This window comes from Heptranchias perlo, unplaced genomic scaffold, assembly GCF_035084215.1.
Source record: "Heptranchias perlo isolate sHepPer1 unplaced genomic scaffold, sHepPer1.hap1 HAP1_SCAFFOLD_47, whole genome shotgun sequence".
Taxonomy (NCBI): domain Eukaryota; kingdom Metazoa; phylum Chordata; class Chondrichthyes; order Hexanchiformes; family Hexanchidae; genus Heptranchias; species Heptranchias perlo.
In genome coordinates, this window is record NW_027139484.1 from 4,423,067 (window position 1) to 4,495,155 (window position 72,089).

A 72,089-nucleotide genomic window follows, 5' to 3' on the forward strand; every position below is an offset into this window, starting at 1 on the left:
ACTGGAGGAGGCCGTTCAGCCTCTCGAACCTGTTGCGCAGTAACAGCAGGAGACCATTCAGCCCGTCAAGCCCATTACACAGTAACAGGAGTAGCCACTCAGCCCCTCAAATCTGTTACACAGGATCAGGAGGAGGCCGTTCAACCCCTCGAGCCTGTTACACAGGAACAGGAAGAGGCCATTCATTCCATCGAGCCTGTTACACAGGAACAGGAGGAGGCGATTCAGCCCCTCGAGTCTGTTACAGAGGAGTAGGAGGAGGCCATTCAGCCCCTCGTGCCGCTTACACAGAGCAGGAAGAGGCGTTTCAGCCCCTCGAGCCTGTTATAAAGGAAGAGGAGAAGGCAATTCAGCGACTGTAATATGTTTTGTAGAAACAGGAGGAGGCCATTAAGACCATCGGGCCTGTAACACAGGAACAGAAAAAGGCCATTCAGTGCGTCGAGCCTGTCACACTGTAACAGCAGGGGACCATTCAGTCTCTTCAAACTTTAACTCAAGAACAGAAGCACACCATTCATCCCCTGGAGTCTGTGACATAGGAACAGGAGGAGGCCATTCATCCCCTGGAGTCTGTTACACAGGAACAGGAGGAGGCCATTTATCCCCTGGAGTCTGTTACACAGGAACAGGACGAGGCCATTCATCCCCTGGAGTCTGTTACACAGGAACAGGAGGAGGCCATTCATCCCCTGGAGTCTGTTACACAGGAACAGGACGAAGCCATTTATCCCCTGGAGTCTGTTACACAGGAACAGGAGGAGGCCATTCATCCTCTGGAGTCTGTTACACAGGAACAGGAGGAGGCCATTCATCCCCTGGAGTCTGTTACACAGGAACAGGAGGAGGCCATTCATCCCCTGGAGTCTTTTACACAGGAACAGGAGGAGGCCATTCATCCCCTGGAGTCTGTTACACAGGAACAGGAGGAGGCCATTCAGCCCCTGGAGTCTGTTACACAGGAACAGGAGGAGGCCATTCAGCCCCTGGAGTCTGTGACATAGGAACAGGAGGAGGCCATTCAGGCCCTGGAGTCTGTTACACAGGAACAGGAGCAGGCCATTCAGGCCCTGGAGTCTGTTACACAGGAACAGGAGGAGGCCATTCAGCCCCTGGAGTCTGTTACACAGGAACAGGAGGAGGCCATTCAGGCCCTGGAGTCTGTTACACAGGAACAGGAGCAGGCCATTCAGCCCCTGGAGTCTGTGACATAGGAACAGGAGGAGGCCATTCAGGCCCTGGAGTCTGTTACACAGGAACAGGAGCAGGCCATTCAGGCCCTGGAGTCTGTTACACAGGAACAGGAGGAGGCCATTCATCCCCTGGAGTCTGTTACACAGGAACAGGAGGAGGCCATTCAGGCCCTGGAGTCTGCTACACAGGAACAGGAGGAGGCCATTCAGCCCCTGGAGTCTGTTACTTAGGAACAGGAGGAGGCCATTCAGCCCCTGGAGTCTGTTACACGGGAACAGGAGGAGGCCATTCAGCCCCTGGAGTCTGTTACACAGGAACAGGAGGAGGCCATTCAGCCCCTGGAGTCTGTTACATAGGAAGAGGAGGAGGCCATTCAGCCCCTGGAGTCTGTTACACGGGAACAGGAGGAGGCCATTCAGCCCCTGGAGTCTGTTACACAGGAACAGGAGGAGGCCATTCAGCCTCTGGAGTCTGTGACATAGAAACAGGAGGAGGCCATTCAGCCCCTGGAGTCTGTTACACAGGAACAGGAGGAGGCCATTCAGCCCTTGGAGTCTGTGACATAGGAACAAGAGGAGGCCATTCAGCCCATGGAGTCTGTTACACAGGAACAGGAGGAGGCCAGTCAGCCCCACGTGCCAGTTACATAGTAACAGTTGGAGGCAATTCCTCCCCTCGAACCTGTTGCACAGAACCAGGAGGAGGCCATTCTGCCCCTGGAGCCTGTTCCGTTGGAACAGGAGGAGGCAATTCAGCCCCTCGAGGAAATGATTTTAAATAAGACGAGGTCATTCAACCCCTCGAGCGTGTTACACATCAGAAGCAGACTTCAGGAGGACATAGACAGATTGTTGAAATGGGCACACACAAGGCAGATGCAATTTTACGCGGATAAGTGTGAAGTGATGCACTTTGGGTGGAACAACATGGAGAGACAGGATAATCTAAATGGTATTTTGAGGGAGGAGGAAGAACAGAGGGACCTGGGGGCGCATATTCACAAATCTTTGAAGGTGACAGGGCAAGTTGGTAATGCGGTGAAGAAAGCGCCTGGGATAATTGGTTTAATAAATAGGGACATTGAATACAAAAACAAGGAAGCCAAGCTAAACCTTTACAAATCACTGGTTAGGCCCCAGCTGGAGTATTGTTTTCAATTCTGGGTATCGCACTTTAGGAAAGATGTCAAGGCATTGAAAAGGGTGCACAGGAGATTTACCAGAATTATACCAGGGGTGAGGGACTTCAGTTGTGTGGAGAGATTGGAGAAGCTGGGATTGTTCTCTTTAGACCAGAGAAGGTTACGGGGAGATCGAATAGAGGTGTTCAAAATTATGAGGGGTGTTGACAGAGCAAATAGAGAGAAACTGTTTCCTTTGGCAACTTGGTCAGTGACCAGAGGGCATAGATTTAAAATAATTTCAAACGAACTCGAGGGGAAATGAGGAGAAATCCTTTCACAGAGATATTTTTGAAGATCTGGAACGCACTTGCTTAAAGGAACTTTCAAAAGGTAATTGGACATGTATTTGAAGAGGATTAGTTTTCAGGGTGATGGGGATAAAAGTGTCAGTAATAGTGTTATTAATAAACACTGTACATTATTATTAGTATCAGCAATAGTGTTCTTAATAAACACTGGGGATTTACATTGATTCCTGTTATTTCGCTGTCTCTGATCCCCAGCAAATGGGATATCGGTCTGAGAGATTCTTGCACCAATGATCTCTCCTCCGCTCTCAGTACAAAGCGGTCACTGACGGATCTGAACCTGGGTTTTAATGAACTGGGAGATTCAGGAGTGAAACTATTGTTTGCGGCTCTGAAGAACCCAAACTGTAAAATACAGAAACTGCAGGAAGTATCAGACTGTTTGAGATTGTGTTTGTAATAACTGGATGACTAACACTGTACATTATTATTAATATCAGTAATAGTGTTATTAATAAACAGTGTATATTGTTATTAGCATCAGTAATAGTGTTTTTAAACAGTGTACATTATTATTAGTATCATTAAGAGTGTTATTAATAAGCATTGCATATTATTATTAGTATCAGTAATGGTGTTATTAATAAATGCTGTTCATTATTATCAGTATCAGTAATAGTGCTACTAATAAACTACGTTATTGATAGTATCCATAACAGTGTTATTAATAAACACTGTACATTATTATTAGGATCAGTAATAGTGCCACTAATAATCGACATTGTTATTAGTATCAGTTATAGTGTTATTAATAACCACCGTACATTATTATTAATATCAGTCATACTGTTATTAATAAACAGTTTATATAATTATTAGTATCAGTAATAGTGTTATTAAACAGTGTACATTATTATTAGTATCTGAAATAGTGTTATTAATGACCTCTGTACATACATATCAGTATCACTAATAGTGCTACTAATAATCGACATTATTAATATGATCAATAATAGTGTTATTAATATACATTATAATTGATATCAGTAATAGTGTTCTCAATGAACACTGTACATTATTATTAGCATCAATACGTGTTATTAAAAAACAGTGTACATTATTAGTATCAGTAACAGTTTTATTATTAAACACTGTACAGTATTATTAGTATCAGTAATAGTGTTATAAATAAACACTGTACATTATTATTAGTATCAGTAATCGTGTTATTAATAAACACTGGACATTATTATTAGTATCAGTAATAGTGTTATTAATAAACACTGGGGATTTACCCTGATTCCTGTTATTTCTCTCTCTCTCATCCCCAGTCTGGATGATGTCGGTCTCACAGATTCTTGCACCGAAGATCTTGTCTCCGCTCTCAGTACAAACTGATCACTGACAGGTCTGTCCCTGGGATCAAACTCCTTCACAGACCGATCTGTCCCCGCTCTCCGCTCCCTCATACTGACCCGCAAGAGTCAGGAGCGGATCGGGTGAGTGTTTGTGTTAATGTTTAATGTAATAAATAAAACATCACTGGCATTCAGGCTCTTTTATGGATAATATTTGTCTGTAATTATTATTGAAATATTAACCCCAGTCTCCCTGTTATTTACACTGTTGTTCAATCTGTTTATTTCCTGTTTAATCTTTAATCTGTTTCAGGTTGAGGGAGAATCAGTTCAGTTCAAACGGAAGGAGACACTTGGAGTCACTGCGGGAATCCAGACCCGGACGAAGTGTGGAACATTTCAATTTATAACCATGACTGGTCTCATGATATGAACATTTCAATTTATAACCATTCCTGGTCTCATTATATGAACATTTCAATTCATAACCATTCCTGGTCTCATTATATGAACATTTCAATTTATAACCATTCCTGGTCTCATGATATGAAGATTTCAATTTATATCCATTCCTGATCTCATTATATGAACATTTCAATTTATAACCATTCCTGGTCTCATTATATGAACATTTCAATTTATAACCATTCCTGGTCTCATGATATGAACATTTCAATTTATAACCATTCCTGGTCTCATCATATGAACATTTCAATTTATTAACATCCCTGGTCTCATGATATGAACATTTCAATTTATAACCATTCCTGGTCTCATGATATGAACATTTTTGGCCGATTCCCTGTCCCTCCCCTTTAACCGGCCGCGCTCCAGGTTCAAATCCGAACGGCCCTTTAACGGTTTCCAGCTCGAGCTGAGCGAGCGTCGTCTCCCATTGTGACGTCAGAGGCCCAGCGACAGGGTCACGAGACTCAGTCACCCGGTCCCACAGCGCTGATTCTGCCGGATATCCGGGGCTGGATGGTCCCCAATGGGGCACTGGGTCAATGTACAGACAGGAAGGGCCCAGGGTGTGGATCAGTCTGGGCTGCAGTGGGACACTGGGTCAATGTACAGACAGGAAGGGCCCAGGGTGGGGCTCAGTCTGGGCTGCAGTGGGACACTGGGTCAATGTACAGACAGGAAGGGTCCAGGGTGGGGCTCAGTCTGGGCTGCAGTGGGACACTGGGTCAATGTACAGACAGGAAGGGCCCAGGGTGGGGGCTCAGTCTGGGCTGCAGTGGGACACTGGGTCAATGTACAGACAGGAGGGGCCCAGGGTGGGGCTCAGTCTGGGCTGCAGTGGGACACTGGGTCAATGTACAGACAGGAAGGGCACAGGGTGGGGCTCAGTCTGGGCTGCAGTGGGACACTGGGTCAATGTACAGACAGGAAGGGTCCAGGGTGGGGCTCAGTCTGGGCTGCAGTGGGACACTGGGTCAATGTACAGACAGGAAGGGCTCAGGGTGGGGCTCAGTCTGGGCTGCAGTGGGACACTGGGTCAATGTACAGAGAGAAAGTGCCCAGGGTGGGTCTCAGTCTGGGCTGCAGTGGGACATTGGGTCACTGTACAGTCAGGAAGGGCCCAGGGTGGGGCTCAGTCTGGGCTAAAGTGGGACACTGGGTCAATGTACAGACAGGAGGGGCCCAGGGTGGGGCTCAGTCTGGGCTGCAGTGGGACACTGGGTCAATGTACAGACAGGAAGGGCCCAGGGTGGGGCTCAGTCTGGGCTGCAGTGAGACACTGGGTCAATGTACAGACATAAAGGGCCCAGGGTGGGGCTCAGTCTGGGCTGCAGTGGGACACTGGATCAATGTACAGACAGGAAGGGCCCAGGGTGGGGCTCAGTCTGGGCTGCAGTGAGACACTGGGTCAATGTACAGACAGGAAGGGCCCAGGGTGGGGCTCAGTCTGGGCTGCAGTGAGACACTGGGTCAATGTACAGACAGGAAGGGCCCAGGGTGGGGCTCAGTCTGGGCTGCAGTGAGACACTGGGTCAATGTACAGACAGGCAGGGCCCAGGGTGGGGCTCAGTCTCGGCTGCAGTGGGGCATTGGATCAATGTACAGACAGGAAGGGCCCAGGGTGGGGTCAGACTGGGCTGCAGTGGTGCATTGGGTCAATGTACAGACAGGAAGGTCCCAGGGTGGGGCTCAGTCTGCTCTGCAGTGGGACACGGGGTCAATGTACAGACAGGAAGGGCCCAGAGTGGGGCTCAGTCTGGGCAGCAGTGGGACACTGGGTCAATGCACAGTCAGGAAGGGCCCAGGGTGGGGCTCAGTCTGGGCTGCAGTGTGACACGGGGTCAATGTACAGACAGGAAGGGCCCAGGGTGAGGCTCAGTCTGGGCTGCAGTGGGACACTGGGTCAATGTACAGACAGCAAGGGCCTGGGGTGGGGTTCAGTCTGAGCAGCAGTGGGACACTGGGTCAATTTACAGATAGTAAAGGCCCAGGGTGGGGCTCCGCCTGGGCTGCAGTGGGACACTGGGTCAATGTACAGACAGGAAGGGCCCAGGGTGGGGCTCAGTCTGGGCAGCAGTGGGACACTGGGTTAATGTGCAGACTGGAAGCGCTAAGGGTGGAGCTCCGCCTGGGCTGCAGTGAGACACTGGGTCAATTTACAGACAGGAAGGGCCCAGGGTGGGGCTCAGTCTGGGCTGGAGTGGGACAATCGGTCAATGGACAGACAGGAAGGGCCCAGGGTGGTGCTCAGTCTGGGCTGCAGTGGGACACTGGGTCAATGTGCAGACAGGAAGGGCCCAGGGTGTGTCTCAGTCTGGGCTGCAGTGAGACACTGGGTCAATGTACAGACAGGAAGTTCCCAGGGTGGGGCTCAGTCTGGGCTGCAGTGGGATACTGGGTCAATGTACAGACAGGAAGGGCCCAGGGTGGGGCTCAGTCTGGGCTGCAGTGGGACATTGTGTCATTGTACAGACAGGAAGGGCCCAGTGTGGGGCTCAGTCTGGGCTGCAATGGGACACTGGGTCAATGTGCAGACAGGAAGGGCCCAGGATGGTGTTTATTCTGGGCTGCAGTGGGACACTGGGTCAATGTACAGACAGGAAGGGCCCAGGGTGGGGCTCAGTCTGGGCTGCAGTGGGACATTGGTCAATGTACAGACAGGAAGGGCCCAGGGTGGGGTTCAGTCTGGGCTGCAGTGGGGCACTGGGTCAATGTACAGACAGGAAGGGCCCCGGGTGGGACTCAGTCTGGGCTGCATTTGGACACTGGGTCAAAGTACAGACAGGAAGGGCCCCGGTTGGGGCTCATTCTGGGCTGCAGTTGGACACTGGGTCAATTTACAGACAGTAAAGGCCCAGAGTGGGGCTCAGTCTGGGCTGCATTGGGACACTGGTTCAATGTACAGACAGGAAGGGCCCAGGGTGGGGCTCAGTCTGGTCTGCAGTGGGACACTGGGTCAATGTACAGTCAGGAAGGGCCCACGTTGGGGCTCAGTCTAGGCTGCAGTGGGACACTGGGTGGATCTCAGTCTGGGCTGCAGTGGGACACTGGGTCAATGTACACAGAGGAAGGTACCAGGGTGTGGCTCAGTCTGGGCTGCAGTGGGACACTGGGTAAATGCAAAGACAGGAAGTGCCCAAGGGGGTGGGGCTCAGTCTGGGCTGCAGTGGGACACTGGGTCAATGTACAGACAGGAAGGGCACAGGGTGGGGCTCAGTCTGGGCTGCAGTGGGTCACTGGGTCAATGTACAGACAGGAAGGGCCCAGGGTGGGGCTCAGTCTGGGCTGCAGTGGGACAGTGGGTCAATGTACAGACGAAGGGCACAGGGTGGGTCTCAGTCTGGACTGCAGTGGGACACTGGGATAATGTACAGATAGGAAGAGCCCAGTGTGGGGCTCAGTCTGAGCTGCAGTGGGACACTGGGTCAATGTACAGACAGGAAGGGCCCAGGGTGGGGCTCAGTCTGGGCTGCAGTGGGACTCTGGGTCAATGTACAGACAGGAAGGTTCCAGCATGGGGCTCCACAGTTACATCCACTGAAACGAAGGGGGCCCTGATTTATCATCTCATCTCGGGAATGTAAAATCAGGCGGAGTGAAAAACGAGCTGCCAACTCGCTGTCCCCGTTTTGCTCTAACGCCCGAGGTGAATTTATTCTCTAATCTATTCCCTGGACTGGCGATCTAATGGGGTTAAATTGTCAGATATCTAAATAGTGAATCTTAAATTAATCTCACCAATCTGCAGTCGTGTCAGACACTGATCTAAATTATAATGTGATAATCAGTGATCCAGCTAATGCTGAATTACAGTGATACTCTCAGCTGCTTTTACAATCGGTTATTCATTGTGTTAAGCATCAGCCTATTCATTATGTTATTAGGATTGATACATGACCCTGTATACAACTGTTTATATGTACTTATTATTGCTATACTCAATGTTTAAACAACGGTAATTATGATGTCCAAGCCAATCAACCATTTTTGTTCATGGTTTACTCTCTGACTTCTTTGAAGATTTGGTAAGAAAGTGTTAATCCATTCACTCAGTAGCTTTTGGGGATCCTAATTAATGGTCGGTGAGGTGAACTCATTTAATCTGAACTGGGAGATGTAAGACAGTTCAGTGAGCAATATTAGGCATCATTCACTTCTGGACATGGGCTGGGAGGTTCAACCCAGACGGTTCCTTCGTGAGGAGGTAAGGTGAAGGGGTCAAAGGTTCATCTGGTCCCTTGCCATGTATTTGTTGGGACACTGAATACCAGCGTTCTCACGGGCTTATAGCACACAACCCTCTGGTTCAGAAGCGATTGTGCTCCCACTGAACCACAGCTAACACTAGAATGGAATGAAATCCAAATCCACCTGTATGAATGAGCCAAGCTACAGATGTCAAGATATGAATAGGATTGAAGGTACAATGTACATGAAGATCTCAGAGTGACAGCATCTGGTCTCGGGGAAGACCCCCAGTTTCAGCACTGTGAATTAAACCAGTGCATCGTGATAGCAAGGGACAGGATAGGAAAAGCCGAATCTGTCGAGGTACAAGCCCAGGATCAGTCTGCCCAGTGAGGAGAGGACACAGCTCCACATCTCTTCAAGTTATGCAATCGTCCATTGGCATCATTAAATAAACCTCAATGTTTCTGGATCAAATTCATAAAATGATTCCTTGTTGGTTGTCTGCTAAAAACGGTGAGCAAATGTCATACCTGTTTATCAAATAGTGTGTGTCTGACTCTGTGTTAAGATGCAGCCCCTCCCCCTATTATAGAAAGTGTCTCTGCCTGATCGAACAGAGCACTTTAAGCCGCGGTTATCCCGCGACAGAAACAGTCTGCACTTTCCAGAAAGCCATGTCTGTTTCTCTTGCCCTCTCTCTATCAGTTTCCCTCTCTCCTCTCTCCCTCTTTCTGTTTCTCCCTAAATCTCTGTTTTTATTTGTTCTTGTTCTTTCTCTGATCGCCATAGAATCATAGAAGTAATAACATTACAGTTAATTGTTATAATGAAAATGATAACTGATAGAGTGGAATAAACTGAAAGTTAGTAGTTAAATTGGACATAATAACTAATACATAAGGGAATAAAATTACAGTTGATTGTTAATATATAATCATGATAACCAATACACTGGGGAATATATTTACAGTTGTTTGTTCATATAGTCATGATAACCAATACACGGTGGAAAAAAATGCTGTTAATTGTTAAATTGAACATGGTAACTGATACATAAGAACATAAGAAATAGGATCAGGGTTAGGATGCGTCCCTCGAGACTGCTCCGCCATTCAATAAGATCATGGCTGATCTTCGACCTCAACTCCACTTTCGCGCCCGATCCCCATATCCCTTGATTCCCCTGGAGTCCAAAAATCTATCGAGCTCAGCCTTGAATATAATCAACGGCTCAGCATCCACGGCCCTCTGGGGTAAAGGATTCCAAATATTCACTACCCTCTGAGTGAAGAAATTCCTCCTCATCTCAGTATTAAATGGCCAGCCCCTTATCCTGAGACTATGCCCCCTTGTTCCAGACTCTCCAGCCAGGGGAAACAACCTCTCAGCATCGACCCTCTCAAGCCCCGTCAGAACTTCATGGGCCCGATATGAGCATGGTGGCGGGTTCGCGGCGGGGGGTCGACTGGGCTCGTGTGTGACGCCCCCGGTGAAATCAGTCCGCTCCGCACGCAATCGCAGCCAAATTGGAGCCACTTACCTGGTCTTCCGGGTTTCCCGCTGCTGAGCTGCGCGTCGGGCGGACTGCGCATGCGCATTACCGTCTATCAGCAGGAGGAGCCCAATTTCAAGGCCCTGATGTGTGGATGCCGGTGATGGACTGGGGTGTACAAATGTAAGGAATCTTGCAACACCAGGTTATAGTCCAACAGTTTTATTTGAAAATCGCAAGCTTTCGGAGGCTTTCTCCTTCGTCAGGTGTGGAAGGAGAAAGCTTCCGAAAGCTTGTGATTTTCAAATAAAACTGTTGGACTTTCACCTGGTGTTGTAAGATTCCTTACCTATTTAAAGGGGCAGTCCTCCACTGACTGATGCTGCAGGAAATAGGAAAAAATACAGCATGGAGCAGCCCAGGGGGAAGGCTGCTCCCAGGTTTAATGATGCCTCACTCCAGGTATTATTGGATGGGGTGAGGAGGAGCGGGAGGACAGAGTTCTTCCCCCCCCCACGGCGGGCGGGAGGAGGCGGCCTGCCTCTGCCACCAAGAAGGCCTGGCTCGAGGTGGCAGAGGAGGTCACCAGCACCACCAACATATCGCGCACCTGCATACAGTGCAGGAGGCGCTTCAATGATCTAAGTTGGTCAGCCGAAGTGAGTACACTTACTCATTCCCCTACACTCCGTCTGCCATATCACCGCCCCACCCCACATCTCCTTCTGCACTGCCAACGCTACTCTGACATATCACCCCTCATACGCACTCAAACCTCATCCTTATCTTACCTGCACTTACTCACCTCGCCAGTACTCATACCTCCACTACCACTCAACCCAATCCTCTTACAATCTCATGGTTCTATCTAATACTCACCCTCTCATGCATCTCTTTCACGGTCAGCCTCACTCAACCTGCCACGACCTGTGCTGCAGCCACAGGGCATGCATCAAATATGTGCAGTAGGAAGCGTAAGGCAAACGTGTCGTGAGCATGAAGGGGATGCACAAGGGTGTTTGAGGGTTTTCATGGTTTTTACTTATATTTAATTTCTGATCAACTCACATAACATATTATATTGTCACCACTACTGCCACGTCTTTGCGAATCTTGTCTGGTTTGTGCAATAATGCCCTTTCCTGAGGATCACAATCAAGACCCACAACTGATGCCACCCATTGTGTCACTGCAGAGTGGGTGTAGGTGTATTTGCAGGGCTGTTTTGTGCAGACGGCTGAGAGACGTCGGCGATGTCCCCGGTAGCACCCTGGAAGGATGCGGAGGAGAAGTTGCTGAGGGCAGTGGTGACTTTGACAGTGACAGGTAAGAATATCGTGCTCGGGCCAGCCGGGAACAGCTCAGCATGAAGGAGGCGTCAGATGTCCACGACCACATGTCGAGTGACTCTGAGCCTCTGTGTGCACTGCTGCTCAGAGAGGTCCAGGAAGCTTAGCCTCGGTCTGTAGACCCTGTGGCGAGTGTAGTGCCCTCTGCGATGCATCTCTCTCTGCGGTTGCCCTCCCTCCTGCTGTTCCGGTTGGATCTGTCACAGCACTGTGTTGTGGAGATCCACGTGTCAGAGGTGGACGGCGTGGCCGGCGAGGCTGGTGATGCTGTTCGCCCTCCGAGAAGGTCATGACTGCAGCGAAGGCGGCCCCCATCCAGAAGATGTACATCTGAGGGGGTCCGCAAGGTGGGTAATTGTGTCTCGACACCGGGGTAAGTTTGCAAGTTTGTGAATTTTCTTGTTAGGAGGAGGGTGGTGGAGGCCACACTTTGTCCAAAGTGACAGAGTGGCCGACTGCAATGAGAGAGGGTCTCCCCCACCAACCTGTCAAATGGACCTTTGCAGCTGCCATAGAATGATGGGTGCAACACGTCCATTTGAACTGGGAGTGTTTCCCCCAGTACGGGAAACAGCCTCAGTCAATTGCAAAATCCCATCCCTGATAAAATAACAGGTCAATCAGGGCTCTAAACAGTACCTCAAACTAATACAACATCTCAAACTAAGAAAGTGCCTCAAACTAATACAACACCTCACACTAATACAGTACCTCAAATCGATACAGAACCTGAAACTAATATAATACCTCAAACTAATACAGCATCTCAATCTAATACAGTATCTCAATCCAATAAAGTACTTCAAACTAATACAGCACCTCAAACGAATACAACAGCTTAATCCAATACAGCAACTCAAACTGATGCAGAATCTGAAATTAATATTTTAATTATTCGTTCATGGGATGTGGGCGTCGCTGGCGAGGCCGGTATTTATTGCCCATCCCTAATTGCCCTTGAGAAGGTGGTGGTGAGCCTCCTTCTTGATCCGCTGCAGTCCGTGTGGCGAAGGTTCTCCCACAGTGCTGCTGAGTAACAGACAAAGCACCGGTGGGCGCGCCGGTTGCAGGAGAGCTGGTTGGCGGTGATATCGATGCTGTGAGTGAGACCAGACCGTTTCCATGTTTCCACAAACAATGTCCCATCCTTTATTTCCAGAAAAGTAACACGAATAGTGGACAATTGCATTTCTGTGGCTGCAACATGAAACTTTGGCTAGATGACACGCTGCTTTACTGTATCTTGCAAGAAAAGTAAGCGGATGGTTTCTGTGGTGCAATCGGTTAGCGCGTTTAGCTATTAACTAAAAAAATTGTGGTTCGAGCCCGCCCACCCAGGGACGAATGTTGCACCTTCTTTCCCCACTTTAGGATTCATTTCCTCATTCTGAAGCCGGTGCCAGCTTTTTATTCCTGATCTGCAGTAACTGGGAGCACTTGAAATGGCTCCGATCTCTTAATCTCATTTCAAGTTTTCTAATGTGTGATCTGGATGCAAGAAAACACTCTGTGAACAATGTCATCTGAGCATGCCTGACTCGCCATAATTTACACTGCTGTCGGATATCAGGCACATGCAAAAAAAAACAGTGAAATGTTTGTGTGGGCGCGATGCTCTGGGATTCCCTGCCTGACCATCTCCACCGATCCTTCTCTGCAGCCTTCCTAAATACAGCGCAGTAAATGTATCCCTGTGAAATCAGCTCCTGGACAGTAATACGGAAATTAGTTTGGCTGAGGGGTTCTATCCATAAGCCGGCCATTGAGGCATCAGGTTTCCGTAGTGTAGTGGTTATCACGTTCGCCTAACATGCGAAAGGTCCCCAGTTCGAAACCGGGCGGAAGTATTTTGAAACCTTGTCCCCATTAAAAATTATTAAATATTTAACGATTTACATCGCTGAATAATGTGAACAAAGTCCATATCTCCCAGCCCTGTTCATGCAGTCCGCTGAGAGCAGGCGATGAAAGCCAGCGTGATATTGGGGTTGAAGGCTGCTTCCAATACTGTCTCACACCCGGTGGAACCTGGCGGAGATTTGAAAAGCCCGATCTCTTCAACCAATAAATGAAACGGTGTTTGAGGAATATTCATACATATAATAACATCCAGGATCCTGTCTTCAGAGTGCGTCGCGCAAAGGTCTGACTCCAGATCAAAAGGCTGCGTGTTCACATCACATCGGGGTCACTGTTTCTTTCACCGCTCACATGAGACTGGATAATTCCCGAATGAAGGTTTTAATTTCTTTGTCACAAAAAAACAGATGTTTGGTCTAAACCCTGACTCAGTACCTCCCCAGTGGCAGGGAAGGGAGCGCCTGATACCCTTATTTATTTCATGCAACAAACTGACACGAACATGATATTGATTTAAAATCGACCTGCAGATGGATGCACACAGAAAAAAAGACAACCACAGAAACAGACAGGAACTACCTGCATAAATTACATATATATATATATATCGCCTTTAACGTGGTCAGACGATTTGAGCTCGGTGAACTTGCTTCAGCTTTCTGAAATGTACTTGTCCATCCTTCAGAGGTCACGGGAAATATATCTTTTGCCTTTCGAAAAAAGACGCGAAAAGCAGAGACATGTTTTGTTTTCAGCACGGCTGGTGAAATGGCAGGGCTATCATCAATTAAGAGTCGCCTTTGAAACATTTAAAGGCGACTATCTAAAAATCACTTGGTGCAAATTTGAAATCACGGTTACTATTTATTTAGGTCTGAAAGAAATAACAATAAAAATGTCAGTCAGTGCCCGCGGTGAGACGGTGATGAACTTGTTTGCTGCGAAGTTCACCGCTGGGCTAAAGCTGACGCCGTTTAAAGGACGCGAACCCACTCAATGAACAGGATGAGCTCATAACCAACAGGTCCGTCAACGTCAAACACCTCCTTTCTTGTTCAATAGAGGGAGCAGAGGCGTGTACATCATCAGACACCAGCAACTTTAAGAAATGGAACAGATAAAGGCACAGATGCAAATCCCAAATCTTTTCAATGCAAAGTTATTTCACTTTATTTAAAGTGCCGTGAGGCTGAAAACGAGTCACAGATGATTTGCGTTCACTCGTGACTTGTTTTCCAGTGTTTGTCCATCAGGTTTACAATTCAATTTGTATTGGATATTGAAGATATTTCAGGATGATTGCACAACATACCATGTGTAAAGCAACCATCTTGATAACTTCAATCATCACACAATCTACATCGACGCTGCAGAGGCCCCATCACCCCTTTCAATATTGTTTTTCTTAACTCTCAGTTTTCAAAAGGGAATTGGATAAACGCTTGGATGGAAACTTTTTCAGGGCTATGGGGAAACAGCAGGCGAGTGGGACTAACTGGACAGCTCTTTCAGAGAGCTAGCACAGGCACGATGGGCCGAATGGCATCCTAATGGCGCTGTCCTATTCTATGATTCTATTAATAGATCAATTTCCACCTGTCACTGAGCCTCTCTAAATGGAGTGCAGTAATCGTGTCCCTGTGAAACGAGCTCCTGAACAGTAATACGGAAATTAGCGTGGCTGAGCGGTTTGAAACTCTGGTTCGGCTCCGAACAGGAAATTTCCTCTCTAAGTTTGATTAGTTTATCAATTATCTCTCCCCTTTCGATCTTAAATGTTTTTATACTTTGTTTGATCTCTTCTTCTCCTGTCATGCCCACAATATTAGACTCCCTGGTAAATACTGAAGAAAAGTGACTATTTCATAATTCTGCCATTTCGCTGTCATTGCCTGTCAGTTTATCGTGTGTATCCCTTCGTGGCCCTATTCCTATCCTAAATATCTTTGGCTGTTGATGTGTCTAGAATACTTTGCTTTTTTGTTATTCCTTTTTGCCTTTCTAATAGTTCGTTAGCCTTCTTTCACAGTCTTTTCACATTCCCCTCTCTCCTTTATTGTCTAGTGTGTGCCTTTTTCTTTAGTTTTAATTTTGTCCTTATTTCTTGATTCAACCCTGGTGTGTCATTTCTGGCTAGTTTTTTCTTGCTCTGTCGTGGGATATATTTCTCTTGGACTCTATTGATCAGCGCTTTTATTGCTTCCCACTGCTGTTCTATTTCTTTCTCCAGGTCATTAATATGTCAAACATTTCACCATTCAAAACTACTTAAGTCACATCTGCATGACAAAGCCAGTTGCTTTTGTGGGAGGAGCAAATCAACTTGGCAGAAAAATCAGCTGCAGCCCAATCCACAAATAAAATATTTCCACGTCTTGGTAAAAATAAGCACTGTCAGAAGTGGGATCCGGACCCACGCCTCCAAAACAAACTATGACCTGAATGCAGCGCCTTAGACCGCGCGGCCATTCTGACTACCTATACCATGCTTTATTCTGCATTATTTCTGCACTGTTGGCCAGTGAAAGCAGCATAAAAGTTTAAAACGGTACTCGCCCAACGTGGGGCTCAAACCCAGTACCCTGAGAGTTTTTAAAGATAAGGGGGAGCAGCCACTGTCTGTGTCTCTTGCTGCAATGGAAACAACACATTCCAAGTACGAGCAGAGAGAGCACACCATTCAGCTGTCCATTGTGTTACATGTCATGCCATCGGTTTCCGTAGTGTAGCGGTTATCACGTTCGCTTTACACGCGAAAGGTCCCCGGTTCGATCCCGGGCAGAAACATTATGTTGGAACTTGGTCTCCTCAAGCATCCAGATCGATTTTCTTCTCCTGCCTCAAAGGGAGACAGTGGCTGCTCCCTTATTCTTTGTAAGCTGCATCTTTTACTTCATTAAACAGATAATTTTGAGTGAGAGAAAACTGATCCACAGTGACGCTCATTTCAAGTTTTATTCCCTTTTAATCTGGAAGGATATATTGGCTTTGGACAGATTGGCTTTTGAAAGGAGTTAGTCGGGTGGGATCGACAAACCTTTTCCAATGGTGGGGGACAAGGGAATACGAACCAACCATCCACCAAGTTCTCCCGAATTCTCCGGTGCAATGGGAAAACGGCCAACAAAAGCCCTTTCATTGACCGTGGAAGTTCAGTCAATTTTCTGATAACAAAGCGATCAATCTATGTCTCTTGTCTATTTCCCTATGTTTCCGGATACTGTCTGCATCTCTGCCCTTTGTTTATCTCACTATGTGTCCACCTGCAGGGTGGTTTTTGAACGAAGATGTGTGTTTGTCTTCTGTTCTTTACATTAAATGAATGAGGTCATCAGATGCTTCCCTCCCGACCAGAGGCAGACTTTCGAGCAGGGTTCTGTTAATTGTGAAGACGCAAAGAAAACTTAAATTGCAGAATTGTTCAAACCGGCTCTCAGGGAAAAAATTGTGACCCCGACGGGATTTGAACACGCAACCTTCTGATCTGGAGTCAGACGCGCTACCGTTGCGCCACGAGGCCTGGATGCTACAGTGTGTGTTTGTTTCTATCAATGGTTGTCAAGCACCGCTTTAGAGCTCCGAGATTGGTGGAATGGGTTGGCTTTCAAATCCCCGCCCACTCCCACCAGATGTCAGGCAGCATCAGAAGTGTCCTTCACCTGTCAGCGGCAGCATGGCGCTCGCTTCTATCGCCTGCTGTCGGCGGACTGCAGCAAATCCAATTACATTCATCCTGCACCCAGAATTATCACATCACAGGAAATGGATGTGGGAAACTGCTCAAGATACATAACAGGACGGGAAACTTCTGAAAAACACGTGGACTTTCGGTGTTTAGACTTCGATTAGAACTGCAAAAAAGAACGTGTGAAAATATAAACTATGGTATGATGTTTATATATGTGGGAAACTGCTCAAAATACATAACAGGACGGGAAACTTCTGAAAAACACGTGGACTTTCGATGTTTGGACTTTGGTGAGAACTGCAAAAAAGAACGTGTGAAAATATAAATTGTGGGTGTGACGCTTATATATAAAGTGAATGTTCGTTTGCGGATTTCTCCCGTTACTGTCGCAACTATGGGTTGTTAATCCATCAACAATAACGTCCGCTTGATTTTAGCCCGAGTGGTTACAAAATAGCAATTTTAACAGACTGATTACAACAGAGTTGCACGACAGGTGTCTTCAACATTACATTCAACAGTATTATTATTACAATACAACTGTCAACAGATTACATTAATGACAAGCAATGAACACAACCTGACCTGTCTGCGAATCCAGGTATATCAGACCTGACCTTTGCGGACTGCCTGTGGCAATGGACTTCTGACTGTCCCCTATTGAGAGCTCTAACATTTGAGAAGGGAGCATGCCCTATCTTTATACGATTCGGCTGCATTGTTCTGTACGTAAGCACCACTGATCTTAACTCATGGTCGTAAACCATCCCACTTTGCTGACTCTCAGAAACCACCAAGGGTTGTTTATTGTCTTAATTTTTTTTAGACTTTCTCTGTCATCAGGTTTTGGATGCTTATACTAGGTTAGCACAACCTGGAGTTCAGGTGTCCAGGCACTCAAGTTTCTCTGGACATCAACATTTCATAGTTTCTCACCATTTCAAAAATATTCAGTTCTCTGTTCTTCCTACCAAAGTGAATAACCTCACATTTCCCCACATTATAATCCATCTGCCACATTCTTGCCCACACACTTAACCTGTCTGTATCCCCTTGCAGATACTTTGTGCCCTCTTCACAGCTTACTTTCCCACCTAGATTTGTATCTTCAACAAACTTGGATACATTACACTCGATCCCTTCATCAAGTCATTACAAGTCATCTATAAGCAGGCATGCAAATAGTAAACGGGTAGTGAGAGGAGGGGAAATACCGATTCGGGACCAAAAAGGATATCTACACATGAAGGCATAGGGCATGGCTGAGGTTCTAAATGAGTATTTTGCATCTGTCTTTACCGAGGTAGGAAATGCTGCCTAATCACAGTAAATCACAGTAAATGGGGAGGTCGTTGAGATACTGGTTGGGGTGAAAATTGATAAAGAGGAGATACTAGAAAGGCTGGCTGTACTTAAAGTAGATAATTCACCTGGTCCGAATGGGATGCATGCTTGGTTGCTGAGGGAAGTAAGGGTGTAAATTGCCGAGGTCCTGGCCATAATCTTTCAATCCTCCTTAGATACAGGGTTTGGTGCCAGAGAACTGGAGAATTGCAGATGTTACACCCTTGTTCAAAAAAGGGTGTAAGGATAAACCCAACAACGAGAGGCCAGTCAGTTTAACCACGGTGGTGGGAAGCTTTTAGAAAAGATAATCTGGGGCAAAATTAATAGTCATTTGGACAGGAAAGCCACTTTGGGTTTGTTGAAGGCAAATCGTGATTGAGTTTCGTGGTGAATTGACAGAGGGCTGATGAGGGCAATGTGATTGATGTTGTGTAAATGGCCTTTCAAAAGGCGGTTGATGAAGTGCCACAAAATAGACTTGTCAAAAGGGGCGATAGTGGCTGCTTCCTTATTCTTTAAAAGCGCTTTCTTTTATTTCACTCAACAGATAACTTTGAGTGAGCGAAAACTGATCCACAGTGACGCTTATTTCAAGTTTATACCTTTTTAATCTGAAATGATATATTGGCCTTGGAAGGAGTGCAGCACAGATTCACCAGATTGTTACCAGGGTTAAGGAGTTAAATTATGAGAAGATGTTATATAAACTAGGCTTAAAATCACACAAGTCACACTGCAAAAAGTTTTCATTTTTGATACATACATTAATGACCTGGACGTGGGTATACAGGGTATAATTTGAAAGATTGCAGATGACACGAATCTCGGGAATGTAGTAAGCAATGTGATGGATCGTATCAGACTTCAGGAGGACATAGAGAGCCTGGTGAAATGGACTTTAATAATAGAGGCATAGAGTACAAAAGCTACAAAGTTATGCTGAACGTTTATAAAACACTGGTTAGACTGCAGCTGGAACATTGTATTCAATTCTCGGCACCGCACTTTAGGAAAGATGTCAAGGCCTTGTAGAGGGTGCAGAGGAGATTTACTAGAATGGTAACAGGGATGAGGGACTTCAGTTATGTGGTGAGACTGGAGAATCAGGGATTATTCTCTGAGAGCGGAGAAGGTTAAAGGGAGATTTGAAAGAGATGTTCAAAATTATGAAAGGTTTTGATAGAGCAAATAAGGAGAAACTGTTTTCAGTGCCAGAAGGGTCGGTAACCAGAGGGCACAGATTTAAGGTAATTGGCAAAAGAGCCAGAGGCGACATGAGGGAACATAATTTACACAACGAGTTGTTATGATCTGGAATGCGCTGCCTGAAAGGCCGGTGGAAGCAGATTCAATAGTAACTTTCAAAAGTGGATTGGATAAATACTTGAAAAGGAAAACAATTTGCAGGGCTTATGAGGAAAAAGCTTATGGTGGTGAGACATCTTGGATAGCTCTTTCAAAGAACTAGCACAGGCACGATGGGCCGAATGATCTCCTTCTGTGTTGTAACATATTAAGTTTTGCTGGACGGAGAAGCAACGCATTCCAAGTCAGAACAGAGACAGGAGACTAAGTCAGTTCCCCATTGTTTTTAATGAGATAGCAGCGGTTTCCGTAGTGTTTGCTTCACATGCGAAAGATTCCCGAGTGTGAACATTGCTTTGAAACTTGCTCTCCATACACATCCACGGAGGAGACTTTTTCTCCTGCCAAAAAGGGCGACAGTGGCTGCTCCCTTATTCTTGAAAAGCTGCATCTTTTACTTCACGAAACAGATAACTTTGAGTGAGAGAAAACTGATCCTCAGTGACGCTCATTTCAAGTTTTATTCCCTTTTACTCTAAAAGGGTATATTGTCCTTGGAAGGAGCGCAGGCCAGATTTACCAGAATGTTAGCAGGGCTCGAAGGGTTAAATTATGAGGATCGGTTACATACTTGTATCCACTGGAATATAGAAGGCTTTTTATGATTTTGAAAGGTAGATAGACAAACCCTTTCCGCTGGTGAGGGAGTCAAAGACAATATCACAATATCACAGTAGATGTTTTACGAGTGAAAACGGCCCTACGCATCACTGTGAGTGTCAGAGACGAGCCCCTTGGTGCTGCGTCCTGTACAGTGAATGTCAAAACTTGTAAAAGTTGCAGAAAGTGTCAGGGGTTCAGATACACAAATCTCTAATGGGAATGAGATTTTGTCAGAGGTTGCAGCCTTCCCGACTTCTCTTGCCCTTTGCGAGACACCTGTTCCGGTTTAAATTCACAAACTGGATGAGTTGGTGATCACGGTGCAGCAGACTCAGCGGTCCCGGGTGAGAGAGAGAGAAATCAGCCCGGGCGCGGCCACAATGTGCGCGGTGACACTGCACGGGAGGTCGGGGGTGGAGTCAGAGCTTGGGTTCTCCCCTGAAAGCAACATAAAAAGTTTAAAAGCGAATTCGCCCAACGGGGAGCTCGAATCCACGATTCTGAGATTAAGAGTGTTATGCTCTACCGACTGAGCGAGCCGGGCCTGAGAAACCCAACCACTCTTGTCTGTCATTGCAGTAAACTCGCCCCTGGGTGTCCATGTGCAGCAATCCCAAGATAACGTCCATATCATTGTCTGTGTTTATCTATTTGTGTATGTGTCCATCTGCAGGTTGATTTTGAACGAATACGAGTGTTTGTCTTCTGTTAGTAACATTAAATGAAAGAGTGCATCAGACACTTTCCTCCCTGACACTGGGGAACCAGTGAAAACGCAACTAAAGCATGAATTGCGGAATTATACAGACTCTTATCAGCGCCAAAAGTAGCTTTAGTATATATGCACCCCAATAAATAAATAAATAATACAGGTATATGTAAATACATTTGCAACGAACAGAGTCACAAAACCAGAAATATTATTTGAACCTAATACAAACACTCCCAGATATATTTAAAAACCTGATATGTGTTTTCTGGTGGTGTCGTGGTTAGGATTCGGCATTCTCACTGCCACAGCCTTGGTTCGATTCCTGATCAGAGGACTTGCTGTTACAAAAAACAAATGCCAATTTTGGAGAATCACAGCAAATGTTCAACACAGAAGGAGGCCATTCGGCCCATCATGTCCGCGCCGGCCGAAAATGCGCCACTCAGCCGAATCCTACTTTCCAGCGCTCGGTCCGGAGCCTTTTTGGTTACGCCAATTCAGGTGCATATCCAAGTATTATTTAAATGTAACGAGGGATTCTGCCTCTACCAACCTTTCAGGCAGTCAGTTCCAGACTCCTGCCACCCTCTGGGTAAAAATAATTCTCCTCAGCTCCCCTCTAATCCTTCCACCAATCACTTTAAATCTATGCCCCCTGGTTATTGACCTCCCTGCTCAGGTAAATAGGTCCATCCCATCCACTCTATCTCGGCCCTTCATAATTTTGTACACCTCAATTAAATCACACAACTCCCTCTGAATACCAACATATATTGGACTCTCACCTTTTAAAAAGTATTCTGCTTTCGATTCTTCCTACCAAAGTGGACAATTTCACATTTTCCCACCTTATACCACAACTGCCACCCTCTTACCCAATCACTTAACCTGTCCACCTCCCTTTGCGTCCTCCTCAAGGCTTACTTTCCCACCTACCTTTGTATCATCAGCAAACTTAGATACATTACACTCGGTCCCCTCATCTCAGTCATTAATATAGAATGTAAACAGCAATTGCAACATAAATTGCAAGGGCCGTTCACGTGTAACGCGAACTGGTAACCTCTACACCACAAAAAACCGCTGGTGATTTATACTGGACAGAGGGGAACTGACCAGTCACCTCTCTCTGCTCTGATTGGGACAGTTTCACTTCACTTTAAACAACACCTGTCCTGTCCCACACTAAAATCATGGAATGGAATCGTAGAATATTACAGCACAGAAGGAGGCCATTCGGCCGTGTTGCCCTGCCTCATCTTTGAAAGAGCTGTCCAATTTAATCCAAAAAACCCAGCCTTTTCCCCGTAACCTTGCAAATCAGTCCTCTTCAAGTACCTGTCCAATTGCCTTTTGAAAGTTCCCATGAAAGCTGCTGCCACCGCCCTTTCAGGGAGTGGCTACCAGATCGGAACAACCCTCGGTGTGAAAAAAAAATCTCCTCTGTTTCCCCTCTAGTCCTAAAAGCTCTCAATCCTTCTCTACGGATGCCTTTATACAAAAATGTCATTCATCAAAACAACACAAGTTACACAGGAAAACGTCTTCATTTTCAAATAATTAACGTTCCGAAGGAGCTCCCTAATTTCCCTCCCCTAACCTGATGAATCAGATCATTCTCGTCCGGATCCTTTTTCCACGTGAATCGGCTCTCTCCCACCCTCAGGGAGTAGCCATTCTGATTCTGTGACTGTGGCCAGCTTTGTTCGGGCAGTTGGTTTGACAGGGACCTCACACCGCACCCTCCTCCCGTGTTTGCTTCCACATCCGCAGATTGGGGCCGGGACTGGACTGATTTTTTTCTCTGTCTCACCCGGGGCCGTTGAGTCTCCTGCTCAGATCACAAACCAGCTCTCCGACACCCGATCACCAACTCACCCAGTTTGTAAATTGAAACCGGAGCAAGTGCCTCGTCAGAGGGCAAGAGATGTAGGGGAGGCAGCAACCTCTGACAAAATCTCAGGCTCATCAGAGAGGTTTGTGTATCTGAACCCCGAATAACCTTCTGCTCCTTTTAATGTTTTGACCATTGCACACTGCGCGGCACTCACAGACTCGTCTCTTGCACTGACAGTCAAGCAAGCGGAGGGTTCACTCACGAAAGCAGCGTAAAAGTTTAAAACAGAATTCGCCCAACGTGGGATTCGAACCCACAACCATGTGTTATCGACTGAATTCGCCGGGCCTGCAAAAATGTTTCCATTTTGTCCATTATTGCAGCGAGGCAGCTGCTGGCTTCGCCCCAGGCGCTGAGTTTCGAATCGTGGAAGGATACAGCTCAGAAGCAGGCCATTCGGGCCATCGCGCCCGTGCCTTGTCCGACAAACCATGTACCAGATTCTCCTGAATTCCAAGGTGTGGAACGAAAGTGAACAACAAAAGCCTTTACATTCGACCGTGGAGGTACAGGCAATTTTCTGAGAAACAGGTTTGTCTATTTCCCGGTGTTTGCCTGTCTCTCTGGCTGTGTTTATCTCTCTGCGTGTGGAGCTGCAGGCTGATTTTGAATTAATAAGCATGTTTGCGCATGTTTCTTACAAAAAATAAATGAGGGAATCAGACGCTTCTCTCCCTGACACTGGGGAACGAGTGAGGCAGAATTCAGAGCAGGGATCTGTTTATTGCGAAAAAGGCAATGCAATATGAATTCCCTAATTATTCAGACTCCAACCAGCGCGAAGAACATGTGTGACCCCGACGTGATTTGAACACGCAGCCTTCTGATTTCGAGTTAGATGCGTTGCCGTTTCCTGAGCCTATTGTACTTTACTCCTATTTAATCACGGGAATATCCGCAATCAAGAGCGAAAACAAATTAAAAGCTGAATCACAGAGAAAGGGAAATCCATGCTACATCTGATAAGGCTGTTAAAACAGTTGCCTGATGGTCTAGTGGTTAGGATTCGGCGCTCTCACCGCCGCGGCCCGGGTTCGATTCCCGATCAGGGAAGTAAATTTTGAACACTTGTTATGTAAATCGCATGAACTGACTCAAAGTCTTTGAGAAGAAAAAAAAACAATCATTGTTTTCATCACCATTAATTAACCGATAACGTTATTTTGCAGAATGAAAGGCGACTGAAGGAAGTTGGAAAAGTTTAATAATTTATTTTGTGCGATGAACTTTTTATCCCTTCTCATTTGACACAGTGTATTTTTAAGGGGTTAGTTTAAAATGTTCAATGCTCGTGAGACCACGAATTTGTGTTAAATTTAACAGGACCGGCTATTTCACAGAGAAAAAATAAATTTGCTCCAACATAATGTTTCTGCCCGGGATTGAACCGGGGACCTTTCGCGTGTAAAGCGAACGTGATAACCACGACACTACAGAAACTTCTGCTTCAGTCATTAGCCAGAAGTTCGAATGACTGCATTGACTCTCTCATAACTATTCAATTGATCGAAGTTGCACAAGTCACAAAAGAAAAATGTTCATTTCAAAGTTATTAAACTCCCAAATGTGGCCTGCCTTGTTTGGACAGGGGTTGACCCTGACGTCACAGCCTCAACAAAGCATATTCTCAACATTTCCACAGGGAACAGGAGGAGGCCATTAAGCCCCTTGAAGCTGTTCCGCCCTTCAATTCGATCACAGGTGATCTGTAACTGAAATCCATTTACCCGCCTTTGCTCCCTATCCCTCGATACCCTTACCCAACAAAAATCGATCGATCTCAGTCTTGAAAGCTTCAATTGACCCCCAGCATCCACAACCTTTTGGGGGACAGAATTTCAGACTTCAACTGCCCTTTGTGTAAAAAAGTGCTTCCTGATTTCGAACCTGAATGGCATGGTTCTAATTTTAAGGTTATGTCCCCCTCGTTCTTGATTCCACAGAGGAAATTGATTCTCTCTCTCTATTCTATCGAATCATTTCAACATGTTAAACACCTCGCTCAGACCGCCCCTCAATCTTCGAGACTCGAGGGAATACGAGCCGAGTCGATGCAGCCTGTCCTCATAATTTACCTTTTTAGCCCCGGTAACATTCTGGTGAATCTGCTCTGCACTCCCTCCAAGGCCAATCTATCCTTCCTGAGGTGCAGTGTCCAAAACTGAACGCAGTTACACCAGACGCAGTCTAAACAGAGCTTTATATAACTGGAACATAACTTCGACTTCTTTATATTCCAGCCCCCTGAGATAAAGGCTAACATTCCGTTAGCCTTTAAATTATTTTTGGACCCGTCCGTTAGCTTTTACTGATTTATGTAAATGAACCGTTAATTCTCTCTGCTTCTCCACAGTTCCGAGCTTCTTACCATTTGGAAAATACCATGACCATAGGTCCAAAGTGGATTACCCCACATTGAACTCCATCTGCCATAGTTTTGCCCACTCACTTAATCTATCAATGTCCCTTTGCAACTTTCCAATCGCATTCCACACTACTTACTCTACCACCTAACTTAGTGTCATCAGAAAACTTGGATATACGACTCTCTGTTCCTTCATCTAAGTCATTGATAAATATGGTGACTAGCTGAGACCCAAGTTACAGATCCCTGGGGGACACCACTAGTCCCATGATGCCAATTGGAGTATGTACCCATTATCCCCAAAATCTGTCTCCTATCTCCGAACCAATTCTCTACCCATGTCAATACGTTGCCTCAAGTTCCATGCACTTTCATTTTTGCCAACAGTCTCTTGTGTAGAACCTTATCAAATGCCTTTCGGAATTCCATATAAATAATATCATAGGAACATAGGAACAGGAGAAGGCCATTCAGCCCATCGTTCCTGCTCCGCCATTTGATAAGATCATGGCTGATCTGTGATCTAACTCCATATACCCGCCTTTGGCCCATATCCCTGAATACCTTTGATTGCCAAAAAGCTATCTATCTCAGATTTAAATTTAGCAATTGAGCTCGCATCAATTGCCGTTTGCGGAAGAGAGTTCCAAACTTCCACCACCCTTTGTGTGAAGAAATGTTTTCTAATCTCGCTCCTGAAAGGTCCGGCTCGAATGTTCAGACAAAATGGTGGCAAGTTCGCCGGACATCTTGGACAAAATGTCTGTAGGCACGGCGGCCATCTTGGACAAAATGGCGGCAAGTCCTTCACGGCTGTTCGACAGGAACAGAAAGAGGCCATTGAGCTCCTCAAGCCCGTTACATCGTTACTGGAAGCCGATCATCTCCTCAAGCCTGTTACATAGAATCAGGAGGAGGCCATACAGCCCTTCGAGCCTGTTATACAGGAACTTGAGGCCAATCAACCCCTCAAGCCTGTCAAATAGCAAAAGGAGGAGGCCATTCAGCCCCTCGAGCCTATTATCTGGGAACTGAAGGCCATTCAGCCATTCGAGCCCCTTACACCAGATCTGGTGGCCAATCAGCCCCTCAAGCCTGTTACATAGGAACAGGAGGAGGCCATTCAGCCCCTCGAGCGTGTTATACGGGAACTGAAGGCCATTCAGCACCGTGAGCTTATTACACTGGAATAGGACTCGGCCATTAAGCCCCTCGAGCTTGTTGCACTGGAACAGGAAAAGGCCATTCAGCCCTTCGAGACTGTTATACAGGATCTGGACGTCATTCAGCCCCTCGGGCATGTTACATAGGAACAAGAGGAGTCCATTCAGCCCCTCGAGCATGTTAATATAGGAACAGGATGAGTCCATTCAGCCCCTCAAGCATGTTCCATAGGAACAAGATGAGTCCATTCAGCCCCTCGAGCATGTTACATAGGAACAAGAGGAGTCCATTCAGCCCCTCGAGCATGTTACATAGGAACAAGAGGAGTCCATTCAGCCCCTCGAGCATGTAACATAGGAACAAGATGAGTCCATTCAGCCACTCGAGCATGTTACATAGGAACAGGAGTGGACAATTCAGCTTCTCAACCTGTTCCGCCATTCAATTAGATCATGGCTGATCTGTAGCTTAACTCCATCTACCCGCCTTGGTTCCTTAATACTTAATACCCTTGCCTAACAAAAGTCTATCAATCTCCGTTTTGAAATTTTGTATTGACCCCCAGCCTCAACAGACTTTTGTGGGAGAGAGTTCCAGATTTCCACTACCCTTTGTGTGAAGAAGTGCTTCCTGACATCACCCCTGGACGGCCGAGCTCTAATTTTAAGGTTATGGCCCTTTGTTCTCGGCTCCCCCAACAGAGGAAGTAGTTTCTCTCTATCTACCCTATCAACTCCTTTCATCATCTTCAAAACCTCAATTCAATCACGCCATAATCTTCTTTATTCAGGGGAATACAAGGCTAGTCTATGCAACCTGTCCTCATAATTTAACCCTTTTAGCCCCGATATCATTCCGGTGAATCTGCGCTGCAGCCCTTCCAAGGCCAATATATCCTTCCTGAGGGTCAGTGCCCAGAACAGAATGCAGTCCACCAGATGGGCTCTAACCAGAGCTCTGTACAGCTGGAACATAACTTCCACCCCTTTATATTCCAGCCCTCTTGAAATAAAGGCCGACATTCTATTAGCCTTTTTAATTATTTTTGTAACTGTCCACTAGCTTTTAATGATTACTGTACTTGGACCCTAAATCTCTCTGCTCCCCCATAGTTCCGAGCTCCTCACCATTTAGAAAACTCTCTGATCTATCTTTCTTAGATCCGAAGTGGATGACCTCACATTTCCCCACATTGAACTCCATTTGCCACAGATTTGCCCACTCACATAATCTCTCAATGTCCTGGGAATGCTCGGTGCTTTTGTTTGGTTGGAGAATGCTTTAAATCAGTTCGTTATTTTAAAAAGATTAGAATTGATTTTTAATTTGTATTTTTTGAACAAGATCATTATTCCCCGATTAGTAAAATGTCCGTGTTTTTCAGATAATGGAGACAGTTCAGAGATAGTTGCCTTTTTGTCTACTTTAATGAAGTGAAATTTTGCTAATTTAAAATCAGCTGTATTTCTAAGCTTGAAAAAGCAGCTCCTCTGTTAGGTGAGACTTCAATCCCAGTGTCTCAGTGTTTCCGCTTGTCCTGATATCAATGTAATATTTGAAGGGCTCCAGGTAATGAACAGTGAAACCCCTTCAGATTATCTCAGCCCACTCGTTCTATCCAGTGCCTAACAGTGCCTGCTCTTCAGAGGGTGACAGAGTCACACTACACTCGATCTTGTTTTAGATTTTAACTGCCGAACAAATTGATGAAACAGTAAGAGAACAAACAAATAGTAGCAGTAAGACAACAGTTTTACTGTAAAGCTCAACCAGATCCTTATTGGAACAGAAAATAATAAATAATTCACAAATATTACACGAAACTGTAACCGAACTTTCGAACATCCTGGTTCTTTGTTGTCTTTTTCTCACAAACTATGGAAGCTGTCGACTTGATTAACATTCTCAGAGATTCCAAACAGACTGACCAGTTTGAAAAAGACAGGCTGATAAATGGCTTCAAAACAGTGACTGGGAGCCAGTCATTTTAAGCAATGGTCTGTTTTATTCAAAAGAAGCTACCAATCAAAACTATACGAGATGAAATGACGCCGGACGTTTATATCTGAATCAAATGTTTGACTTTGTGAGGTGCGGTCTGTCTTTAAGAGGTGCAGCCTGCCTTTAAGAGGTGCAGCCTGCCTTTAAGAGGTGCAGCCGGTCTTTCAGAGGTGGAGGCTGCCTTTAACAGGTGCAACCTGCCTTTCAGAGGTGCTCACCACTCACGAAATATCGGGGCCCCTCTGCTGGTGAGAAGCCGCTCAACTGCGCAGCGAGGCCTGACTGCTCGCAGGAATCAGGGAAATCACCAGGCAGCACCAATCTGACGGACTCTCTGCATCTCAACGACCGGGTGCAGGTTAATCATGTGGGGGTTAATCGACCCCCGCGCCCGGATTCGGGGGTTATCGAATTTAATATATATTTTACATAGAATACAGCACGGCACAGAAACAGGCCATTCAGCCCATCTGGATAAAGAAGTTTCCCTGAATTTCTTACTTGACAACAACAACTCCTGGAGTAGAAGATATAATAAAGTTTCTCATCTAATAATATATTTATATATATTTAACTTCGAATGTACAGTACAGAACAGTACAGAGGCCATTCGGCCCGACTGCTATTTCTATTTTATAACAACTACTTCTTGTACGTATTATACAATATAATATATCTTCACATAAATATTACGTAGAATACAGCACGTCACAGATACAGGCCATTCGGCCCATCTGGGTAACGATTGTCCCCATAATTCCTCATTTGACTACAACAACAAATTCTTGAAAATGTAGTATAACATAATATATGATATAATTGTATAGTTATATATATTTTACATTGAATGTACAGTACAGCACAATATAGCACGGAGGCCATTCGGCCAAACAGCTATTTCTATTTTACAACAACATGTTCTTGTACATATAATGTATTTATCTATCTATAGATATATATATATATAGCATAGACTACAGCACGGCACAGAAAGAGGCCATTCGGCCCATCTGGGTAAAGAAGTCTCTCCGGGGTTCCCTGCTTCACGACAACAACAACATTATATATATTTGTAGACTACATAGAATTACATCGAATGTACAGCAGAGAAACAGGGGCCATTCCGCCCAACTGGGTAAATAAATATCCCACAGTGTTCCCACAGTGACCAACTGATCCCACAGTGCAATCAGTGATAGTGCCCCAGACATGCAAACTGTCCCAGTGATCCACCGTGCACCCAATGATCCCAGAGTCACCGCAGAGTGACCCAGTGATCCTACAGTGCACCCAGTGATATTGCCTCAGTGATGAAAAGTGTCGCAGTAATCGTAGAGTGTCCCAGTGCTCTCAAAGTGATCCCAGTGATCCCACAGTGCACCCAGTGTTCCTACAGTGCTCCCAGTGATCCCACAGTGACCCAAACACAGCTCACGTGAGCCCAATTGGGTGCAGCCTGTGGTGAAGGCCTCGGTCAGTCCCCTGTGGAGAGAAAGCTTCTTGTCCAAGGAATCCTCCTCCTCCCAAAAAATCTCTTTCCACATCTTCATGTTACAGCATTTCCACAAAAAAAAGTCCTCTGGAGGGAGAGAGAGATAGTGAAAGGGAATTGATTAAAAACAAAGCCAGCGATTAAAACTGCTCAGCTAGAGCCTCGAGCTCCCTCACACTCACTCACTCACACACTTTCACACTCACTCACCCACTCTTTCCATTACACAGGGAGCACTCCCTCAGCAAATACCACTGACAAACAAACTCCCCAGTTACAAAGCAGAAAATCTAAAGAAAAGAGAGAAAAGTTGGGAGAAAGAGAGTGACACAAATACACTCAGGGCAGACTGAAGAGCACAAGTTGCCTCTCTCTCTCCATTACAAGTTTGCAGGGTTTTCTCTCCTGTTTTCCCTCACTCACCACCCCCACCCCCAGCCTTCACCACCCCTCCCCTAAAAGGTGCTGGTCTGTCTGCCTGTGTTTGCTGCAGTGTCCAAATTGCCCCGTGCTCATTTTCTCTTCTGTTCCTGGAACAGGGGACAAAACGCCTGGCCTTATTTTGCTACTTGACCCTTTATGTTGCAGTTTGCAAAGGTGAACGAACTTTACCTTTGCTCTTTTCTCTTGTTTTAATTAGCAGTGGATAAAAAGCCTGTAGTTTGTGGTCAACTTACAGTTTGTGGATTTTTCCAATTAGCCAAAGAGTTCAAACAAATTCATGACATTCAAAACAGCCAAAGTAAAAATGTTTTTTAAAAAACCAAACACACAGCGAGATCCCTCCCTCAGTTACAGGGACAATCTCTCGGCAACATTCATTTACACAGAAACAAAGCCCAGTTTATAAAGGAGAAGAATTTAAAGAGTAAAAGATTGAGAGACAATCTATCGACAACAACAACTTGTATATATATATATATATATATTACAGCAACGACTACAACATCAATTTGCATATATACATATATATGTATTTCCACAATACAACTACTATTACAAAGCCTCCATAAAGGCTGTAGTGAAAGAGCAGAGGGGGAACTGGGACCAATTCGACTGCCCTTTCGAAGAGCTGGCACATGCACAGTGGGCCGAATGGCCTCCTCTTGTGCTGTACCTGCTATGAAACAATGAATCTATGAACAACTTCAATGTCATGAACCTGAAACAAAATTGACACCAGCAATGCAGTCATCTTACTGAGGGGCAAGGCGGCCATTTAACTGAGGGCCAAGGTGGCCATATTGAATAAATTGGCCGTCATGAAGCTTAAACAAAATGGCAGCCCTGATCCTGAAACATAATGGCCGCCAATAATGCAGCAATCTTACTGAGGGACAAGGAGAAGCTTGTTATGGTGAGAGACACGGACAGGGTGCATTTTCTGTTCCTGTTAAATCACTGTTGCACTATAGTTAAAGATACAAACTGAGTGAGTCTGGCACTAGCTGGTGTTTAACACAAAGGCAGCAGTGCAGTGAGGGAATTAAACATCAAAATGTGAACTTCTGCAAAACAAAATGGATTAATATTTGGTTATTTGGACTTACTTCTTCCAGAGAAGGAGAGACCAGACATTCGGAGGAAAGGTCAAATGAGCCATTTGGTGTAGAGTTTGTAATTCTAGTTTCTATTAAATAAATCAGAGTAAAATTGGACTCAATCTAAATGTAGTTCTGATCTGGGATTTTGTTTATTTCTCCATTATTCATATTTTTCTTTAATCTGAAACAATAACAGTATTTGTAACAGTAACAGAGCAGGAGAGTGCTGCCCGACACTGTCCAGATTAATAACACAGCAGAAGGGGTAAGAGTGCAATGTGATTTATTACAGAATCCAGCAGCTCACTGGGAAAGTTACACATGGTCCAGATGGAGGAGCAAAAAGTTGCAAAGTGACTTTACACTTTAATTTGGGGCAATGACTTTTTATCCCCACAAGGTTTAATTTAAAATTTAAATAATTGGCCCTTTGTCGTAAAGATACTTCAGGCACAAACCATGGCTTTATGAACAAAACAATCATTTATTATTATTAATAAACTAGAAAAAAATACATTAGAATTTAATCAACACGTTGGATTTATGCCCGATTTAGAATTGCTTTAACAACAATAAAACAACACATTCTGAATTCCCAAAATGCACAACCATTTGCAAATCCAATGTCTATCTTAGACGAAGCCCATAACGAAAGTTATATCCTTATGGTTGGCTCAAGCTTGCCAGGAAGATTCCAGGTACATTGATGGACACCGTTGTAGTGTAGCCTGACTTTCTCTTGTATCCAGGTCATCTGCTTTACAGGCAATCTGTAAACCAGCATCGAGGCATCAAGCTGGGAGGTCGTGACCAGGCATGATGCTGCCAGGTGAGATTGTGTTGCCAGGAAGTGAAAGGTGAGGTTGCAGCAGGAATGGTGGATCGGTGTCTCTCTCCATTCAACTTCTGTCCGGCTTCTAAAAACCTTTTTAACTCCTCTAGGATGGTGGCTTATCAACACTAGGTTCCCACAAATACAACCCACGATTGATTGACATTTCACTTGTTTTCTCTCAATGTCCGCTTCGTAACCAAGTCAAGCTGGCAGGAGTTCAAACGACCTCTAGCCCTCCTGGAATCGTTATTATTGGCATGGTGATCTATCCTCTCCTGTGTGTGTCTTTCACAACGTGCCATAAATTGTCCTTTTAACAGCCCTTCTTCCTTTTAAGAATCATTTTCCTTCAGACATGCTGAAGGCGACTTAATCTCAGGCTTTCGTTTATCAGATGATTTTTCACTACACAGAGCAGCTGGGAAACTCCTGCAGTAAGTAATGGTCAGGGTCAGGTACACAAGGCTGAGTGACTTTATTGTGCAGTCTCCAGGCATCACCTCTCTCTTTGTTTCTCTCTGTGGATCTACTTTTTCCTTTTCCTTCTTTCTATCTGTCTCTTACTCCTTCCCTTTCCATCTGTCTTCATTTCATTATGTTTGCTTCATTCTCTCTCCAGCTCTAATTCTGTCTACTTCTTTCTCTCTGTTTCTATTTGACTTCTCGAACTCTTCTTTGCATCTGTTTCTGTATTTCATTCCGTCTTTCTCAGTCTCTGTTTTAATATTTGTATTTCTCCTTCTCTCTCCTGTTTTCTATTTTCTCCCTGCTTTCTGTTCCTCTTTCTCTCTTTCTCTTTGTCTTTTTATGGCTGACACTCTCCTGCTCTGACTCCCTCTCAGTCTCTAGTTATTTTGAATTGATTTCTTCTGTCTATTAACCTCTCCTCTCCGATCACTTTGTAATTATTTGGCAGTGTCTCTCTCTCTCATTATATATATATATACATATACTTTCTTTCTCTCTTTATTTTTCTCTCTTGTCTTATTAATTTACTCTTTATTTCTGTCCGTCTCTGAGTAACTCTCTCTGCCCTTCTTTATTTCTGCACTTTTCTAATTGTTACATATATTTTGTCGTTATGTTCTCTCTCTGCGTGTTCCCCTCTCTGGCTCTCGTCTCTCTCGCACTGCCTCTCTATCTAACTCTTTCTCTCCCTCTCTCGACCCTCTCTGTCTCTCACTCTCTATGTGTCTCTCTCTCCCTGCCTCTCTCTTTGTCTTTCTCCTGATCTCTATCTCTGTCTCTCTCTGTGCCACTCTCTCTCTGTCTCTCTCTTTCCCTCGCTTCCCCATCTCTGTATCTCCCTCTCTGTCTCTCTGCCTCTCCGTCTTTCTCTCCCTCTCTCTCTGCCACTCTCTCTCCCTCTCTTGCCTTTTCCCTCTCTCTTCCCCTTTGTCTCTCTTTATCTGTCTCTCTCTCCCTGTCTCTCTCCAACTCTCTCTTTGTCTCTGCCTCTCCCTCTCTCATTCTCTCTGTCTCCCTCCCTATGTCTCTGTCTCTCTCTAATTGCCTCTCCCTTCCTCTCCCTCTTTCTCGCGACCTCACTCCCTCTTTCTCACTCTCTGTTTCCCATCCTCCCCCTCCCTCTCTCTCTCATTCCCCCTCTCTCTGCATGTCTCCCTTCCTCTCTCCCGTCCTCTCTCCCTCTCTCTCACCATTTATGTGAAGTACACACATCCTGATCAGGTCCACAGAAGTGACTTTGATTTCCAGCTTTGCACATTTTGCTTTGCGGTCAGTTAATTAAAGTCCAGCTGAGCTCTTTAGTGCTGACATTTTGAACAAAAATTCACGGATCATCTGCAAAGCAAATACTGCCTCAATAGGTCAGATTATCAATAAAATATAACATCAGAATTAGATTTATGTTCATTTCATATTTCTGTGCTGCTAATATAAAATGTACTTTCCATCCCGCGGTTAGTGTCGGGGATGGAGAATGAAATGGGATTTATTTCGAGTCCTTGAAACCCTTCAGCTCTTTCTATGATTTCATTAATTTAATAATTAGATTGAATGGGTATTTCGCCCCGTTCTTCAGCTCCTCTCTGAATTTAGTCTGGGTCAGGACATAAATACACGTGTTTGTGCAGGAACTGAGAAGCTGCAGCATCTTTGATGTGTGTAGCGTGATATAATTAGGGTCGGTTTCGGAGTAAAAATACCGAATGTCTGCAATTCGCATATAAATGTAATATACAACCTGTGTCAGCCACAACAGTATAAAACTGCCCGATATACTGAAGAGTAAAATGATGGATTTCTTTCGGTTCTCCATCTCTGGATCACTCTGATTCTCTCCATTGCTGCGGCCCCGGAGTCCCCTGCGGACTCGACTGGACACTAAAATACGCCTGACAGTCAGAACATTGAGCAGTAAAATCAGACAGAACGGGAGACAAGGTGTTAAAATGAGGTGAAACATGTCAAATGCGGCCCATGCGGGGGAAGTCCGGAAGCTCGTTTTACCCTCACAAAACCAGGGAACATTATCAATTATAACGTTAGGTTCATACATAAAGTACGTGGGGACACTCGCTAAACAGCCCAGCACACTCACTGTCCCCAGAACCACAGCCGCCGTTCTCTCGGTGCAATATTTAATTTTCAGCTTCTCACAACAAATCGCCACAAATCGATCAAAGGTGAAAGCAACCGTTAGCCAGACAGAAACATCCGTGGCTGCAAAACCCAAGAAGCCAATAAAACTACACACGGGAGTAATATCCAGGAATGATGCTGGGAGATACATCAAATTAATCACCGTCAATATCGGATCAGCGATAACGACCAGGAGATCGGCCACTGCCATTCCCACCAGGTAGCGACTGATACATTTGGAGAGACCGCACTTTCCTCGGGACAGGATCACAATCGCCACCAAGTTAACTGTAAGACAGAGAAAAGAAAGCTGAGAAATTACTCATCAGACGTGGAGACAAATCAGCAGTTTGAGAGGATCTGGGGTAAAATTTCCAGCTTTGTTGCTGCATCGAAGGGTGGAAAGTGATTGATTGACCTGGGCAGCACTTTCCGGCAGAGAGGTATTTTTAAACACATTGATCAATAATCATAGAATCATAGAATCATAGAATCATAGAAGTTTACAACATGGAAACAGGCCCTTCGGCCCAACATGTCCATGTCGCCCAGTTTATACCACTAAGCTAGTCCCAATTGCCTGCACTTGGCCCATATCCCTCGATACGCATCTTACCCATGTAACTGTCCAAATGCTTTTTAAAAGACAAAATTGTACCCGCCTCAACTACTGCCTCTGGCAGCTCGTTCCAGACACTCACCACCCTTTGAGTGAAAAAAATTGCCCCTCTGGACCCTTTTGTATCTCTCCCCTCTCACCTTAAATCTATGTCCCCTCGTTATAGACTCCCCTACCTTTGGGAAAAGATTTTGACTATCTACCTTATCTATGCCCCTCATTATTTTATAGACTTGTATAAGATCACTCCTCAACCTCCTACTCTCCAGGGAAAAAAGTCCCAGTCTATCTAACCTCTCCCTATAAGTCAAACCATCAAGTCCCCGCAGCATCCGAGTAAATCTTTTCTGCACTCTTTCTAGTTTAATAATATCCTTTCTATAATAGGGTGACCAGAACTGTACACAGTATTCCAAGTGTGGCCTAACTAATGTCTTGTACAACTTCAACAAGACATCCCAACTCCTGTATTCAATGTTCTGACCAATGAAACCAAGCAAGCTGAATGCCTTCTTCACCACCCTATCCACCTGTGACTCCACTTTCAAGGAGCTATGAACCTGTACTCCGAGATCTCTTTGTTCTATAACTCTCCCCAACGCCCTACCATTAACGGAGTAGGTCCTGGCCCGATTCGATCTCCCAAAATGCATCACCTCACATTTATCTAAATTAAACTCCATCTGCCATTCATCGATCCACTGGCCCAATTTATCAAGATCCCGTTGCAATCCTAGATAACCTTCTTCAATGTCCACGATGCCACCAATCTTGGTGTCATCTGCAAACTTACTAACCATGCCTCCTAAATTCTCATCCAAATCATTAATATAAATAACAAATAACAGCGCACCCAGCACCGATCCCTGAGGCACACCGCTGGTCACAGGCCTCCAATTTGAAAAACAACCCTCGACACCCACCCTCTGTCTTCTGTCGTCAAGCCAATGTTGTGTCCAATTGGCTACCTCACCTTGGATCCCGTGAGATTTAACCTTATGTAACAACCTACCATGAATTGGGAGATGGATACTGAAAGTGAATAAAGTGAGCATCGGATACACTGGAAGGGCTGGGTGAGGACACAGTGCCGGTGGGGAAGGGAGAAGGGGTTTTACACTCCGATAATCCAGCGGATCAAAGCCGGATTTGGGCTCCAGACTGAAGGGAAAGAGAGAGAAGGGTCGGGAAGGTGAGGGGATAGTAGAAGGTGCAACTGGTTTTTTGAATTGGGTAACGAAAGCCCACAGGGGCAGGCAGTAAACAGGAAAGGCAGCTGGAGCCCGAGCCAGTGAGTGAGATTGGGAGGGAGACAAGGAAAAGATCATGTCGGAGCTGGAGGGGAGTCAGGAGTGGATGGTTTGGGAAAGTGGACAAAATGAAGGAAGGGATGAGGAGACAGAGTATTCAATGCAGTGAGCGGAGAGGCTGGTATTCACAGGGAGAGACTGCAGCAGAGTGTTAGAGGAAATCTAATCTATAGGTCCAACGAACACAATCCAAGTATTACATTCAACAGTTCATTTCTGTGGTTATTGGTGTCAGGGAACCTGTGTTGGGTATAAAATGTGTTCAATAGATTTACTTTGTACATTCAATTAAAATTTAATTTAAAAGTATTAATTAAATCAACCTCGTTGTTTATTGAAGTCAGCCGAGTTTTAACGTACAGTATACGCATAATTCATTACGATCAAGAAATTACTGATTCTATTCTTGAATTATAATTTTGTTTAGTGTTAAGTTGGAAAACAAGGAACATTCACAAAAACAGACTGAGGACCTGACACGGATATTAACATGAGGAGCGAGTCCCACGATAAACCCAATCTGACCACATCATAATAACACCTTCAAATCACATTTTCTTTGTTTAATTGTACTGGAAGTTTAAGCAGTTCATTCTGATGAATTATTCACACCACAGCCTCTCGCATTCCCCCTCAGTCACACTCTCTATCACTCACTCTACTCTCTTTCTCAAGTCCATTTTCATATCCGATTAAATCCTATCATCCTGTGCCTGCATTCTGTTTACCAGCCCAGTGTTCCACCGATCCTATTCTCAGTGTCAGTTTGTTTAATAGTGAAGCATCTGTGGAATAGTTTAATGTTTCTACAGATCATTCAATCATCCACCTGTTCACCTACACTGCTCACTTCATCGACAAATCATGGAATAAACAGAATTGAATGCCTCTTCCAGACAGATCTCTCAATAATTGGGATTCCTTTTCCTGCAATTATAAAGTAAAGGGATAGATGGCGGGACTGTTCAATTTACAAGACGCCAACATCAGACCTATCATCTGCAGATAAATAGAATGGCTCCTGATTCAAGCAGACACAGTGCAAACTACGAACATACGAATTAAGAGAAGGGTTAAGCCATTCGGCCCCTCGAGCCTGCTCTGCCATTTGTTAAGTTCATGGCTGATCTGATTGTGACCTCAATCCTACTTTCCCGTCTACCCACTATAACCTTTGACTCCCTTGTTAATCGGGAATCTATCTAACTCAGCATTAAAAATACTCTGTGACCCTGCCTCGAGGGCTCTCTGGGGAAGGGAGTTCCACAGACTCACGACCCTCGGAGAGAAAAAAATTCTCCTCATCTCTATCTTAAATTGGAGACCCCTTATTTTTAAACTGTGGCTCCCAGTTCAATCTCTCCCACAAGGGGAAACATCCTCTCAGCATTTATCCCTTCTCGTCCCCTCAGGATCTTATATGTTTCAATGTGACGACCTCTCATTCTACTAAACTCCAGTGTGTACAGGCCCAACTTGTCCAACCTTTCCTCATAAGATAAACCCCTCATCCCATGAATCAGTCGAGTGAACCTTCTCTGCACCGTCTCCAAAGCAATTATGTCCTTTCATAAATAAGGAGACCAAAACTGCACACTGTATTCTTGATGTATTTTCATCAATGCCTTGTACAGCTGTAGCAAAACATCTCTACTTTTGTATTACATACCCCCTTGCAATAAATGACAACATTCCATTCGCCTTCTTAACCACTTGCTGGACCTGCATAATAAATTTGTGATTTATGTACGAGGGCACCCAGATCATTCTGTATCTCAGAGTTCTGCAATCTCTCTCCATTTAAATAATATACTGCTTTTCTAATCCTCCTGCCAAAGTGGACAAGTTCACATTTTCCCACATTATACTGCAACTGCCAAATGTTTGCCGACTCTCTTAACCTGTCTATATCCCTTTGCAGACGCCATACGTCCTCTTCACAACTTACTTTCCTACCTTCATGTGAATCATCAGCAAATTTAGCAACCATACATTCGGTCCCTTCATCCAAGTCATTAATATAACATAACATCAAAACATTTCATTTTACAGTGAAGTCCAGTAACAGTCAGTGAATTCATCCCAATGAAGCAGTGAAGGAGATGTGAAAGAGTCAGCAGCAAACTGTGTTCAGTAACCAGATATCTGAAGCGGCCTCAGGTACACACAGAATTACATAATATTTCATAACAGTGATAACCAATAAATACATTGAAATCCAAGATAAACTGAAGGATGTTATTGGGGATGGAAGACATGCGCTGCCTTCTTGTAAGTACTGAGACCTTGAGCTGTCTCATTATCAATCACGGAAAACACATTATGAAAAAATATTCCAGAGCAGGTTAGTTCGACGAGAAGAAATTGTTATCAGCTGCTGATGGTCTGAAACCAACTCTTATCCCAGACACTTGATTCCAATACATTCAGTCCAGAGAATAATCCAGTAACAATGCTAGTGTTGGATATGCAAAGTTTATTACAGATAAAATGCAGCTCCTATAAGACCGAAAGAGCAGAGACTTAACACATTCCATCATTCAACCAATAGAACAGAACAGGTGACTTTGTAAAATAAGCAAGGTGAAAAAACAATTTGCCAAGTACAGCAGCAGAGTTAACACCGATTTACACCATTAACAGATGAGATAACGGCTTACCCGGAACTCCAAAAGCTGCAAGAACTGGATAATAAACACGCATTATCTGAATCATTACTGGATATTCCATTTCTGTGAGAAGCACTGACTTCTGTTGCCCTGGAAACCGCAGTTCTGGCAGGCACTCTGAGCTGATCCATTCCAACAAGCCCTGATTTATACAGGGGATAAGTCTCCACTGACACGGTTATACTCCTGACCATTGCTATTAGTTACAGTCAGTTTAACAAACATATTATATCAGCAGCTTTGACTCCGATGTAAATAATGTGCTGGATATAACACGAAGATCTCAAAGCCCAGGTTATTAACTTAATCAGATCTCTCTCAGGAATAAAGTTTAAATCTGTTCTCATACTGGACTGATCCAACAATAATGAATGGCTCCATTTACAATTTTTATTTAATTGTATTGACCATGTTCACTCCTGGTGATTCATTTATAAATGTTACCGATTCTCCGCAGTGCAGACTGAATCCAGGGACACAAGCAGACCCGTTTCACTCTGTTCCTGCAGTTTCCCAGTTAAACTATTAATTTTAAGTCTCTGACACGAGGACAGTTAAAGGGCAGGTTGAGGATTGCAGCCTAGAAATGACTGTGGGTGATATTAGGGGACGGACACTGAACGTGTCCCATTGACATTCCTCTCTCCGCTATTTTACTGCAGATGTTTACTTGTTTATTCTACATTGGTTCACGGCTCCAGTAAAATTGGTCCCGTGCACCACCGAGTTCAGCTCATGACCCTAATTGACCTCCATCAAAAAGGCTCCGTGATTCCCTCACCCGCCTCCATTCCTTCCTCAGCCCATTTCTATTGAAACCCTCATCAATGCCTCTGTCCCCTCCAGACTCCATTCCTCCAATGCACTCCTGACCGCCCACCCAACCTCCACCTTCCATAAACGTGAACTCGTCCAAAACTCTGTAGTCTGTGTACAACCAGCACTCGGTCCTGCTTGGACTCACTGACCCTCACTGGCTCCCAGTTCCTTATCGATTAAATTTAAAATTCTCATCCTTGGGTTTAAATCCCTCCATGGCCCACCCCTCTCCATCTTCACACCGACAGACAACTCACCCGTCATCTCCTCTTTCATCAGACATTGGCCTCTTTTGCTGGGACTGCCTTCACTTGGTTCCACTCACCTGTCTGATCAGAGCCAGGAGAAGCTTCTCTTCCCACCCTATCACCGTTATCTCTGATGTTTCTAAAGGTTCAATCCTTGGCTCCCTCCTCTTCCTCATCTACATGCTGACCTTTGGTGACACAGTCCGCAGACATGGACCAGCTTTCAGATGGACGCTGACAAAACCACCGCCTCTTTTGACACTTCCAATGTCTTTGTGTTGTCAGACCCACATTCTGTTTTAATAAAAAATTGGGAAGCCATGATCATTGGTCCCACAATCTCCACACCCTAGCCACGGATTCCATTCACACCCCTGCCTTTTTGACTTTTTGTCCCCAAGCAATCACTTAAGCCCTTACTGACCTGTGTTGGATTGCAATCTCCTAAGCCTGAAGTTTATTTGTATTCTTTCTTACATTTAAATCCATCAGGGCCTCACCCCTCCCTATCTCTGTAACCACCTCCAGTCCGACAGACCCTCCCAAACACTCTGCTCCTCCACCACTCGCCGCTCGTGCATCCGCAGTCCGTTTGTCCGATTGTTGACAGCTGTGCCTCAGCCATATCCACGGTCCAGAATGCTTTTCCTGAGCCCCTCCATCTCCCTCTACCCCATTCCGGTGTCAGGCGTGGCTCAGTGGTAGCAGTCTCGCCTCTGAAACATGAAGGTTGTGGGTTCAAGACCAACTCGAGAGACTTGAACACAAAATCCAGGCTGACACTGCAGTGCAGTACTGAGGGAGCACGGGAATGTCGGAGGGTCAGTACTGTAGGAGGGGAAGTACTGAACTGTCAGAGGGGCAGTATTGACAGAGTTCTGCATTATCGGAGAGTCTGTACTGAACGGTTGACGTGCTGCGCTGTCGGAGGGGCAGTACTGAGGGAACGCAATACTGTCAGAGGTGCCAACTTTCGTTGGACACGTTTAACAAAGGGCCCATCTGCCCTCTCAAGTAGGTGTACATCATCCCCTGGCAATATTCAAAATATTGCAGGGGTGTGATCCCAGGTGTCCTGGCCAATATTTGTCCTCAACCAACATTATTAAAACTGATTTTCTAATCATTTATCTCATTGGAGTGTGTAGGGCCTTGCTGCATTTCCAAGACTGTCACGGTGACTACATTTATCAATGTTCTTCAATGACAGTTTTGTGATGTCCTGAGGTCTTGAAAGGAGCTATATAAAGGCAAGTTATTTCCTTCTTTCGGATCTTTCATGAAACCCATCTCTTGTTCCGAGCTTTTATCATCCCTCTTAATAACTCCTTATTTTGGGCCTTCTTTCGGGCACTATCGGGTCCAGCTCTCCTCTCCCAAAACTGCTCACTATTCCAGGTTTATCCTGAAATGCAAAGATATCCCCCGGCTTCTCTTCACCACTACAATCCTTCTTCTTAAACCCCTCTCCCCTGCCCCCTCCACTCTCACCTCCAACGAAAAGTGCGAGGAGCTCATGGAATTCTTTGTCACTAAGATTGAAGCCATCCGTTCAGCTGCCTCCCTTTCCCTAGCCCATCAAGCCAATATTCCCCTACGGCTCCCCCCTGCCCTAAACTGTACTCACGTTTTTCTCTTATTTCTCTCCTGTCTCCCCTCATACCCTCTCCGAGCTCATCTTGACCATGAGACCCATCCCCTGCTCCCTCGACCCTATTCCCAAGAAACTGCTGACTACCCACTTTCCCTTCCTGGGCCCAAAGTTAGCTGATATTATTATCGGTTCCCTCTCGTCAGGTACTATCCCCCTCCCCTTCAAATCTGCATCATCACCCATCTCCTCAAAATACGCCCTTCACCCCTCCGTCCTTGCAAATTACCGGCCCATCTCCAACCTCTCTTTCCCCTGCAAAGTCCTTGAACGTGTTGTCACCTCTCAAATCTGTGCCCATCTTTCCCGCAACTCCATGTTTGAATCCCTCCAATCAGATTTCTGCCCCTGCCACACGACTGAAACGGCCTTTATTAAAGTCACAAATAACATCCTATTTGACTCTGATCGTGGTAAACTAACCCTCCTCATCCTTCACGACCTGTCTGCAGCCTTTGACAGGGTTGACCACACCATCCTCTCCAAGGCCGCTCCTCCATCGTCCAGCTGGGTGGGACTGGGCTCGCATGGTTCCATCCTTATCTATCCAGTCATGTCCAGAGAATCACCTGCAATGGCTTTTCTTCCTGCTCCTGCACCGTTAACTCTGGAGTCCCCGAGGTTTCTATCGTTGGCCCCCTCGTATTTCTGATCTACATGCTGTCCCTCAGCGACATCATCCGCTCTCATACAGGACTGATGCAACAATAATGCGCGGGTCCATTTTCAGAATGACCATGTTCACTCCTGGTTATTCCTTGATTATTTAGACCGATTTCACCGCAGTGTAGACTGAATCCAGGGACACAAGCAGACCCGTTTCACTCTGTTCCTGAAGTTTCCCAGTTAAAATATGAATTGTGAGTCTCTGACACGAGGACAGTTAAAGGGCAGGTTGAGGATTGCAGCCTAGAAATGATTGTGTTAGATATTAGGGGACGGACACTGAACGTGTCCCAATGAGATTCCTCTCTCCGCTATTTTACTGCAGATGTTTTCCCGTTTATTCTACATTTGATTCACGGTTCCTGAAAATTTGGTCCCGTATAACACTGAGCTGAGCTCACGATTTGACCTCCATCACAAAGGCCCTCTGATTCCCTCACCCGCCTCCATTCCTTCCTCAGCCCATTGCCATTGAAACCCTCATCAATTCCTCTGTCCCCGCCAGATTCCATTCCTTGTATGAGACAGAATGTAATATAAGATAAGTACTGAGTCCACCCCACCTTGTATTATACAGAATGTAATATAAGACATGTACTGAGTCCACCCCAACTTGTATTGTACAGGATGTAAGAAAAGATATGAACGGAGACTACCCCACCTTGTATTGCACAGGATGTAATCTAAGATATGCACTGAGTCCACCCCACCTTGTAATGTACAGAATGTAATATGAGGTATGTACTGAGTCCACCCCACCTTGTATTATACAGAAAGTTATATAAGAGATATACTGAGTCCACGCCACCTTGTAATGTACAGAATGTAATATAAGGTATGTACTGAGTCCACCACACCTTGTCATGTACAAAATGTTATCTAAGATATGCACTGAGTACACCCCACCTTGTAATGTACAGAATGTAATATAAGGTATGTACTGAGTCCATACCACATTGTAATGTACAGAAAGTAATATAAGATATGAACTGAGTCCACCACACCTTGTATTGTACAGAATGTAATATAAGATATGTACTGAGTCCACCCCACCTTGTAATGTACAGAATGTAATATAAGAGATGTACAGAGTCTACTCCACCTTGTAATGCACAGAATGTAATATAAGAGATGTACAGAGTCTACTCCACCTTGTAATGCACAGAATGTAATATAAATGTGTTCTGTGTCCATCCCACCTTGTATTGTACATAATGTAGTATAAGATGTTTACTGAGTGCACCCCAAGTTGTATGAGACAGAATGTAATATAAGATACGTACTGAGTCCATCCCACCTTGTATTGTACAGAATGTAATATAAGATATGCACTGAGTCCACCCCACCTTGTATTGTCCAGAATGTAACATAAGATATGGACTGAGTCCACCTCACATTGAATTGTACAGAATGTAATATAAGATATGTACTGAGTCCACCACACTTTGTATTGTACAGAACTTAATATTTTTTTTTACTCGTTCACAGGATGTGGGCGTCGCTGGCGAGGCCAGCATTTATTGCCCATCCCTAATTGCCCTTGAGAACCGCTGCAGTCCGTGTGGTGACGGTTCTCCCACAGTGCTGTTAGGAAGGGAGATCCAGGATTTTGACCCAGCGACGATGCAGGATCGGCGATATATTTCCAAATCGGGATGTTGTGTGACTTGGAGGGGGACGTGCAGGTGGTGTTGTTCCCATGTGCCTGCTGCTCTTGTCCTTCTAGGTGGCAGAGGTCGTGGGTTTGGGAGGTGCTGTCGAAGAAGCCTTGGCGAGTTGCTGCAGTGCATCCTGTGGATGGTACACATGTAGCCACAGTGCGCCGGTGGTGAAGGGAGTGAATGTTTCGGGTGGTGGATGGGGTGCCAATCAAGCGGGCTGCTTTATCTTGGATGGTGTCGAGCTTCTTGAGTGTTGTTGGAGCTGCACTCATCCAAGCAAGTGGAAAGTATTCCATCACACTCCTGACTTGTGCCTTGTAGATGGTGGAAAGGCTTTGTGGAGTCAGGAGGTGAGTCACTCGCCGCAGAATACCCAGCCTCTGACCTGCTCTCGTAGCCACAATATTTATATGGCTGGTCCAGTTAAGTTTCTGGTCAATGGTGACCCCCAGGATGTTGATGGTGGGGGATTCGGCGATGGTAATGCCGTTGAATGTCAAGGGGAGGTGGTTAGACTCTCTCCTGTTGGAGATGGTCATTGCCTGGCACTTATGTGGTGCGAATGTTACTTGCCACTTATGAGCACAAGCCTGGATGTTGTCCAGGTCTTGCTGCATGTGGGCTCGGACTGCTTCATTATTTGAGGGTTTGCGAATGGAACTGAACAATGTGCAGTCATCCACGAACATCCCCATTTCTGACCTTATGATGGAGGGAAGGTCATTGATGAAGCAGCTGAAGATGGTTGGGCCTCGGACACTGCCCTGAGGAACTCCTGCAGCAATGTCCTGGGCTGAGATGATTGGCCTCCAACAACCACGACCATCTTCCTTTGTGCTCGGTATGACTCCAGCCACTGGAGAGTTTTCCCCCTGATTCCCCTTGACTTCAATTTTACTCGGGCTGCTTGGTGCCACACTCGGTCAAATGCTGCATCGATGTCAAGGGCAGTCACTCTCACCTCACCTCTGGAATTCAGCTCTTTTGTCCATGTTTGGACCAAGGCTGTAATGAGGTCTGGAGCCGAGTGGTCCTGGCGGAACCCAAACTGAGCATCGGTGAGCAGGTTATTGGTGAGTAAGTGCCGCTTGATAGCACTGTCGACGACACCTTCCATCACTTTGCTGATGATTGAGAGTAGACTGATGGGGCGGTAATTGGCCGGATTGGATTTGTCCTGCTTTTTGTGGACAGGACATACCTGGGCAATTTTCCACATTGTCGGGTAGATGCCAGTGTTGTTGCTGTACTGGAACAGCTTGGCTAGAGGCGCAGCTAGTTCTGGAGCACAAGTCTTCAGCACTACAGCTGGGATGTTGTCGGGGCCCATAGCCTTTGCTGCATCCAGTGCACTCAGCCGTTTCTTGATATCACGTGGAGTGAATCGAATTGGCCGAAGACTGGCTTCTGTGATGGTGGGGATATCGGGAGGAGGCTGAGATGGATCATCCACTCGGCACTTCTGGCTGAATATGGTTGCAAACGCTTCAGCCTTGTCTTTTGCACTCACGTGCTGGACTCCGCCATCATTGAGAATGGGGATGTTTGCAGAGCCTCCTCCTCTCGTTAGTTGTTTAATTGTCCACCACCATTCACGACTGGAATGTGGCAGGACTGCAGAGCGTTGATCTGATCCGTTGGTTGTGGAATCGCTTAGCTCTGTCTATAGCATGTTGCTTCCGCTGTTTAGCATGTAGTCCTGAGTTGTAGCTTCACCAGGTTGGCACCTCATTTTTAGGTACGCCTGGTGCTGCTCCTGGCATGCTCTTCTGCACTCCTCATTGAACCAGGGTTGATCCCCTGGCTTGTTGGTAATGGTAGAGTGAGGAATATGCCGGGCCATGAGGTTACAGATTGTGCTGGAATACAATTCTGCTGCTGCTGATGGCCCACAGCGCCTCATGGATGCCCAGTTTTGAGCTGCTGGATCTGTTCTGAATCTATCCCATTTAGCACAGTGGTGGTGCCACTCAACAGGTTGGATGGTGTCCTCAGTGCGAAGACGGGATTTCATCTCCACGAGGACTGTGCGGTGGTCACTCCTTCCAATACTGTCATGGACAGATGCATTTGCGACAGGTCGATTGGTGAGGGCGAGGTCAAGTAAGTTTTTCCCTCGTGTTGGTTCGCTCACCACCTGCCGCAGGCCCAGTCTAGCAGGTATGTCCTTCAGGACTCGGCCAGCAGTGGTGCTCCCGAGTCACTCTTGGTGATGGACATTGAAGTCCCCCACCCAGAGTACATTTTGTGCCCTTGCTACCCTCAGTGCTTCCTCCAAGTGGTGCTCAACATGGAGGAGGGCTGATTCATCAGCTGAGGGAGGACGGTAGGTGGTAATCAGCAGGAGGTTGCCTTGCCCATGTTTGACCTGATGCCATGAGATCCAGAGTCAATGTTGAGGACTCCCAGGGCCACTCCCTCCTGACTGTATATCACTGTGCCGCCACCTCTGGTGGGTCTGTCCTGCCGATGGGACAGGACATACCCAGGGATGGTGATGGAAGAGTCTGGGACGTTGGCTGACAGATGTGATTCTGTGAGTGCGGCTGTTGCTTGACTCGTCTGTGGGACAGCTCTCCCAATTTTGGCACAAGTCCCCAGATGTTAGTAAGGAGGACCTTGCAGGGTCGACTGGGCTTGGTGTTTTGCCGTTGTCGTGTCCGGTGCCGAGTGGTCCGTCCGGTTTTATTCTTATTATGACTTTTCGTAGCGAGATTTTACAACTGAGTGGCTTGCTCGGCCATTTCAGAGGGCAATTTAGAATTAACCACATTGCTTTGGGTCTTGGAGTCACATATAGGCCAGACCAGGTAAGGGCGGCAGGCTTCCTTCCCTAAAGGACATTAGTGAACCAGATGGGTTTTTACGACAATCCGGTAGTTTCATGGCCATCATTACTGATACTAGTATTTTAATTCCAGATTTTTATTTAATTAATTGAATTTAAATTCGCCAGCTGCCGTGGCAGGATTTGAACTCATGATTCTTGATTTTTCGTCCAGGTCTCTGGATTACTAGCCCAGTAACATAACCACTATGCTACCGTACCGATTCGCAGAGAAGGCATCGAGGCTTGTAAACATTTTTTTCCCATCTCTCATTTCATTTTTCCATCTTTTCACAATACCGAAATCAAGAAGTTTTGCTTCCTGCAGCACAACAGAAGATTTGCTGCACCTTGACCCCTCTGTCCCGTAGCACGCAGTGAAGCTTAAAACGTACATGGACCATGGGCTCGCTGAAAACTGACACCATTTTTGTTTCTGGACAATTGACACAAGTCAAAAGGTGAGTGGAGAATGCAACAATCGATCCTGCTATCTCTCACATGCTCAGCGAGCACTCGACCAGAATCAGAGAAAGGTGAAAGCACGGAAGGAGGCCGTTCGGCCCATCGAGTCCGCACCGGTTTGCTGCAAGAGCAATCCAGCGAGTCCCACTCCCCCGCCCCATCCCCGTCGCCCTGCATTTTTTTTCCTTTCCACGATTGAATCACCCGCTCGGGCAGTGCATTCCAGATCCTAACCGCTCGCTGTATAAAAACGTTTTTCCTCATGACACCTTTGGTTCTTTTGCCAATCGCCTTAAATCTATATCCTCTGGCCCTTGCATCTTATGCCAATGGGAAATGTTTCTCTCTATACATTCTGTCTGAACCCATCATGGCTTTGAAAATCTCTCGTAAATCTCCTGGCAACCGTCTCTGTCCCAAGGAGAACAACCCCAGCTTCTCCAGTCTATCCACATAACTAAAATTCTTCATCCCTGGAATCATTCTAGTAAATCTCTTCTGCACCCTCTCTAAGACCTTCACATCTTTCCTAAAGTGCGGTGCCCAGAACTGCACACAATACTCCAATTGTGGCCGAACCAGTGTTTTATAAAGGTTTATCATGACATCCATACTCTATGCCTCTATTTATAAAGCCCAGGATGCCATATGCTTTTTAACCGCTTTCTCAACCTGCCCTGCCACCGTCAATGATTTGTGCATACGTACCCCCCAAATCCCACTGTTCCTGTACCCCTTTTAGAGTTGTGCCCTTTAGTTTACATTGCCTCTCCTCGCTCTTCCGACCGAAATGCATCACTTCACATTTGTCTGCGTTAAATTTCATTTGCCATGTGTCCGCCCATGCCAACAGCCTGCAGATATCCTCTTGAAGTCTATCACTAGCCTCCTCAATGTTTACTACCCTTCCAAATTTTGTTTCACCTGCAAATTTTGAAATTATGCCCTGTACACCCAGGGCAAAGTCATAAATATATATCAAGAAAAGCAACGGCCCCTGCACCGACCCATGGGGAACACCACTGTGCACATCCCTCCAGTCCGAAGTACAACCGTTCACCACTACTCTCTGTTTCCTGTCCCTTTGCCAATTCTGTATCCATGTTGCTACTGTCCCTATTATTCCATTTTTAAGGTTGTTTCTTGTAAATTGCACATCACAGTAGCTGCTTCGCACTCGCCTCCAAGCAGCTCCACGACCAGCAGAGAAATCTTGACTTGGGGTGGCCCCTCCCTGAATATATTAAAAACTTTGCTCCAATCGGCGGTATCGAATATCAGCAAGTGAGCAACAGCAGAACGGGAAGCCACTGTAATCGTGAATGATGCTGAGAAGAGCCCGAGCCTGCGGAACACAGACGAGGTCATCGGAAAGGAACAGCCGCCCCCAGCTTGCGAGAGCAGAGAGAGCCCTGTCTGTCTGACTGACTGACAGAAGTCTTTTTTGCCTCTTAGTGAGTGAGGTTTGACGTGTTGTTACTTAAATGCACTCCCTGCTGGTGAGCAGAGGCACATGCTCGAGCAAGACAGCCGTGTTCGCGCAGACACGGAAAGCTTGATGTTTTGAGAAAGGATAAGAGGTGTCGACAAGTTGAGCTGTCGGCTGCCTGGAAAGTTAAAAGAGCGGTCTTGAGCTAATTGCTGCTTAATCCAAAAGCAGACACGTTCCTTCAAACCGGAATTGCTACAGTGATTTAAAGATGACTTGACTTTGAGTTTAATTAACTATTAATCTCAGCTCCTACCAGCTGAGCTATCGAAGGGAAGCAGCAAAACGCTCCCTTTTTGGTGATTGTTCATCATGCGCCTTTTGGCAATCCCTGACCCGTGGAGACACGGGTCCATGACCGAGAGCCGACTCGGTACCTGCTCATACCGCAGCGCTGTGGGAGTGTGAGCTGTTACTTTCTATGCACACCCTGGGACAGTGGAGCAGTGGATAACGTGTCTAATGACAAATCAGAAGATTGTCTGGTCAACTCCGACCTGATTGGATTGTTTTTGCAATCTGTACATTACTTTATGACTTTAGATAGCTTGCAAACTGACCTAATTGTTCGTGCTGCCTGGCAGTCTCCACCGTAAGTGCGTTCTTAACACAGCAGGGAGTGCATTACTTGTATTAACTTTGTAAATCCTGAGTTCAATCCACAGAAAAGATATCAGGACCTGTGAAGCTTTTTTCCATGTCTCACCTCATCTTTCCATCTTTGCTGAACACCAAAATCAAAAACTTTTGTTTACTGCAGCGCACCAAATATTTACTGCCCCTTGACCTCTCTTTATCGAAGCTTCGAATTTACGTGGATGATGGTTTGCTGAAAACTGACACCATTTTAGTTTCGGGACAATTCCTCAAGGTAAAAAAGTGAGCGGAGAATGATTCCATTACTTCTCGCATGCTAAGTGAGCGCTCTATCATTTGAGCTAATTCCCCAGTTTAGATGGTGCAATTGCCCTTCACAAAAGTCGCTTCACAAACGCGGGCATCGATTTCGCTACTTCACGCGTCGTTAAGCAAGCGTTCTACCATTTGAGCAAATTCCGCAGTTCGGGCGGTGGTATTGACTTTCACAATAGTCGCTTCACACTCGCCTCCGTGCAGCGCCACGAATTTCCCCCTCCCTGAATGTATTCAACACATTGCTCCAATCCGCGGTATCGAGCCTCAGCAAGTGAGCAACAGCAGAACGGGAAGGCACAGTAATCGTGAATGATGCTGCGAAGAGCCCGAACCTGTGGAAGGCAGATATGGTCAACAGAAAGGACGAGACCCCTCAACCCCCGCCACGAGCTTGAAGGAGCAGTGAGAGGTCTGACTGACTGAAAGAAGGCTTTTTTTGCGTGAAAGTTTGTGCGGTTTGACGTGTTGTTGCTCAAAGGCACTCCCAGCTGGTGAGCAGAGGGAAATGTTCGAACAAAACTGCCGTGTTCGGGCAGACACAGAAAGCTTCAAGGTTTGAGAAAGGAAAAGAGGTCTCATGTGCTTCAGCACCAACATGTTAAGCTGTCGGCTGCCAGTAAAGTGAAGAAAGCGGCTTTGAGCTAATTGCTGTTTACTCCAAAAGCACATTGGCTTCTTCGAGCCTAAATTAAACCAGCAAACTAAGGATGACTTTGCTTTTTTTTCCGAGTACAGTCCTCTGCACTACCAGCTGAGCGATCGAAGGGAAGCAGCAAAGATTGCTCTCTTTGGTGATTGTTAACTGTGCGCTTTTTGGCACTCCCTGACCCATGCAGTCACGTGGGCATGACCGAGACTGACTCGGTCCCTGCTCATACCGCAGCGCTGTGTGAGCTGCTCCTTACTCTCCACAACCTCGACCAGTGGAGCAATGGGGAACGTATCTAAATACAGGTCAGAAATTGTAGGTTTGATTTCTAACTGGCTCGAAGATTTCTGCATACTTTTTAAATGACAAAATATACTTTATTTCATAATATTTAATAATACAGAGTTCAAAATAATTATCACAATTTCGAAGCAATACAATAGAGACCCACACAATACGATCCCAATATTACAATTCAAACAATGTGCATATCTTATAATACATGGTGACCAATACCACGTGGGATGGCCTTACACGGTGCCTTTTCCGCATACAGCCTTTGCACAGGCTGCACCTCGCTTCAGTGCGTCGCATAGCACGTAATCCTGGAACTTGCAGTGTGCCAATCGGCAACATTGGGTGGTGGACAGCTCCTCAGCTGGATAGCCAGCAGGTTTCTGGCTGAACAAAGAGCCTCCTTCACCGAGTTGATGGTCTTCCAGCAGCAGTTGATATCTGTCTCGGTGTGTGTCCCGGGGAACAGCCCATAGAGCACAGCGTCCTGTTTTACCGAGGTGTTAGGAATGAACAGGGACAGATACCAACGCATCTCTCTCCACAACTTCCGCGTGAAGGGACAGTCCATCAGGAGGTGGATGATGGTCTCGCCTTGCTGCAGCGTCGAGGCCAGCTCGCGGTGGCGCTCAGATTCCGTGCATGTTGGAAGGACCGCACTCGAAGGGCTTTTCTCACCACCATCCAGGCCACATCCCGGTCCCTGTTCGTCAGTTCCAGCGATCGGACGTTCTGCCAAATGGCATCGGCAGTCTGGTCGAGGAACTGCCCGTTCGGATCCACCCCCTCCTTTCCCCGCAGGACACCCAGAACGTTGCGTGCCGACCACTGTCTGAGGGCTTTGTGGTCAAAGGGGTTCCTCCTCAGGGACTTCTCCACCTGGGACAGGGCGATGGTCCAGCTGGACGGGCCGTGCTACAACTGCTGGGCCAGCGTAGAGCACGCAGTGATTTTTCCAAAGACTCGGCCTCCTCTCAGCATCATTCCTGATTACTGTGGCTTCCCGTTCTGCTGCACTGGGGAATGAGGTGGGTCAATTGGAGCAAGTCTCAGTGGGGGAATATTTAGGGAACAGCAATCATAGTATCATGAGGTTTCAATTAGTTATGGACAAGGAGCAATCGAAATACTTAATTGCAGGAGTGACAATTTCAGTGGGTTGAGATCGGATCTGGCCAGGGTAAATTGGAATCAAAGATTTGCAGGCAAAATTGTATTCGAACAATGGGTGGCCTTTACAGAGGAGATGGTTCGGGTACAGTCTAGGTACATTCCCACGAGTGGGAAAGATCGGTCAACTAAAGCCAGATCTCCCTGGATGACGAAAGAGATAGAGAGTAAGATGAAGCAGAGAAAGGGGGCGGAGGACACATGTCAGGTTGATAATACAAGTGAGAACCAATCTGAATTTAGACATCTCAGAGGAGAAGTGAAGAAGGAAATAAGAGGGGCAAAGAGAGAATATGAGAATAGAGGAACAAAAAGGGAATCCAAAAGTCTTCGACAGGCATATAATTAAAAATGGAAAGCAAGAAGAGGGTTGGGTCCGATTAGGGACTAAAAAGGAGATTTATGCATGGCGGCAGAGGGCATGGCTGAGGCACTAAATGAGTACATTGCATCAGTCTTTAACAAGGACGAAGTTGCTGCAAAAGTCACAGTAAAAGGGGAGGTAGTTGAGTTACTGGAAGGGCTAAAACTTGATAAAAAGGAGGTACTAGAAAGGCTGGCTGTGCTTAAAGTAGATAAGGCACCCGGTCCAGATGGGATGCATCCCAGGTTGCTGAGGGAACTAAGGGTGGAAATTGCTTAGTTAATGGCCATAATCTTCCAATCATCCTGAGATACGGAAATGGTGCACGACGACTGGAGAATTGCAAATGTTACACCATTGTTCAAAAAAGGGTGTCAGGATAAACCCATCAACTACAGGCTAGTCAGTTTAACCTCGGTGGTGGGGAAACTTTTAGAAAAAAGTAATCCGGGACAAAATTAATACCCACTTGGACAATTGTGGGTTAATTAAGGGGCTAATTGGATAGCCCTTTCATAGAGGTGGTACAGACACAGTGGGCTGAATGATCACCTCTTGTGCCGTACCTGCTATGAAAATATGAAACTATGAACAACAACTTCAACGCCATAAACCTGAAACAAAATGGCAGCAAGTAAGGAAGCAATCTTACTGAGGGGCAAGCTGAACATCTTACTGAGGTGCAAGGAGGCCATCTTACTGGGGGGCAAGGCAACCAACTTACTGGCGGGCAAGGGGGCAATGTCAAATAAATTGGCCGCCATGAAGCTGAAACCAAATGACCGCCCTGATCCTGAAACAAAATGGCCACCAGTATGCACTCCCTGACCCATGAGGGGCAAGGTGGAGCTTGTTATGGTGAGGTACACAGAGAGATTTCGTTTGCTGTTCCTGTTAAATCACTGTTGCACTATGGTTAACGATACAAACTGATTGAGAATGGCACGAGCTGGAGTTTAACACAAAGACAGCGGTGCAGTGAAGGAATTATACACCAAAACGTGAACTTCTGCTGAAAAAAAAGGATTAACATTTGTTTTTTGTTTGACGTAATGTTCACGGCGAAGGAGAGACCAGACAATCGGACGAAAGGTCAAATTAGCCATTTTGTGTAGAGAATGCAATTCTAGCTTCCATTTAATAAATCAGATTAAAACTGGATTCAATGTCAATGTGGTTCTGATCTGGGATTGTGTTTATTCATCCATTATTATTTAATCTGAAACAATAACAGTATTTGTAACTGTAACAGAGCAGAAGAGTACTGCGGGACCCTGTCACACTGCAACACAGCAAAAGGGGTGAGAGTACAGTGTGATTTATCACAGAATCCAGCAGCTCACTGGGAAAGTTACACATGGTCCAGATTTAGGAGCAAAAAGGTGCAAAGTGATTTTACACTTCAATTTGGGGCAATGACTTTTTATCTCCACGAGGTTTAATTTTATAATTAATTCAATGCGCTCTTTTTCCTGAAGAAACTTCAGGCATAAACCATGGCGTTATAAAGAAAAAAATCATTTATTATTATTAATAAACTAGAAAATTTGAGATTATAATTTAAACAACACCTTTGGTTTATGCCCGATTTAGAATTGCTTTAACACCAAAAAAACAACACATTCTGAATTCCCAAAATGCATAACAGTTTGGAAATCCAATGTCTATCTTAGACTAAGCCCAGAATGAAGGTTTTATACTGATGGTTGGCTCAAGCCTGCCGGGAAGATTCCAGGTATTTTGATGGATACCGCTGTAGTGTAGCGTGACTTTCCCTTGTATCCAGGTCATCTGCTTCACAGGCAATCTGTAAACCTGCATCGAGGCATCAAGCTGGGAGGTCGCGAGCAGTCATGAAGATGCCAGGTGAGGTGGTGCTGCCAGGAAGCGAAAGGTGAGATTGGAGCAGTCGTGGTGGATCTGTGTCTCTCTCCACTCAACTTCTGCCCAGCTTGTAAAGAAATTTTAAAACAGAACCACAACTCTGGGGCGCAGCTTATCAACAATAGGTTCCGACAAATACAACCCATGATTGATTATCACTTCCCTTGTTTTCTCTCAGTGTCCACAACGGAACCAAGTTAAGTCGGCAGGTGTTCAAACCACCTCTAGCCCTCCTGGAATCGTTCTTGTTGCTATGGTGATCTATCCTCCGATGTCTGGTCTTTTGCAATGTGTCATTAACAAACCTTTAATCGTCCTTTTCGTTCAGACATGCTGAAGCCGATTTAGTCTCAGCCTTTACTTTATCAGATGAATTGTTACTGCACAGAGCAGCTGGGAAACTCAAGCAGTAATTAATGGTCAGGGTCAGGTACACAAGACTGAGTGACTTTATTGTGCAGCCTACAGGCATCTCCTTTCGAAGTGTCAAAATTAAATCCACAAGAGTATTACCCCAGAACAAACATGAACTGTCTGGCCTGCTTCATCTGCTGCTGTTCTGCTGGTCAGCACTCTCACACACTCCAGGCTGATTACACAGTTTATTTAATGCTTTCTGCGTTCTATTCTCATTCCTGTCTCTGCCTTCCTGTCACTATACATGTTTGTCCGTCTTTCATTGTGTCTGTTCTCTGTTTAAATCCTTTATCTCTGTTGACATTCTGTGCGTTTTTCTATCTTGTTATTTCCACTTCTACTTCTATCAATTTGCAATTCTTTGTCAGTGTATTTCTCTCTTGTTCCTTCCATGTCTGCTTGCTCTCTCTCATTATGCTTTCTTTCACGCTTTTTATCGCTCTTTATCTTTATCTCCTGCCTTACAAACTCTCTTTATTTCTCTCCTTCTCCGAGTAACTTTGTCCTGACCTCTCTTTGTTTCTATCTCTCTCGCTCACACACCCTCTCCCTTTTATGTGAATCTCTCTTAATTTTCTGCGCTTTTCATTCATTATATTGCTTTTGTCCCTGTCTCTCTCTCCCGTTGTGGCCCCGTTTCTCTCTTTCCTTGCCTCTCTCTTTCTCTCTCTTTCTGTCTGTTTCTCTGTCGTTGTTTCTCTCTCGCTCTCTCTCTACCTTGATCTGTCTCTCTCGTTTTATGTGTCTCTGTTTCTCGCCCTCTGTCTCATTCTCGCTCTCTGTATCACGATCTGGCTCTCTCTCACTCTCAATCTGTGTGTGTGTGTGTGTGTGTTTCTCTCCCTCTCTACCTCACCATCCCTCCCCCTCACTTCCTCTCCCTCTCGCTCCCTCTTTATCTATCTCTATGTCTTTCTCTCTCTCTCTCTTCTTCCCTCTCTCTCCCGTTCTCGCTCCCTATCTCTCTCCCTCTCCATTTATGTGGAGTCCGCCCATTCTGATCAGGCCTACTGCAGCTACTTTTATTCCAAGCTTTGTAATATTTCAAGTCCAGCTGATCTCTTTAGTGCCGTCATTTCGAGCAAAAATGCATGTATCGTCTGCAGAATAAATCCTGCCTCAATAGGTCAGATTTTAATAAAATATAATATTGGAACCATATTTCAGATCATTTAATAGCTCTGTGCTGCAAATATAAAATGTACTTTCCGTCCCCCGGGAAGTGCAGGGGATGGAGTATGAAATGGGATTTAGTTCTAGTGCTTGAAACCCTTCAGCTCTTTCTATGATTTCACTAATTTAACAATTAGATTGAGTGGGTATTTCACCGCGTTCTTCAGCTCCTCTCTGAATTTAGTCTGGGTCAGGACATAAATACACGTGTTTGTGCAGGAACTGAGAAGCTGCAGCATTGCTGCTGTCTGTTGTGTGATATAAACAGGGTCAGTGAAGGAGTAATAAAACCGAATGTCTGCAATTCGCAGATAAATGTAAAATACAACCTGTGTCAGCCACAACAGTATAAAACTGCCCGATATACTGAAGAGTAAAATGATGGATTTCTTTCGGTTCTCCATCTCTGGATCACTCTGATTCTCTCCATTGCTGCGGCCTCGGAGTCCCCTGCGGACTCGACTGGACACTAAAATACGCCTGACTGTCAGAACATTGAGCAGCAAAATCAGACAGAACGGGACACAAGGGGTGGAAATGAGGTGAAACATGTCAAATGCGGCCCATGCGGGGGAAGTACGGAAGCTCGATTCAATCTCACATAACCAGGGAACATTATCAATTATATAGTACGGATCATATAAAATGTTCCAGGGGATATTCACCAAACAGCCCAGCACACTCACTGTTCCCAGAACCACAGCCGCCGTTCTCTTGGTGCAATATTTAGTTTTCAGCTTCTCACAACAAATGGCCACAAATCGATCAAAGGTGAAAGCGACTGTGAACCAGACAGATACCCCCGTGGCTGCTTCACTCAAAAAGATAATAAAACTACACACGGGAGTAATGTCCAGGAATGACAATGGGAGATACAGCGCATTAATCTGTCTCAATATCGGATCAGTCATAATGACCATGAGATCGGCCACTGCCATTCCCACCAGGTAGCGACTGATACATTTGGAGAGACCGCACTTTCCTCGGGACAGGATCACAATCGCCACCAAGTTAACTGTAAGAGAAAGAAAAGGAAAAAGAGGAATTACTGATCAGACCTGAAGCCAAAGCAGCAGTTTGAGAGGATCTGGGGTGAAATTTCCAGCATTATTGCTGCATCGAATGGTAGAAAGTGATTCATTGACCTGAGCAGCGCTTTCGGAGCAGAGAGATGTTTTTAAACACAATGATCAATAATGATTTGGGAGATGGATACAGAAAGTGAATAAAGTGAGCACCTGATCCACTGGAAGGGCTGAGTGAGGGCACAGTGCCGGTGGGGAAGGGAGAAGGGGTTTTAAACACCGGGAATCCAGAGGGGTTAAAGCCGGATTTGGGCTCCAGACTAACGGCAAAGAGAGGGAAGTGTCGGGAAGGTGAGGGGACAGAGGGAGGTGCATCTGGTTTGTTGCTCTGGGTTAAGAGAGCTGACAGGCGCTGGCACTAAACGGGAAAGGCGGTTGAGGACCTGCCCAGTGAGTGAGATTGGGAGGTAGACAAGGAAAAAGACATGTAGGAGCTGGAGGCGAGTCAGGAGCAGATAATTTGGGAACTTGCACGAACTGAAGTAAGGGATGAGGAGACCGAGGATTCAATGCAGTGAGAGGAGAGGCTGTGATTCACAGAGAGAGACTGCAGCAGAGTGTGAGAGGAAATCTAATCTATAGGTCCCACTAACACAATCCAACTAATACATTCAACTGTTCATTTCTGTGGTTATTGGTGTCAGGGAACCTGTGTTGAGAATTAATTAAATCAACCTTGTTGTTTATTGAATTCAGCCGAGCTTTGAAAACACAGCATCCTCACAATGCATCACGATAAATAAATTGCTGATTCTATTCTTGAAGTAAATTTCAATTATATTTAGTGCTAAGTTGGAAAACAAGGAACATTCACAAAAACAGACTGAGGACCTGACAGGGATTTAAACATGAGGACCGAGTCCCACAATAAAAACTCACCCAATCTGACCACATCATAATAACACCTTCAAATCACATTTTCTCTGTTTAATTGTACTGGAAGTTTCAGCAGTTCATTCTGATGAATTATTCACACCACTCCCTCTCGCTTTCCCTCCCAGTCGCCCTCTCCATCACTCGTTCTACTCTCTTTCTCAAGTCCATTTTCATATCCGATTAAATCCTGTCATCCTGTGCCTGCAATCTGTTCACCAGCTCCATGTTCCACCGATCCTATTCTCAGTGTCGGTTTGTAAAATAGTTAACCCTCTGTGGAGTAGTTTAATATTTCTACAGATCATCCGATTCTCCACCTGTTCACCTGCACGGTTCACTTCATCTACAAATCATGGAATAAACAGAATCAAATCCCTCTCCCAGGCAGATCTCACAATAATTGAGATTCCTTTTCCTGTAATTATAAAGTAAAGTGATAGATGGCGGGATTGTTCAATTAACAATACGCCAAAATCACACTTACGATCTACAGATAAATGGAAGCGCTCCTGATTCCATCAGATACAGTGCAAATTGAGACAACATAACAACAGACATTTCATTTTACAGTGAAGTCCAGTGACAGTCATTGAATTCATCCACAGTGAAGCAGAGAAGGAGATGTGAAAGAATCAGCAGCAAACTCAGTTCAGTAACCAGACATCTGAAGCGGCGTCAGATACACACATAATGAAATAATATTTCATAACAGTGATCACCAATGAATACATTGAAATCCCAGTTGAATTGAAGCATATTATTGGCGAGGGAGGACACTGCTCTACCTCTTTGTAACAATGTAACACTGAGCTGTCTTATTATACAATCACTGAAAACACATTGATGAAAACATATTTCAGGACAGGTTAGTTCCACAAAATGAAACTGTTAACAGCTGCTGATATTCTGATACCAACTCTTCGCCCGGACACCCGATTCCAATACATTCCATACAGAGAATAATCCAGTAACATTGCCAGCTTTATATATACAAATTCATAACAGATATAATGTAACTCCTACAATATCGAAAGTTTGGAAGTTGAAGTGATATCATTATTCAACAATACATTCAATACAGAGAATAATCCACGAACAATACCAGGGTTGGATATAAAAGGGTCACTCTGGATATAATGCAGCTCCTACTGACGGAAAGAGCAGAGACTAAACATATTCAATCATTCAACTGATAGAACAGAACAGGTGACTGTGTTAAACATGGTAGGAGAAAAAAATCATATACCAAGTACAGCAGCAGAGTTAACACTGATTTACATCATTAACAGCTGGGATAACGGCTTACCTGGAACTCCAACCGCTGCAAGAACAGGATAATAAATGAGCATTATCTGATGGATTACTGGATATTCCATTACTGTGAGAAGCAGTGACTTCTGTTGACCAGGAAATCACGGCTCCGCCAGGCACTCTGAGCTGATCCATTCCAACAAGCCCTGATTTATACAAGGGATAAGTCTCCATTGACACGATTATATCCCTGATCATTGCTATTAGTTACAGTCAGTTTAACAAACACATTAATCAGCAGCTTTGACTCCGATGTAAATAATGCGGTGGATATAACACAAACATCTCAAAGTCCAGGTCATTATCTCAATCAGACATCTCTCAGGAATAAAGTTGAAATCTGTTCTCATACAGGACTGATCCAATAATAATGAACGGCTTCATTTACAGATTTATATAATTATATTAACCATGTTCACTCCTGGTGGTTCATTTATAAATGTTACCGATTGTCCGCAGTGTAGACTGAACCCAGGGACACGAGCAGACCCGTTTCACTCTGTTCCTGCAGTTTCCCAGTTAAAATATGAATTGTGAGTCTCTGACACGAGGAAAGTTAAAGGGCAGGTTGAGGATTGCAGCCCAGAAATGACTGTGGGTGATATTAGGGGACGGACACTGAACGAGATCCACCTCCTGGACCCTCGAACTTATTCCCACTAAACTGCTGACCACTCAACTTCCCTTCCTGGCCCTCATGCTAGCTGATATTCTTAACGGTTCCCTATCCTCAGGTACTGTCCCCCTCTCCATCAAATCTGCCATCATTGCCTCCTCCTCAAAAAACCCACCCTTGACCCCTCTGTCCTTGCAAGCTATCTCCTCCATCTCCAACCTTCCTTTCCTCCCCAAAGTCCTTGAAAGTTTCGTCGTCTCCCAAATCCGTGCCCATCTTTCCAACAACTCCATTATTTACAAGAGGATCCACCGACTTGCCAATATTGACGGGGTATCCAGAGATTGTACCAATATTCGCAGAATGGTCTCCAAACTGACCAGTAGAATGGTTCAGTTCCCATCTCTGAGTTTAAACCCATCCCTTGTGAAGTGGGTAGAAATTCTCTGAAATTAAAGGATTTCACTCAGAAATAATCTGCAATCTGTAAATAAAACTGCTCTCCCTTCACATCAGTGCTGTCAGACTGTGGGTCTCATAGATTCTCTTCTTCCAAATATTTATTAAAATAATGGACTGGGCTTTGGGTTTTCCATCTGTGTAATATTTGGTTAAATATTTGTTGTGATAGAAACATTGTTGGATTTAAAGTTGATAACTGAATCTGTTTGTTCAGTGCCTGTAATTAATATCAATCTCCATGGGCCCTACTTGTATCACTGGAATGTTTCTCCCTGCTATTAATAAGCGACTACTTTCAACATGTTATCCCATAGTGTCAGTGGGAGCATCACCGACAAGGTGGGCGACGGAGCATGTCGAGCTAGATTTATGCGCGCGCATTCCGGACGCCATCTGGGCACAGAAGGAGGCCTCATAGCGCCTAGACAACGGGCGTTACACGACCCAGTTTGTCGCCCAGTGAGAGTGACACATCGGGGGAGCCTTCACCGTGTTGGAAATGCAGTGAAATACAGTGAAGTGTTTATAAACACAGAAAGCTGAAACACCAGGGGAGGCCTCACAGTGTTGGAGACGGAGTGAAATACAGTGAAGTGTTTATAGACACTGAAAGCTGATACACCAGGGGAGGCCTCACAGTGTTGGAGACGGAGTGAATTACAGTGTAGTGTTTATAAACACTGAAAGCTGATACACCAGGGGAGGCCTCACTGTGTTGGAGACGGAGTGAAATACAGTGAAGTGTTTATAAACACTGAAAGCTGATACACCAGGGGAGGCCTCACTGTGTTGGAGACGGAGTGAAATACCGTGAAGTGTTGATAAGCACCGAAAGCTGATACACCAGGGGAGGCCTCACAGTGTTGGCCACAGAGTGAAATACAGTGAAGTGTTTATAAAGACTGAAAACTGACACATAGGTAATTAGGAAGATCGGAACAGGATTAGGCCATTTAGCCCCTCGAGCCTGTTCCGCCTTTCAATGAGATCATGGCTGATCTGTGACCGAACTTCATACAACTGCCTTATTCCCATATCCCTTGTTACCGTTGGTTTGCAGAAATCTTTCAATATCAGATTTAAAATTAAAATTGAGCTAGCATCAACTGCCGGTTGATGAAGAGAGTTCAAAACTTCTCCTAACCTTTGCGTGTCGAACTGTTTCCTAACTTCACTCCTGAAAGTCCTGGCTTTAACTTTCAGGCTATGTCCCCGAGTCCTAGACTCCTGAACCAGCGGAAATAGTTTCTCTCTATTCAACTGATCAGTTCCCCTTAATACCTTGAAAACTGCGATCGAATCATCCCTTAATCTTCTAAATTCCAGGAAATGCAAGCCTAGTTTGTGGAATCTCTCCTCGTAATTTAATCCTGAGTATCCAGGTATCATTCTAGTAAATCTGCGCTGCACTCCCAAGGCCAATATATCCTTCCTAAGGTGTGGTACCCAGAACTGAACACAGTACTCCAGGTGTGGTCTAACCAGGGCTTTGTATAGTTGCAGCATAACTCCTACCCCCCCAGTATCCTAGTTCTCGAGATATAAAGGCCAGTATTCCATTCGCCTTATTTTGATTATTTTCTGTACCTGTCCATGATATTTTAATGATCTATATACATGGACCTCGAAGTCTCTTGTGATGTTGTGATTTCCGTTCCCACTGCTGTTTTCCTGCATCACTTACAAAGTACAATCCTGGTCCCACTGCTGCTGAGACCCTGATCTGTTGTTCTGCCATCTCAAGCCTTCATTTTTCCAACACTCTCGGCACCTCACACATTTATATTATCAGAGCGATGAAATCCCACCTCGAATCATAGAACCCTTCAGCACAGAAGGAGGCCATTCGACCCATCGTGCCTGTGCCAGCTCTTTAAACGAGCTGTCCAATTAGTCCCACTCCCCTGCTCTCTCCCCAGAGGCCTGGAAATATTTCCTTTACGCAAAGGGAAATATATCTAATTCCCATCTGTGCGTTACCACCTGGGCCAGTGTCAGGAGCGGTGGGGCAGGTCTCAAGCTCGGTCAATGCAGCTCCAGTGGGATTACTGCCCAGGGAGAACTTCCAGCCCTAATTTTCCACTTGGTGGCCCAGTAAATATCAGTAACCGCACTTCAGGCCTCGACCTGCATGTGGATAAAGTCGCAGGAGGTCTGGCAGTAACAACAAATGGATCACTCGACCCTGCTGTGCCGTCACTGTTACAGGATCTGTTCAAATGTTCATACAGTGGAATCCAATCGATTAACCCGCTCGACCAAATGATGACAGTTTCCTGCTGACCATTCCAGCCCATTCCCCATCTATTGCTGCTCAATTACAGCACAGAAGGAGAGAGTTTGGATTGGCCACCGGTGCCCGGTGCAAGCTCACAGTGTGACGCATCCAGTTAAAGGGGCCTCACCCTGAGGTCTCACGGTGTGACCCATCGATTTAAAGCAGCCTCAGCCTGAGATCTCACAGTGTGACCCGTCCAGTTAAAGGGCCTCATCCTGTCATCTCACGGTGTGACCCGTCCAGTTAAAGAGGCCTCACCCTTTGATCTCACGGTTTGACCTGTCCAGTTAAAGGGGCCTCACCCTCTGATCTCACGGTTTGATCTGTCCAGTTAAAGGAGCCTCACCATCTGATCTCACTGTTTGACCCGTCCTGTTAAAGGGACGAGAGAGAGACAGAGGAAATTGTCCCAGCTCCAGAAAAGCATACGGGATCTGCTCCAGCTGCAGTCGATGGGGATCGATGTCGGGGAGGAACTCAGTGAGTTGAAGGGCCAGAAAGTCTCGCTCTTCACCTCCGAGGCCTCGAAGATCACCTTTCGGTCCAGAGTCCGCTCCATGGAGCAGGGCGAGAAGTGCTCGCGCTTCTTCTTCCTGAAGCTGCTCAGAGAGACCTCTGGTGATCAGCAGCCTGAAGGAGGAAGAGGGCTCGATGATGCCTTCACAGATCGACATACTGAGGATCAGCAAGTCCTTTTATGCCGGGCTGTATGACACAAAGCCGAGAGACAGTACGGCCTCCAGTCCTTCATTTCCTCCATATCGGAGGTCTTAGAGGACAGCGAACGCGAGAGCCTGGATCGGCCACTGACCTTGGCAAGCTGACAAAGGTCGTCCGGTCCTTCGAGAAGAGTGGAACTCTCGGGAGCGATGGTTTACCGGTTGAGTTGTACTCGACTCTATGAGACTGGATAAACCCAGACCTACTGGATGTGTACGGGGGTATGTTTCTGGCAGGCAGCATGACAGAGTTCATGAGGAGTGCATCATCACCCTCATCTACAAGCGGAATGGGGAGAGGAAAGAAATCAGAAATTGCTGACCTATTTCCTTGCTAAATGCCGACTATAAGATTCTGTCGAAGCCCATCGCCAATAGGCTCGAGTCTGCTCTGGAGTGGGTGATCCACCCGGATCAGACCTGTAACTGTACCCGGCAGGAAGATCTCTGATAGCCTTGTGCTGCTCAGGGATACAATCGCAGGAGAGAGGGGTGAACACCTGCCTCACCAGCCTGGACCAGGAGAAGGCCTTCGACAGAATATCCCACAGGTACATGATGGACACGCTCTCCAAAATGGGGTTTGGGGAGGGAATCTGCGATTGTATCCGATTGCTCTACGTGGACATCCATAGCGCAGTTCTAATCAATGGGCGGGAGTCGGAGAGTTTTCTGAACAGATCTGAAGTCAGGCAGGGCTGTCCTCTCTCCACGGTCTTGTTCATGTGTTGTATCGAGCCATTTGCCCCGCCCATTAGGAAGGACAGGTATCGGGGGATGACGATCCCAGGCAGTGGAGGCTCTCAGGTTAAGGCCCCCCTGTACATGGATGACGTCGCCGCCTTTTGCTCCGATCAGCAGTCGGTCCAAGACTGATCGGCATCTGCGAACGTTCCGAGCCTTCATTGGCTTTCATTGCAAGAGGATTTGTGTACAGGAGCAGGGATGTCTTACTGCAGTTTTCCAGGACCTTGGTGAAACCACATCTGGTGTATTGTGTGCAGTTTTGTTCTCCTTATCTGAGGATGGATGTCCTTGCCATGCAGGGAGTGCAATGCAGGTTTACCGGACTGATTCCTGGGATGGCAGGACTGATGCATGAGGAGGGATTGGGCGACTAGGCCTATATTCACGAGAGTTTAGAAGAATGAGAGGTGATCTCATCGAAACAGATAAAAGTCTAACAGGACTAGACAGACTAGATGCAGGGAGGATGTTCCCTATGGGTGGGGCGTACAGAACCTGGGGTAACAGTCTCAGGATACGGGGTATACCATTTAGAACCGAGATGAGAAGAAATTACTTCACTCAGAGGGTGGTGAACCTGTGGAATTCTCGACCACAGAAGGCAGTGGAGGCCAAATGATTAGATGTACTCAAGAAGGAGATAGATATATTTCTTAATGCTAAAGGGATCAAGGGATATCGGGAAAAAGCGGGAACAGGATACTGAGTTGGATGATCAGTCATGATCATTTTGAATGGCGGAGCAGGCACGAAGGGCTGAATGGCCTACTGTGCTCCTATTGTCTATGCTTCAAATGCTGGTCTCGGGGTCCAGAGTGAACCGCAGGAAGGGTGAGGCCATGTTCTATGGTAGGTGGGAGGCCCGATCATTTGTCCCCTTCATCGTCAGATCCGACTACCTGATGATGCTAGGGATCTGGTTCGGAGGGCCCCAGTCCTCCACCGAGAAATGGGAGGAGCGAGTCGCCAAGGCCAAGCTGAAGCCTGGTATGTTGGGGGGACGATCCCTCTCCATAACCAACAGGAACCTTGTGATAAGGTGTGAGGTACTCACGGTGTTGCTCTACGTGGCCCAGGTCTGACCCATTCCCCACAGCTCCGTCACCACAGTCATCCGAGCTATCTTCCACTTTGTCTGGAGGTCCAAGGTAGAATGCGTCCACAGGGACACCATGTACAAACCTCCAGACAAAGTGAAGAGGAGCGTCCCCAAAGCTGCCCTGATCCTGATGGCCACCTTTGTGTGTGGCTGCCTCAGGATGTGTGGAGAGCCCCGGTACACAAACACCAAGTGTCTCTACGTGCTGAGTTTCTAACTGTCAAATACATTGAGAAAACTGCGTCTGGTCATGCTGGCCGAGCAGACACAGGACGTCCCGTCCAGATGGACCGTCCCCCAAAACCTGTCCCAGGTGGAGAAGTTACTGAGGAGGAACCACTTCGACCACAAGGCCGTCAGACAGTCGAACGTTCTGGGGGTCCTGCAGGAAAAGGAGAGGGTGGATCCGATCGGTCAGTTCCCATTTGGCAGAACGTCTCGTCGCCAGAACTGACCAACAGGCACCAGGATGTGGGCTGGATGGTGGTGAGAAGGGCCTTTCCCCTGCAGTCCTTCCAACATGTACGGTACCTCAGCACCACCTCAAGTTGCCTTCAAGGCTGCAACGGGACTGAGACCGTCGTCCGTCTCCTGGTGGACTGGACCTTTACACAGAAAGTTTGGAGAGAGATGCGTTGGTGTGTGTCCCGGCTGATCCCCAACACCTCGGTAACACAGGACGCTGTGCTCTATGGACTGTTCTCTGGGAGGCACACCGAGACAGATGTCAGCTGCTGCTGGAAGACCATCAACTCGGTGAAGTAGGCCCTTTGGTCCGCCCGAAACCTGCTGGTCTTCCAGCTGAAGGAGCTGTCCACGACCGAGTGTTGCCGACTGGCACACTCCAAGGTCCAGGAGAACGTGCTGCGGGACGAACTGAGGCGCGTTGCGGCCTATGAAAGGGCCCTATGGGGAAAGAGCACCGTGTAAAGCCATCCCACCTTTATTTATACAGAATGTATTATAAGACATGTACTGTGTATTGTATTGAAATAATGGGATCATCGTGTGTGCGATATGTTTTGTATTGTTTTGAATTGAAATTGCGAACTTTAACCCTGAAATGTATGTATCATTAAATTTATGAAATAAAGTATATTTCGAATATTTAAAAAAAAATTGCTGCTCAATGGCACTCCTTTGATCAGCGAGAGACCTGTCCAAAAGACTGACAGAAGTCTTTTTTGCCTGAAAGTGAGTGCGGTTTGACGTGTTGTTGCTCAAAGGCACTCCCTGCTGGTGAGCAGAGGCAAATGCTCGAGTAAAACAGCTTTCAGGTTTGAGAAAGGAAAAGCGCCAACATTTTAAGCAGGAAGCAGTCTGTAAAGTTAAGAGAGCGGCCTTGAGCTCAATACCGCTTACTCCGAAAGCACGCTCACTATTTTGAGCCAGAATTAAACCAACGATTTAAGAGTGATTTTGCTTTCAAGTTTTAATCTCCAGAAGTTTTCCACACTACCAGCTGAGCTATCGAAGGGAAACAGCAAAGGTCCCTCTCTTTGGTGATTGTTCACCGTGTGCCTTTTGACACTCCCGGACTCGTGGAGTCGCGTGGGCATGACCGAGACTGACTCGGTACCTGCTCATACCGCAGCGCTGTGAGCGTGTGAGCTCCGACTTACTCGACACACCTTTGGCCAGTCGAGCAATGGGGAACGTGTCTGACCAAAATTCAGAACATTGTTGGTTCGATTTCCACCTGGATGGAGAGTTTTTGCAAACTGCCGATTAGTTCATGATTTTACACCTTGCAAACTGTCCTACTTGATAGAGCTGCCTGGAGATTTATACATCAAGTGCCTTCTTAGCGCAGTTGGCAGCGCGTCAGTCTCATAATCTGAAGGTCCTGAGTTCCATCCTCAGAGAAGGCATCATTAAGCTTTTTTTTTCAATCTTTGCCGAAGACCAAAATCATGAATTTTTGCTTCCTGCAGCACACCAAACGATTTGCTGCCCCTTGACCCCTCTGTACCGTAGCACGCAGTGAAGCTTAAGAAGTACATGGACCATGGGCTCGCTGAAAACTGACGCCACTTTTGTTTCTGGACAATTGACCCAAGTCAAAAGGTGAGTGGAGAATGCAAGAATCTATCTTGCTGTCTCTCACCTGCTCAGCGAGCATTCGACTTGAATCATAGAAACATTCCAGCACGGAAGGAGGCCATTCGGCCCATCGAGACCACACCAGTTCTGTGCAAGAGCAATCCAGCTGGTCCCACTCCACCGCCCCATCGTGTTTCCTGATGTCATCTATGGTGCTTTTGCCAATCATGTCACATCTATGCCCTCTGCTCCTTCACCCTTCTGCAAATGGGAACGATTTCTCTCTATACACTCTGTCTAATCCCTTCATGGTTTTGACAATCTCTATCAAATCTCCAGCTTCTCCAGTCTATCCACGTAACTAAAGTCCCTCATCCCTGGAATCATTCTAGTAAATCTCTTCTGCACCCTCTTTAACGCCTTCATATCTTTCCTAAAGTGCGGCGCCCAGAAGTGGACATAATACTCCAGTTGTGGCTGAACCAGTGTCTTATAAAGTTTCATCGTGACTTCCATACTTTAGTACTCTATGCCTCTATTTATAAAGCCCAGGATCCCGTATGCTTTTTTAACCACTTTCTCAACCTGCCCTGCCACTTTCAATGATATGTGCACATATACCCGCAGATCTCTCTGTTCCTGTATCACTGTTAGAATTAAGCCCTCTAGTTTATATTGCCTCTCCTCGTTCTTCCTACCGAAATACATCAATTCGAATTTTTCTTCGTTAACTTTCATTTGCCATGTTTCCGCCCATGCAGCCAGTCTGTATATATTCTCCTGAAGTCTATCACTATCCTCCTCACTATTTTTAACCCTTACAAGTTTTGTGTCATCTGCAAATTTGGAGATTGTGCCCTGTACACCCAAGTTCAAGTCATTAACATATATAAAGGAAAGCAGTGGTCAAAGCACCGACCCCTGGGGAACATCACTGTCCTCCTCCCTCCAGTCCGAAAAACAACCGTTCACCACTACTCTGTTTCCTGTCCCTTAGCCGATTCTGTATCTATGTTGCTACTGCCCACTTTATTCAATGCTCTTCACAGTAGTTGTTTCGGACTCGCCTCCAAGCAGCTCCACGATCAGCAGAGAAATCTCGCCTTGGGTTGGCCCCCTCCCTGACGACAATCAATACTTTGCTCCAATCGGTGGTATCGAGCGTGAGCAAGTGAGCAACATGAGAACGGGAAGCCCCAGTAATCGTGAATGATGCTGAGAAGAGCCAGAGCCTGCGGAAGGTAGACGAGATCTCAGGAAAGGAACAGCGGCCCCGAGCTTGAGGGAGCAGTGAGAGCCCTGTCTGACTGATCGAAGACATTTTTGCCTGAAAGCGGTTTGAAGTGTTGTTGCTCAAAGGCACTCCCTGCTGGTGAGCAGAGGCAAATGCTCGAACAAAACAGCCGTGTTCTGACAGAAACAGAAAGCTTTCAGGTTTTACAAAGGAAACGTGGTCTCCTGTGCCTCAGCGCCAACATGTTAAGCCGTAGGCTGCCTGTAAAGTTAAGAGAATGGCCTGGAGCTACTTACTCCAAAAGCACGTTTATTAGTTCGAACCAGCAAACTTTGATCTGTTAATTGTAATATAGTTCTCCGCTCGACAAGCTGAGCGATCGAAAGGAAGCAGCTCATGTCTCTCTCTTTGGTGATTGTTCAACGTGCACCTTTTGACACTTCCGGACTCGTGGAATCGCGTGGGTAACTGCTCATTCTCCAGCATTGTGGAAGTGTGAGTTACTGCATGCTTTTTGAAAACTAGGCCAGTGGAGCAATGGATAACGTGTGGAGGTTCAATTCCCGTTTGATTCGAAAGTTTCTGCGATTTTTTTTGTTACAAAACATACATTACTGCATAAAATTTAAGAATACACAGAGTTAAAACTAAATTTCACAATTTCGAAGCAATACAGTACAATACAGACCGTATCTCACGGTATGAGCCGTCCAGTTAAAGGGGCCTCATGCTGTGATCTCACGGTATGAACCGTCCAGTTAAAGGGGCCTCATGCTGTGATCTCACGGTGTGAACCGTCCAGTTCAGGGGGCCTCATCCTGTGATCTCATGCTGTGAACCGTCCAGTTAAAGGGGCCTCACCTTGTGATCTCACGGTGTGATCCATCCAGTTAAAGGGGCCTCAAAGATGATCTTTCGTTCCAGAGTCCGCTCCGTGGAGCAGGACGAGAAGTGCTCGCGCTTCTTCTTCCAGAAGCTGCTCAGGGAGACTCCTGTGATCAGCAGCCTGAAGAAGGAAGAGGGCTCGGTGACGTCTTCACAGACCAACATACTGAGTCCACCCCACCTTGTAATTTGCTAATTTACCTCATGCTCATGCTTTAATATTGCATTTTTGATAAAGATTAGAAAGCTATTTGATAAACTTGAGTAATGAAGAAGGAGAGACAGAAAGCGATAGAGAAACAACAACAGAGCAATAAACAGGTGGAGGGAGAAACAGATACAGAGACATAGGGAGATAAAGGTAAACAGATAGATAGCTATATAGATAGATAGATGGACAGATAGAGATAGATAGATAGGTAAGTAGATATATAGATAGATGGCTAGAGAGATGTATCGATAGAGAGAGTTGGATAGAGAGATATATAGATAGATAGATGGATGGATAGATAGATGGATGGATAGATAGATGGATGGATAGATAGATGGATAGAGAGATATATAGATAGATAGATGGATGGATAGATAGATGGATGGATAGATAGATGGATGGATAGATAGATGGATAGAGAGATATATAGATAGATAGATAGTTAAATCGATGGATGGATAGACAGAGAGATATATAGATCGATCGATGGATGAATAGATAGATGGATGGATAGATAGATTGATAGAGAGATAGATAGATAGGTAGATAGTTAAATAGATGGATGGATAGATAGATGGATAGAGAGATATATGGATAGAAAGATAGATAGATAGGCAGATGGATAGAGAGATAGATGGATAGAGAGATATATAGATAGAGAGATAGATGAATGGAGAGGTAGATGGATTGAAAGATAGATAGATAGAGCAGTGGAGAGACAATGATACATTCGAATCGGTCGAAGGAGATTGATATTGATTTTTAATAAGGTGAAAATAACAATGGATATAGTTGAAAGAGATAAAGAAACATAAAATTAGTAGAAAGAGAGCACGATGGACAGATTCATAATTAGAGACAGAGTTAGAGATTGGCAGAAGCAGCGATGGAGAAATGGAATAAGTTGGAACATTGGTGGTGGCGGGGGTGGGGGCGGCGGGGAGTGGGTGCAGGAATAGTCCGTCTTTTTGTGATAGTTTATTTGAAATGTATTGTGTCAATTGAAGATCAATTAGCAATGGACAGCTACAAATTGCCCGGTACAAACTCAAATACCCCTCGCCCCAATGAAGCTATGCTGGTAAAGAAACAACTCAATTCAAACCCAAACTGAACTGCAACAAATCAGCAAAGGTTACTTGAAAGGCATCGAGTGATGAGCTTCAGACGAAATGTTCTGGGGATGTTGCACTGAATTAGGCCGACAATGGAAGGCCCTGCGGTGATATTACGCACCACGTGTTTCTCTGCTCCAATGTTGAGAAAAGAATCGAAATTAATTGAATACAACTGCAGTTCCTCAACGGGACTTTCTCCTGCAGCTTAATATCCTCTTAACAGATCCGCCGCCTATCAAGGTCAACCTGCTTCTCCTGTTCGGACTTTGACATTTCAGTTAATGGTTAGTTTTGGGGTACTGTATTAGTTTGAGGTGATGTATTAGTTTGAGGAACACGATTAGTTTGAGGTGCTGTATTAGTTTGAGGAATACTATTAGTTTGAGGTGCTGCATTTGTTTGAGGAACACTATTAGTTTGAGGTGCTGTATTAGTTTGAGGAACACTATTAGTTTGAGGTGCTGTATTAGTTTGAGGAACACTATTTGTTTGAGATGCTGTATTTGTTTGGGGAACACTATTAGTGTTAGGCCACAGCTGGAGTACTGTGTGCAGTTCTGGTCGCCACACTACAGGAAGGATGTGATCGCTTTGGAGAGGGTGCAGAGGAGATTCACCAGGATGTTACCAGGGCTGGAGCGCTTCAGCTATGAAGAGAGACTGGGAAGATTGTGTATGTTTTCCTTGGAGCAGAGGAGGCTGATTGGGGACATGATTGAGGTGTACAAAATTATGAGGGGCACAGATAGGATGGATACTAAGGAGCTTTTTCCCTTCGTTGAGAGTTCTATAACAAGGGGACATAGATTCAAGGTAAAAGGCGGGAGGTTTAGAGGGGATTTGAGAAAGAACTTTTTCACCCAGAGGGTGGTTGGAGTCTGGAACTCACTGCCTGAAAGGGTTGTGGAGGCAGGAACCCTCACAACATTCAAGAAGCATTTGGATGAGCACTTGAAATGCCATAGCATACAAGGCTACGGAACAAATGCTGGAATATGGGATTAGAGTAGATAGGGCTTGATGGCCGGCGCGGACACGATGGGCCGAAGGTCCTCTATCCGTGCTGTATAACTCTATGACTCTATGACTCTATTAGTTTAAGGTGCTGTATTTGTTTGAGGAACACTATTAGTTTCAGGTGCTGTATTAGTTTGAGGA

The 72,089-nt window shown here is 45.7% G+C and overlaps 6 non-coding genes across 6 annotated transcripts; 4 read left to right on the top strand and 2 right to left on the bottom strand.

The window, feature by feature from the left end:
* The first annotated feature begins 13,254 nt into the window (after positions 1 to 13,254).
* On the top strand, positions 13,255 to 13,327 carry trnav-aac (transfer RNA valine (anticodon AAC)). Its single transcript has one exon. It is a non-coding gene; the product is annotated as a tRNA-Val (tRNA).
* Positions 13,328 to 16,054: 2,727 nt separating this feature from the next.
* On the top strand, positions 16,055 to 16,127 carry trnav-uac (transfer RNA valine (anticodon UAC)). Its single transcript has one exon. It is a non-coding gene; the product is annotated as a tRNA-Val (tRNA).
* A 661-nt stretch (positions 16,128 to 16,788) lies between these two features.
* On the bottom strand, positions 16,789 to 16,860 carry trnaw-cca (transfer RNA tryptophan (anticodon CCA)). The gene has a single exon. It is a non-coding gene; the product is annotated as a tRNA-Trp (tRNA).
* A 7,073-nt stretch (positions 16,861 to 23,933) lies between these two features.
* On the top strand, positions 23,934 to 24,005 carry trnae-cuc (transfer RNA glutamic acid (anticodon CUC)). Its single transcript has one exon. It is a non-coding gene; the product is annotated as a tRNA-Glu (tRNA).
* A 314-nt stretch (positions 24,006 to 24,319) lies between these two features.
* Positions 24,320 to 24,392, bottom strand: trnav-uac (transfer RNA valine (anticodon UAC)). Its single transcript has one exon. It is a non-coding gene; the product is annotated as a tRNA-Val (tRNA).
* A 42,846-nt stretch (positions 24,393 to 67,238) lies between these two features.
* trnam-cau (transfer RNA methionine (anticodon CAU)) lies at positions 67,239 to 67,311 on the top strand. Its single transcript has one exon. It is a non-coding gene; the product is annotated as a tRNA-Met (tRNA).
* Positions 67,312 to 72,089: the final 4,778 nt, after the last annotated feature.